The sequence below is a fragment of the Coffea arabica genome, chromosome 2c (genome assembly GCF_036785885.1).
Source record: "Coffea arabica cultivar ET-39 chromosome 2c, Coffea Arabica ET-39 HiFi, whole genome shotgun sequence".
Taxonomy (NCBI): domain Eukaryota; kingdom Viridiplantae; phylum Streptophyta; class Magnoliopsida; order Gentianales; family Rubiaceae; genus Coffea; species Coffea arabica.
In genome coordinates this window covers 38,783,999-38,856,087 of record NC_092312.1, presented here as the reverse complement: position 1 = coordinate 38,856,087, position 72,089 = coordinate 38,783,999, and the positions used below count along the sequence as shown (strand labels likewise).

General features: G+C 35.3%; 2 protein-coding genes and 1 long non-coding RNA gene across 8 annotated transcripts; all 3 read right to left on the bottom strand.

Moving 5' to 3' along the window:
* Positions 1-10,157: 10,157 nt before the first annotated feature.
* On the bottom strand, positions 10,158-10,568 carry LOC140035654 (uncharacterized). Its single transcript, XM_072076966.1, has one exon. It carries the CDS (start codon positions 10,566-10,568, stop codon positions 10,158-10,160), a length of 411 nt encoding a protein of 136 aa, XP_071933067.1.
* A 9,686-nt stretch (positions 10,569-20,254) lies between these two features.
* Positions 20,255-23,187, bottom strand: LOC140035327 (uncharacterized). The gene is made up of 2 exons (XR_011839440.1): positions 22,415-23,187; positions 20,255-20,603 (listed from the first exon to the last, which is right to left on the bottom strand). It is a non-coding gene; the product is annotated as an uncharacterized lncRNA (long non-coding RNA).
* A 169-nt stretch (positions 23,188-23,356) lies between these two features.
* LOC140035326 (protein LNK2-like) lies at positions 23,357-39,182 on the bottom strand. Of its 6 annotated transcripts, none has more exons than XM_072075872.1 (9): positions 38,777-39,182; positions 34,332-34,641; positions 34,061-34,190; positions 27,578-27,896; positions 27,351-27,440; positions 25,177-25,869; positions 24,937-25,088; positions 23,540-23,910; positions 23,357-23,444 (listed from the first exon to the last, which is right to left on the bottom strand). In XM_072075872.1, exons 1-8 carry the CDS (start codon positions 38,798-38,800, stop codon positions 23,568-23,570), a joined length of 2,061 nt encoding a protein of 686 aa, XP_071931973.1. In that variant the 5' UTR covers positions 38,801-39,182; the 3' UTR covers positions 23,357-23,444; positions 23,540-23,567. The 6 variants fall into 6 exon arrangements, with proteins under 6 accessions (XP_071931973.1, XP_071931975.1, XP_071931972.1 ...); XM_072075874.1 differs by having other exon boundaries at positions 27,578-27,909; positions 34,061-34,193; positions 38,777-39,180; XM_072075871.1 differs by having other exon boundaries at positions 34,061-34,193; positions 38,777-39,180.
* Between the last annotated feature and the right edge of the window lie 32,907 nt (positions 39,183-72,089).

The window sequence follows — 72,089 nt, the reverse complement described above, 5'->3', positions numbered from 1 at the left end:
CATCTACACTATAAAAAGCGAGTAGACATGCGAATCACTTATAAACACGTAGCATATAACACTTAGCATGCTTGACTAGATGCAAAATCCTAATAAAGCATTTAACATATAACACATAGGCATGCAACCATTACATTTGCTAACTAAAACAAAAGGGAAAGGGAAAATGGACCAAATTACTTACTACGCCCTATCTATTACAAGCCAAGAGGTGTACACATACCCCATTAATAAAAATCAAGAAGTAAATGAAATAAATGAAAGAAAATAAGGAGCGGCTAGGAAAGTAAGTAGACATGCAAATTTCAATTAGCACATTAGTCCACATAGGAGAGAAAAAAAAGGGGTAAAAGAGATTATACCTCCCCGTTGGTGATACTAAGGAAGTAAACAAACTCAACTTGGCTAGAGTCACCCAAGAAAAGACTAACTTAGGCTAAAATCACCAAAAACAAAAGATTAATGCACCAATTTAGTGATAAGATATAAACTAAACAATTTGAATCCATCAAAACATCAAACTTTCCCTCAATTGCAACTCAATGAAGTCAAAACTACTTAAAGACCAAGGCAAAAGGCATGAGCATCCAATCCCCAAGCATAACATCTACTAAAGACCCAAAAGCAAGCACTACTCAATCATTTGAACCCAAATAAATCATTTAAACACTTCAAAGATTCCAAAAATAAAGAAAAAGCCAAACAATGATTGAAGTTGCAATGATTTTAGGACTTAATTACAAGATACTAAAACATGCTTGGGCTTTTGTGGCACAAAGAGAAACTTAGAAGGATCAAATTGATTAGTTTTCCCAATTTTTGGGTCATAGTTGCATAAGGGGAAACTTGAGGGGCCAAAGTCCAATTATAAGAACTCTTTTCATGCAAAAACATGCAACCTACGAAGGAAACTTGTTTCCGCAATTATTTCTTTCCTATGCTATTCGGCTTCAGCAAAACAACAAAACTACTCACGTTGTGCAATCTTCTTGTGAGTTTCTCAAACAAAAATTCATCATTCATCAATGTTTCACTCCATGCATCGACTTATCTTCCATCAGATTCACAAGTTCCAAACGGACACGAAAATAAAATGCAGCAAAGATGCTAGGGAACAGACTTGCAGCAAACATACACATAGTGTCTCAAATGGAACAACAAACCAATCCCATACTTACGAACCTTAGCAACTACAAACGGGATGGCTATTGTTGCAACAAAGCACAGGGAATTCTATCCCTGTTGCCGCAACTCAAAGCACCAAGACAACTAAGCATAAAAATCTGGAAGAGGCACTACAACCTTATTAATTTTTCCTCAATGATAGCAGGTCATCAAAACAGGCTTTCTACATATTACTGCTATCATATCATGACATAGGGAGGAACCCAGATGTCTTTGGAACGAAACCCATGCAGAATAGCCATTCATTTCAGTTTTAAAATTGCAGTAAATGTGTACAATAGCTCACCACCCAACATGTCAACAGACCCAAACAATACATTCACGCCAAACCAAAACTCAGTCATCCAAAAACCGAGCTTCAGCAATGCTGCTGCAACAAACCAGAAGCTTCAAGCTTTCTGTTTGTTGCAGCAAAATTTCGTGCACAAATCCCCAGTCGAACACAGCTTGAAACCAAACAACATGCTTACCAAATACCCTTCTCACTCTTCAACATAAAGCCTTTGAAATTAAGCATCAAAAAGAAATCAGAATAAGAACATGCCAAGCTGGAAATTTTCTGGGGCTTCCTCGGTTTCTTAATCAAGCGTAGAAATCAGTGTTATCCATTTTTGTGATGAGCGATTAATTCATGCACCAAATCTAATCATTCTAATGGGGTTGATGGCCGAATTCAGATCACAAACCAAAAAAAAACATGCATCTTCAACTTGAATAAAAATAAACCCCAACTTGAAAGCATAGCAGGATACAAGAACGGAAAAATAAGGTAAACATCGAAACCACCCAAGACATGATTCTCATACTCTTTAGCTTCACACATGAAAACTAACAGCTTTGATGACTAACATGTTCGTGTTATCCCAGTTGAACAACAAAATAAAACAATAACATCAAACACAGCCACAACTTCAAACATCCGAATTTTGGTCTGGGCAAACATGTGAACATATGAACTAAACAACAAAAAAAAAAACACAACACAGACAGGAAACTTTCACGATTGTACTTCACAAATTAAACGAACAGGCCAGAAAATCCTTCCTTTGCAAACGTTAGTAAATTGCTATTGAATTTCAGTCTAGCAACAAAACCCAAATGGGCTTCAAACTTTCCCCACTGATCATACAAGACCACAGCAGACACATAAGGAACGAATTTTGAAGCTAACAACGAACCAGATAGCATGAAATTTAACAGTTTTGGGTTCAGAAATTTTCAATCTTAAAGAATCAGCACTTGCAATCAAAGTTTGGAGGGGAAAAGGGCTTACGGTGACAGTTCTTTTATCAATGGTCTGGGTTAGCAAAACGTGGTGGAGCGCCGACAGCTTCTCAGTAAAAAACAGCCGCTCCTCAGGAAGACAACCGACAGCTACCAGCAATTTCTTCCGTTTGCCTCTTTGCTCCTAGCTCCAATCCTTCAGCTTTCTATCTCCCCTTTCACCTCTGTTTCACTCCCTCGTTCCTCCCAGATTTCAGCCACTACTCTACCCAGCTCTCTTTCCCTTTCTTTCTTGCTGCCCAGAAACATCCCGCCGCCAGTCTTTTGGTCCCCTCTCCTTGTTTGTTTTTTGTAACTCTCTCCCGTAACTCTCCTCTTTCCAAAAAAAATCTCCTCCTTTGCGGCTGGCTTTTTCCTTTTGCTTTTATACCCCAATTCAACCCTAAGAACCTCTGTCCCTTTTCTATATTTTGCAGCTTCAGGAGCCGTCCCAGATTTTCTTTGCAAACGGCGCAAGTCCGCAGCTTTCATGCTGCGGCAACAATTTTCCTTTTCCCTTTTTTTTTTTAATTCAGCTAATTAAAACAGAAATTAATAACAATAAAAATGAAATAAATGATAATAACAAAAATTTACAATAACATAAATTGATATTGAACAGCAAATTACAACTTCCATTTTTCATCCATTTTCTTTTTTTCTTTTTCTTTTCTTTTCTTTACTTAAATAACAATAAAAGAAATAACAATAAAATGCAATCAAAAACACAAATGCTTGTAACCTGAAATAATAATATATTTTTCTTTTCTTTGAAAAACAATTAAAATGTATCAAAAAGTAAATAATGCCTATTACACTAAAAACTTTTTCTTCAAATTTCAAACTTTTCACTTTTTTTCGAAAATAGGCCAGTATGCATTAAACCATTTTTCCCTTTTCTTTTTTTTCCTTTCAAAATAAATAAACAAAATGCCAACAGATTGAATTTAAAAGAAATGAACGTATTTTTGTGAACCATTTTCTTCTTTTTCTCTTCTTTTTCCATTTTTCATTTTCATTCTCATTTTTCCATTTTTCCAAGAAAACATATTTTTTGAACGCTTTTCTTTTCTTTTCGAGAAATTCTATGCTAAAAACTTAAAAATAATAATAATAACACAAAAAACTAAAAAACTAAAAACTAAAAAGTAAATAAAACGAGCACAACCTAAAAAAATAAATAGTAAAGGAAATTACACCAAAATTTGGTGTCTACAGTTTGCCCCTCTTTGTCTGAGTTTTGGAAAAACTTGAGACAAAGAAGTAGACACCAAATGCTTACCTGCTTTCTTCGGTGGCAAACGTCACGAACGGTGGACGTTTTAGAAATAAGGACTGACCCCTTTTGGCAAAACTTTTAAAATGGAATTGACTTATACAGGAAATTTAAAGCGGGATTGACCCGAACGAAATTTAAAGACGGGATTGGCCCAAACAGGAATTTAAAGCGGGACTGACCCGAACAGGAATTTAAAACGGGACTGACCCGAACATGGATTGAAAACGGGACTGACCCGGACAGGAATGTAAATGGGATAGACCCATGGAATAGACCTGAACAGAAATTTAAATGGGATAGACCCAGACAGAAATTTAAAATTGGGACTGACTAGAGAAGGAAATTCAAATCATGGGACTGGCCCGAACAAGCTTTGAATCGCGGGACTGACCCGAACAGGCTTTGAATTGTGGGACTGACCCGCATAAGCCTTGAATCGTGGGACTGGCCCGAATAAGCTTTGAATTGTGGGACTGACCCGCATAAGTTTTGAATCGTGGGACTGACCCGAAAGATTGAACATAGATGCAGATGAATTTTTGAAAATAAAAATTAGATGGCATTTATATTATTTTTGGATTTTATATATTATGAAAATATTTTGACTTTAGTTGTTCAGAAAAATATCCACGAATACCCATTAGATACTCAAACCCATTAGAGGTTGAGTCTAGATTTACTTTTGCAAACCCATAAGGGTTTGAATCTAACTAAATTTAATGAGTGTGGATCTTGATCAAAGAAATCTAATATATATCTTACCCATTAATATGCCTACCTATAATATTGAATAAATTCAATGCCTAGTAACTAATTATCTTTGTACACAGCCCAAACACATTTATCAGCTAAAGTATACAAATGCACCCATTTAAAATAACTAGCAAATGCCAAATTAAATTTAGTTGATTGCTTAAAAGCCATCTTAAAACAACAAATCCGCTTACAACTTGACATGACTAAGCAACTTGCGTGTAATGAATGATTACCTTGCAATTCCAACTTCATATGACCAATCATCTTAAATATTCATTTGACTCATTACCTTTTAATCCTAAATACATGTGTTGAGCTATCAAGGAAGGCCCAACTAGGTGTTGACCGGGTCAGGCCATGTGAATCAGAAGTGCATTTCAAACAAAATCAAAGCAAGGGGCAGGAACTTCCCCTTAATCGAATGACATAAGTTAAAGCGATATTTATAGTTAAAGCAGATATTTATAGTTAAAGCGAGGACTGACAAAGGGAATGAGAAGATGGTAGAACCAATTCCAGTTCCATCATCGAATGACATAAGTTTGGAAGTTGTTGAGGCAACAACAGCAGTAGGCACTCTAGAGGCTCATCTAGCTTTATCAGAATTGGATGTCTCACATTCTGCTCACTCTTGTGAGCAGGTCCGTCAGCAGCTATATGGTTCTTGAAAGGTTGTAGGTGTTGAGGCTAAGCAGAATGGTGATGGTTTATTGGTGCAACATGTTAGGGTAGTTATTTATGTTTAATCTTTGGTGAAAGCTATCACCTATTAAACCCAAAATCTATATGGCGATTATTAAGAAATAAATTAACTATAAAATTGTGGAAGCGTACCTGGATTCATATCAACAAACTAATATTTGAATCTCCAAAGATATTTGGGTGGCCTTTCAAGTCAACACGTATTTGTCAATCCTTGAGAGAGGCCTTTAGTATCTCTCTGGTATCTTTTCTGACGATAGGATATCAGGGAAGAGCTATTTTTTGGTACTAGAAAATACGACAAATAGAATAACACGTGTGACTTGGAAACCATAATTTTATTTATAGGTAACATTCTTGTTACCCTTTGGAACCCTATTTCAGCCTATCATAGAAATAGGAGCCCTTAAATCTCTACACATTAAAGGCCCACATCCTATTAGACATATTAAATCCAAATCATATTTGATTACTTTAATTGGATTTAACCTTATTTGACAGTTTGCATTACATAATTATTCACATATAAATCCAACGTTGGATTAATGATCCAACACAACAAGCTAGGGGAAAGGCGTGTCAGGTGCAGAAGGTAGCGTATAATGCACCTTCTTCATCAGCTGAGTTGCTGGCCTCGATTTCGGATAACAATCACTTGTTGTTATCTGCTACTCCAGCTAATGAAAATAGCTTCAAACTCACTGTCTTGGATCTCCAACGGTTGGAAGCTAGGCAGCAAGTTGCTTGAGCTTCAGCGTCCAGACTGGAGGAGGTGATCAGTGTTTCCAATTCATTGGTGGTCTTAGAATAGAATGCGGATGAACTAGATGCCTTGGTTAGTCAGCTGCTGGATCACGTTCACTTCCTCTAGGTAGTTTGAGAGGATGTCTAATAGAAGACGGAATTCCATGGACAATTTCCAGGAGCTCTTTGGTTTGAATCAGCACCTTTGTCATTTTAAGGAGTTCTTGGACGTACAACTTAAGGACTCCCACATAGATATATTTTTCATTATCATTAGACTTTCGACAATTCAGGCAACCCTGCATAGACACACTGATGTGAGTTGTTGCATCAGAATCTAACCACCATGTGTGTCTAGGTACCGAAGTTAAATTAATTTCAAAACAAACTAAATTAAGAAGCATACCTTTCTTAGCACGCCAAGCGTAATAGTTGGTGCAATGCTTCTTTTTATGCCCTTCAACTCCATTGAAGAAACAACTATTCTTTCTCTGATCATCTGATTTCTTTTGTTGTTTCTTTTGTGGCGCTGTACCTGCAGCTCCTTTTCCCTTCTTTCTCTTAAGCCCATTGCTTTTATTACTAGTGGTTGACACTAGATGGGCACTTTCTGTCTGATCTTGTTTCTGTGAGGACCTGCAAATTTTTCTATTTTTAAACTCCTATTACTAGCTTATTTAAATATGTAATTGGCCGTTTACTCCGAATATTTTATTCCAACTTTTTTAGACCCAAATACAGGAAACTATGGCTTACATGTAATTTTAAAATGACTTGTTACAAAATTTAATTTTTGAAATCTCGTTTAGTTAGAATAGTGAATGCGCGTTCGGTAATAATCGATTCAAGGGTACAATAAGTTTGGAAAATTAAAGACTTATACATTAGTCTTAAAATAAGTATTTTTATGTTTATGTACTCAAGTATTAGTTAGTTATACTATCGTTATAAGACATTCTTAGAAATTTCACTTTATCGCGCACAAATTAGAAGTTCGCATTTTCGCACGCGCAATTATTTGAGGGATATTAGACCTTTATTTTTAGACTATTAAGAGTGAATAATAATAGTATGAATGGAGGTGCATTAGGGGTTTAGTGCACAAGTGAAACAAACCCGAGAGAAAACAGGCACGAAATGCGCACTATGCTTAGTTAACTTTTGGATCATTGTTGGCCACACATTCTTAAGCTTCCTCAAGAAGCTTTTGCAGCTGCAACAACTCTCTCTTTCTCACTCAAACAGCCATGCATCACCTTGGAGAAGAAGACCAAAAATTTTATTCATTTCACCTCACTTTCTTGCACCAAATCACCTCAAATTCGCACTACACCTTGCAAATAACTTGGAGGTCATCTTGGGCTAGGAGAAGAGCTTTATTCTCATGGTTTCTTGGAGCTAAGAAGGACCGAAAATTTCTGGTCTTAACGTCTAATGAGGTATATGATCATCCACTCTTCAAATCTTAGCTTTCGTAGGTTAAATTGAACTTAGAAGCTTGTAGCTTCATGTGGGCAGTCTTGGATCGATGTAGATCTTGTGAGTGGACTCTATGAAATCCCACAATGGACTTGATAAACTGATGTGATGATATTGGGTGTTGTTTATGTTGAATTAATGGTTAAACTAGTCATTATAAGTTGAAAAGTGAAAAGAAAACTCAAAGGAAACAAAAGGAAGAAAAGTGCTGGTTCTGCCCCTGCTTTGCCGCACCTGTTGGTGCAAATATTTGTGGTCCAATTGACTTGATTTTCATGTAGATACGTTGTTTAGGTTGTGTGAAAACTTTTCACCAAAAATCACTTGATTTGGTTGGCCAAAAGTTGAGATTTCGAAATTTCTTTACAATTGGGAAACGTGTCCAGAGTTGTTCAGGTAGTGATTTTCAAATGACTATAACTCTTTGCTCCGACAACGAAATCAAGTGCATTTATGGCATTAGAAACTAGACACTTCCAGTTTTCCAACGGTATAAAATGCATTCCCCGATTCCACTTGAGTGAACTATACCAACCTTTCAAAGTCACCTATCCTGTTTCTCAGCTGTGTTAGAGAGCCTGTTAAGTGCTGCGAGTTGTTGCTTGAATTTGAGCTAGTTATGGATAGAATTTTAAAACAATTTCTTCTGAGAAATTGTAGCCCCGTGAATGTAGTTTCCAACGCTATCAACTACACCCAATTCCAAGTTGAATTGAGTGAGTTGTGGCCAAATTTCAGAACTGCATCAATGATTGAAAACCCTAGTTTTGGCTAGCCAATGGCTCATTTTGAATTGGGGATTTGTTATTTTGAAACTCTTGGTGTTAATCACCTATCAAACACATTTTAGATTTTTTTAGACATTGTCTTTGCAAATGAACCGTTAGTGAGGAAATTTTAGCAACTTTGACCTACTATATCTTGGTGCTCAAAGCTCCAATTCTTATTCTGCTTGTTGTGTTTTAAACTTTTATTGTAACTCTAATTGAGTTTCAAATTTGAGAGGCTAGTTCATAATCTATGAACTTTGCCGAATTTTCAAAGTTAGTCAAAAACCAACCCCGAAACTGTCTTGATAGTCCAAAGTAGCAACTTTGAGCCGAATTTTGAATGTCATCCATTTGGAATCATGGAAAAATGACTTCTAAGAACTCTTAATACTTTGGAAGTAGTTTCCAACGGTACCAAGTTTTCTAATTTTGGACTTACAGAGAGTGAGATACGATTTTTCAAAAATCGCTTGATAAATCTGAAAATTTCTAACTTAAAGGAAATTGAGGGTTTCGAACTCTCCATTTTCCTTCCATATCACTCGACCGTTTTGCACTTGATATTTTTAAAGATGAAAATTAGATTTCTCTTGTACTTTTAAAACTCCACTTTTGAGTCTCGATTTACGAGTAACTATGGCTCGTACTCGTGAAATTTTCTTAAATTATACAAGTGTGCAATCTTTCTTGATAATTAGGGATTTTAAGTGATGTTGAGTGATAGTTCATTATTAATTGCTCAAGCACTCAAGAGGATCTTCAAGAGAATCTCACGGGAGACGCTTAAAACAAATGCTTGTGCATTGCTACTTGAATTACTTGATAAGTGTCAAGTATATGCGAATTTAATACATGCTTAACTGTTATTAATGATTGAAAATTTTGAAAATGGAGTCAAATGTGTACTTTATCGCAATCATTTTCATTCGAATGAATCATGATTGAATTGTTTGAAATGAAATAAATGGAATGAAATGTATTGAATGGATTGAATGAATGAATGATATTGAATGATTGAATGAATGAAATGGTATGCTATAGCTGCATACGTCGCTGAAGTGAATCTTCTCAACTCATAAATGAAATGGGGGATGCCCAAACTCATCGGCCGACTCTAGGACTCGAGCCGGCATGGGTTTGGTGGGGAACCTCGGTGAGTCATGGGAATGCAATGATAAGTTTGATCTATTGGAGAGATCTTGCTTGGCTTACTCGTTCAGTAGCGTCTTATAAACGAAGTTAGGGCCCGGTGCGGTGTACGGTGGACGGAAATGTGAAGTAAGTGGAGTTCTACGGATTGGAAATGCCAACCCGGTTGACGGAGTGTCATCACGGTGAGGTATACGATTGAGGTTGGCAAAGCAAGTGGAAATTGGCTCTTGAGAGCTACCATATCCTTGAATTGTTTCTGTTTAAATTTTCTCTTGAATTATTAATTACTCGAATGTTATTGTTTTCATTATCGAATGAGATTCCTACTTGGACAATGTGCTTGCATGTGTGTTCTTGAACTCACGAGCAATTGCTCATCCCATAGAATTGTTTTCCTTAACAGGAATGGATGGAGTGAAACTCGGAGGAACCCTTTGGATGTATTTTTGTATTAGGGTTTCAAATGTAATTGGTTAGACATTTTGATTGTTGTATATTCTGGGAAAATTGATGTATCTTTTGGGAACCTGATGTAAGCATTGGATAATTGATGTATTTTGAGCTCGTGGTGTAAGACTTGTGTATATGTTGATGGAAACGACTCTTCTTTATTAGGCGCTTGCACAAATGGTTATATATCGATAAGCTTGAATTGTTTTGTCTTGAGTTCTAGCGAGAGTTGGGCAGGCGTCCCGCCGATACCCTTTGGTTCGTTTTAGGGAAAAGTGGGGGCGTCACAGTTTCAACCTTTCTTCTTCTTCTACACAGTGTGAGATGAGTTCATTTAGAAACCAAATCTCCTTTTGACAGTTGTAACGCACTTTAAACTAACTAAACTGTGTAGGAAGAGATATTAAAATCAAATGCACTAGTAACTCTTCGGAGAGTTTCAATTTAAGTGCATTCAATTTTGAGGCAAGATGAGATATCTCCATAATGTACTCTCTGATATTACCTTTACCACTATATTTCATCGAAATTAGGCGTGTCAAGGGCGTATTAACTTCAGTCTTTTCGTTCTTGACAAACTTTTTTTCAATATCCTGAAGGAACTCTTTAACGGTTACCATCGTTTTTGACATTGTTCTCTTGAATGCTTCTGGTATGGCCTTTTTAATGATCATCAGACACAAGCAATTCGATCTCTCCCACCTTTCATTATTTCTCTTTTCATCAGAGGTACTCTGATATGTAAGAGGTGGGGGAGAATCATCCCTTAATGCAAGGTCGAGATCCATTACTCCAAGTACTATCAAGAGATTTTCTTTTCAGGACTTGAAGTTTGTGCCATTCAGCATAGGAATATTATTGATGTTAGAAGTAATATTTGTAAGATCATTCGCAACTGAATAGAAAACATGATATAATTAAAACAAACTCACACAAATCAAAACAATAATAAATTTAAATAAAGATAATCCCATCTCAAGATACCGATGTTCCATTAATATTTTATCTTTGGACAAAAATATTAACTTCTAAGTGATATATTGGTGCAATAATAAATACTGATAATAATAACATACCAAAAACTAAATTTTCCTTTGGGTCAATTTATAAATCACATGTAAAATCCAAATAATTATCACGTATTTATAACCACAAGTGCACATGTAATTTTATTAAATATTGACCTTTCTTTGAGCCAATCAATATTCATAAAATTATAAGTACCCAACTAGTTATATTTTAAAATAAATTAATTTTCATAATAGAGGTCACTTTGGTGACATATTATTTCAATTAATTTATTTCAAAATATATATAATCATACCAATATTCAAATTTAAAATTATACAAATTAAACAAAAATTTTGATCAAAGTCAACTTTGGTCAACTCTGGTCAAAACGTGGTCAAACCAGTCAATTGAATCAGGACTTATTGGACCAAAGGTCCATATTCATAATTTGACCCAATTTATTATTCAATCCCAATATTTTTTTCTTGAAGTCCATAAATACTTTATAAAATTATATATTTAGTGGGCCAAGCATATGGACTTTTATAGGGCTTAAATGTCTTATCAACTTTATTAGGATTCACTTAAATTAAAAAAATCCTAATTTTCTTAATATAAATATATACATATTAGCTCTTAAACAAGAAAACAAGTCAAAAATTCAAGTTAATTGTCCTAATTTTATAATCAAAGGCATACCCATAACTGGATTCAAGCGATATAAATAAAATAAACAATTAATTAGGCCAAGTAAACTTGATTCTTGAAACACGTGCCAATTAGTCATGGTTTCAAACAAAGCCGAATGCTTGAGATGCAGAAGTAGACAATCGGCCAACTTAAAATCGCATAAAGAGACAATGTATCGGCCAAACAATGAATCAATGAAACCAAAGTGGAACCACAGAATTCAATGATAACCAAAACAATAGATAGTACAATTCATAAATTAACTGCTACCATGAACACTAGACTATAAGTCTATAACATATGCAAACAATCATGATCAGAATAGTATTTGACCAAAATTTCCGTGAATCAAAACCAGAAGCATGGAATAATTATGACCAAAAGACTAGAGACAAAACTAACAATCATTCAGGACAAGCCAATTCACACAACATGAATGAGTTTCAATACAATTCGTTTCAATCAAATTCATCCGACTTCTAAATTTGAACAATCGGCCATTACATTTAAGAGCTGATAACCATATAACCAAAATCCAAATTTGCACGACATAAAATATACCTATATACACAAATTACTGAATCCAAATTATTTCTCAATAATCAACCATAATTAGCTCTAATACCACTTGTTAGAGTGGTTATTTATATTTAACCTTTGGTGAAAACCATCACCTATTAAACCCAAAGTCTATATGGCAATTATTAAAAATAAATTAACTACAAAATTGCAGAAGCGTACCTGGATTCATATCGACAAACTAATATTTGAATCTCCAAAGATATTGAGGTGGCCTTCCAGGTCAACACGTATTTTCCAATTCTTGAGAGAGCCCTTTTGTATCTCTCTGGTATCTTTCATGACGATGGGAGTGACTTGGGGACCATAACCCTATTTATAGGTAACATTCCTGTTACCCTTTGGAACCCTATTTCAGCCCATCATAGAAATAGGAGCCCTTAAGTTTCTACACATTAAAGGCCCACATCCTATTAGATACATTAAGTCCAAATCATATTTGATCACTTTAATTAGACTTAACCTTATTTGACAATTTGCATTACATAATTATTCACATATAAATCCAACGTTGGATTAAGGATCCAACACAACAAGCTAGGGGAGAGACGTGTTAGGTGTAGAGGGTAACGTATAATGCACCTTCTTCATCAGCTGAGTTTGCTGGCCTTGACTTCGGATAACAATCACTTGCTGTTATCTGCTGCTCCAGCTAATGAAAACGGCTTCAAACTCACTGTCTTGGATCTTCAACGGCTGGAAACTGGGCAGCAAGCTGCTTGAGCTTCAGCGTCCAAACTAGAGAAGGTGATTAGTGTTTCCAATTTATTGGTGGTCTTAGAACAGAATGCAGATGAACTAGATGCCTTGGTTAGTCAACCGCTGGATCACGTTTGTCATTCTGCTGGCACTTCCCCTAGGCAGTTTGAGAAGATGTCTAATAGAAGACGAAATTTCATGGACAATTTCTAGGAGCTCTTTGGTTTGAATCAGCACCTTTGTCATCTTAAGGATTTCTTGGACGTACAACTTAAGGACTCCAAGTTGCTAAGCGATGACTGTCCTCAGGGAGCAGTTTTGGACATGAAAGATATAGAGCTATTGAAAAATTTAGCGAAGAAGTCGGGACAACCAATTAGCTTCAACATTTTTTTTTTCTCAAACTAAAAATCCTCTCCCCAATCCATGATTAGTCCTCTTAATTTTTTGATATGGAATGTGAGGGGAATATCTCATCGAGACTTTTAGCATTATCTTTTCAACTATGTTCTTGTCATGTTGTTCGATTGCTAGTTTTAATTGAGCCAACAACTAATGTAGCTCAACTGGATACTATTCGACGTATGTTGAAATTTTCTTTTGCTCAATCCTTCTTGGAGAGTAAAATTTGGGTGTTATGGTTCAACGAATTTTCAATTTCCTCTCATGAAGTTGGTGATCAACTGGTCCACATGAGGGTTCAAGCTTTTAGTAGTTATGAGTTTAGTTTGTCTACGGTGTATGCCAAGTGCACTAGAGTAGGTAGGAGAGCACTTTGGAAGGTTTTAGAGGAAATTAAAATCGGTGAATCACCTTGGTTGGTTGTTGGAGATTTCAATGTTATCTCTAATGCTGTTGAATTTTAGGGAGGGTCCCCACCAAATATTCGTAATATGGAAGAATTCAATGAAGCCATGTTTAGCTGTGGCTTGAGTGATGTTCACTTTGACGGACAACCCTTTACTTGGACCAATGGATTCCTTTGGCAAAGACTTGATCGTGCTTTGTCAAATTGTGTGTGGGGAGAACTTTTTGGGTTTTCTAACATCTCTCATTTAGTGAGAGGTCGATTTGATCACATGCCTCTTCTGGTAAAGTGTGGGACGATGTTGCTGGGTGTAAAATGTTCAAGTTTCTGAATGTGTGGTCTGGTCATCCTGACTTTCTTAAGGTGGTAAAAAATGCTTGGGATTTGTCGGTGGCTATGCAAGGAATGAATGCAAACCAAGGCTAAATGACAGGAGTGGAATGTTTGCTCATTTTGTAATATCTTTAAGTAGGTAGTGGTAGGCTGGTAGCAGAGCAAGTGCTTAAACAGTGTGAAGAGGAATATGACCGAAATCGTGACTTGCAATCCAAGCTTAGATTGGGGGAAGCTAAGGCTCATCATGCTAGAACCTTTGCCACCAAGTGACTTCTAGCATTAGAAATCCAGGATTAAGTGGCTTCAATCAGGGGATGCTAATACTAAGTTCTTTCATGCACCACTAATTTCATTTCTCAGATTTGTGATGAGTCATCAGGATGGATAGAAGAGAAGTCTCTGATTCAGGAATCGGCTGTGCAATATTTTTCAAAAAAATTTTCAGCTGACTGGGATGTCAGAACCTTACCTCAGCTGGATTTCTGGCTGTCGAAAATGAAGGATAGGGAGAACAAAACCCTGCTCCGAATGCCGACTATGGAGGAGATTAAGGATGTGATTTTTTCTATGTCCAAGGACACTTCTCCAGCGACAGATGGTTTTGGGATAGGGTTTTATCAATCATGTTGAGACATAATTTATGATGATTTAGCGGCCGTTGTTCATGAGTTTTTTAAGGGAGGGCATCAGCCAAAGGGGTTTACTAGTATGATTATTGTTTTCATCCCTAAGGTTGCTGGGACTTCGAGATGGCAGGAATCCAGGTCTATCAGTTTGTGCAATGTAAGTTCGAAAATTATCTCAAAAGTCCTAGCAAATAGACTTAACATATTGCTTCTGAAACTGATTGCTTCGTCGCAGTCAGGATTTATACCTGGACAGAGTATTTGTGATAATATTATGCTGGCTCAGGAGCTTATGTTGGATTTGAATAAATGATTGACTAATCCTAATTTGATTCTAAAGTTAGACATGGAGAAGTTGTATGATCGAGTGGAGTGAAATTTTCTCATCTTTATGCTGTGGAGTGCAATTCCTAGTTTTTTGTGTTGATAAATGGAGTCCTGTCGAGGTTCTTAAATCTTGAAGAGGCGTTTGCCAAGAAGATCCCTTGTCTCCGGCCTTGTTCTTAATAGTGGCAGAGTTTTTGGGTCGTGGCATTCATCATATATACGCATGGGATAAGTGATAGTTCTATGCTACTTCAGGTAGCAGGATCCCATATTTGGCATTGGCAAATGATGTTTTGATTTTTGCGTGGTGTTTTGAGGAATGTCTAGGTGTGCTGCTTGTTTTTTTTTTAAGTTGTATGAAACTTATTTGGGGCAGAGAATAAATACCTCGGAGAGCTCGTTTCTCCTCCCTAATTGGGCTACCAATGAGCAAGTTTCTTTAGTGTCCCATCTAAACTTGCTTTTTGCTAATAGTTTTTTCCCTTCACCTATTTAGGGGTTTCTATTACTCATGGAAGGATTACATGTCTATTATTTGATGGCATTGTTGCCAAAATGAGAGCTTATTTGTGCTCAAAACTACTTTCAATGCGAGAGAAGATTATTTTACTTTAACATGTCCTCTTTTCTATCCCTTTGTTCATACTTCAAGTTTTAAATCTTCCTAAGACTGTGTTTGTAAGGCTAGGCAGGATTGGTAATGCCTTTTTGTGGGATAAGAATGTTGATAATAAACGGGTTCATTGGACATCTTGGGATAATCTTTGCTTTCCTTTGGAAGAGAGAGGACTGGGATTCCGTTCTTTTGAAGATACTTGTCGGCCATTTTCTTGCAAACTTTGGTGGCGGCTCCATTTGAATAACTCGATTTGGTCTACCTTTATGCATCAACAGTATATCAAAGGGGTGCATCTATCTCTAGTCAAAGTTCATCATCCTTCTACGGATTGGAGAAGATTGGACAAGATTCATTTATTTATTGAGGAGAATATCAAATGGTGTTTAGGTAAGAGATTTGTGGATTTTTGGCATAATCATTGGCTACTTTCAACTCCAATAGCTAAAGTGGTAGCAGTGTCAAATTCCCCTTATATGCTGGTTGCAGAGTTTTATATGTCGGGTGGATGGAACATATTGAAATTGTAACAATGGCTTCCAACCCATTTGGTTCAACATGTCTCTCAACTTTCTCTTTATCCCGACCTAGATGACATGATGGTATGGTTGCCATCAGCTATAGGGTGTTTCTCAGTCAAGTCAGCATGGGAAGGTTTGCATTCCAGAGGGAATGAAACGTTGGTTGATAGGTTACTTTGGTATAACATTCTACCTTTAAAGGTCTTCTTTTTCGCTTGGCATGCTTTGAGGAACTTATTACTTTTAGATCTGACTTTGAGAAAGTGCGGCATCTCTTTGGTGTCTAGATGTCATTGCTACCTATAGGAGGAGGACTCGGTGAGTCATTTGCTACTTCATGGGCCAAGTGCTACAATTGTCTTGGACCATTTTGCAAGACGATTTTGTATTCTTGATGTCATGAAATCCTCATTTTTGGCAATGTAGGTTTCTTGGTTTTATTCATCTTCAAAAACTTTGAAGGATCATATTCGTTCAGCCATGCCCTATATTATTATTTGGTTTCTATGAAAAATGCGGAATCGGGCAAGATTTGATGGAGCTAGGTTTGATGTTCAGGAGGTGATTGCCAGAGTTAATTATTTTATTAAACAACTAGGGGTTGCCAAGATTTTCTCTGCAGGTCATTTTCATGGGGACATGAATGATCCTTAGGCTGGCTTTGCATCCTCTTGGCATTGTCATCATTCAGTTATAGTGGTGAAATGGCTCCATCCCCTTCAATTTCATGTCAAACTGAACACAAATGCCAATGTGATAGTTGGAAAAGGAGTGGGAGAGGGGGTATCCAACGAGATCATAATGGCGAGCTCATCTTTGCTTTCTATAAAGAATTTGGAGATGTTGATGTGTTGACAGCTAAAAATCTCTCGCAGATGCATGGTCTGTTGCTTTACCAGGAAAGGGATTGTAATCATTTGTTGGTGGAGGTGGATTCTGAAGTCCTGGTTCGCATGGTTTGTTCAGGTGCACTGGCCAATAGCCATTATGTAATGTTCTGCGATGGATTAGGGGGCTCTAACAAGAGTTGACTGCCTTAGTTGTTCATGTTTATCGAGATGCGAATGCTACTGCGGATAAGCTAGCGGGCTTGCACCTTAATGAAGATGTTTTGCACAATTCTCCTCATCAGCAGTTGTCTTCAGTCAAGACATCTTTAGTTTTAGATAGGGACGAATGCCCTTGTACTCGTCGTCAGATTGTAAGGGAATAGGTCCTTTAGTTTCTTTTACACAGGCTGTCTTGTTGACATTTGTGTTGTTGGCACTCTTAATTTGTTTTTTTCTTCAATAAAATAGGGGTTGGCACGCCCTCCTTGGGTTTGGGGATCTTTGCCCAAAAATAAAGCAAAGAGGTCTTCAAGTGGACTTGCCTAGCCTGAAAGTGGTTTACATAGGGCTGGTGAGACAGGTTTGATAGGCCCAAGTCTTCATTTGTAGGACGTTGACCAATGAAACTTGATTAAATTGGGATTCTCAAATCTAGGGTTGACATGAACAAATTACAGTTGCGATCAAGAAGGTTAAAATCCAAATCATGCATCACATCTACAGCACTTTAGTTTCTTATGAAACTTTCGTTATTGGGTTAACCAGAAACTTCACATGTGTCTAGCAATTAAGTCATAATTCGTTCCTTTTGCGTATATATTTTGAATAGTATTCAAGTTATGTGAACTACCAATACTTAGGATTTTGCAAAAGTGGAAGATAAAAAAGGCCTACCCTCATTGACTTGAGCTTTACTAATGAGTAAGTTACCATGCACCGATTCAAATGCGTTAACTTTAGAAGAATTCAAATGTGAAATCAATTAGAGTATTTTTTGCCCTAGATAATTCCCGATCATATTCAAATTATATATAATGATGAATTTAAATAGCATTGGACTCCCCAATTAAACACATAACCAACTAATCTAGCATAATTATTGTCAGATACGCATTTCATCCCATTGATGATTATCTAAAATTCTAATGTCCAATTTTCCAAGAGCCATGCTAACTAACTACTAATAATTCTGTGTCAAATTCCTTTTTAATTCAACTTATACATCATAGTATCAATGAGAAATTATTTGTTATAATTAATTATGAATTTAATTAAACAACTAGACAAACGTGTGGATATACAATAAGAAATGATTCCACAATGAAAATTATTGAATAATTTTTTCACTCAACTTGATGGATAATTTTAAAGTGTAGCGTACTCAGCAATTTATGAAAGTATGTTGTATCCAACAAAAAAAATGTAAAGTTTTTTTAAATTTTCAACAACTTTAAGTCCCTTGAAGTCTTTTGGCCAATAAGATGACATCACGTGGTTTCCATTGAAGTGTCTGGGAAAGATAAAATTCTCATAGCCAATAAAATAGTGCCACATTGGTTGACAAAGTTGGAGCCCACTAACACGGCCTTATTAGGAATCTTATATATAAAAGACCCATGTATAGTAAAACTAACACTAATGCCATCAATAGATAGAAGATGAGAGGTGTGAATACTCCTATAGCTAGGTGTTAAATCCTATAACCCAGTGTGAGCTCTAATTTATCAAAATGTCATTCATTCGAAATGCCTATAAATATCCATATTTGAGCCAAATTTTTTTTATAAACTTGTTCAATACTTGATTAATTATTTTCCTTAAACTCTTCCATAATTTAGTAATCTTTTTGTTTTTCAAAATGCCATGTCAAAATAATATTCAAAATAAGTGTCAAGAACATCTTTATAACATATTCCAGATGCTCCATACTCAAAGAGTCATATCTTTAGAAAAATCCTGAATAAATTTACAACTAAAATACCTACATATGAGTAGCATCAGAATTGCATAAAAATCAACAATGTTCTATTACAATTTAGTGACCGATTCTAGACGAGCAATTCACATTATTTTGATCTAGGCCATGAATATACTTTTGAAATGTATCATCCCAATGTTCAGTTTGCTAAGAATGCAAAGACTGTACGGGATTGTATGTCAAAATATGGAGACTATTGCGAATAGGAAACTTTCAACACATGTCAGGTGTATAAGATCCAAAAGGAATGCTACGATGATGCACTTCGTCAGTCAAACATGAATGACTTCATAGATATTATTAAAGAAGGTAATCCCAAGTTGTATTGCATGTATTATGATAGGATTACGGCAAATGTTGATAGGTTATTTGGATTGCATTCTCAATATTACGAAAGCCCATTTTTTTTACCTAACAATGTTTTAGCTCAATTGCTCGATTAGGTGCAGAAAATGTGAGGCCCATTGATATTAGACCCAATAGGCTAATGTCTACTATTATGGAAGGCCTATCTAGAATAAGGAAAATCAAATGGGCCCGATCCTTAGGCCTATACAATTATTTATGTAGGTACCTGGACTTAAATTATAAGGTCTGCTACAGCAACGAGGTCTGCTATAACGTCATTGATGACATGTAATCCTAATACCTCAAATGCTACGTAGAGTTCAATGGAGCTCAAAGGACTAGGTATCAAATTGTAAATACGAGAAGCCAATCCAAATAAAGTGACTATGTCAGCAATAATACTTTGCAATCCATATCCAAATTCTTTGTACAAAGAGTACTTGGATAGGCTCGACGAGAAGGCTTTGAGGACCTAGATATTGGAAAATCTTCATATTCCTTACCCAACACCTATGTCAAGACACCGATCAAAGCTCCATCTCTTAAATACAAATGCAGAGCACCCAAGTATAAAGAACTCCAAGGATACTGGCTTCAATTCATCATATAGGCAATCAGTGTGCACCTAGAGAGGAGAATGGATATGAATGCAATCATGCTAACTCCGACTTCGAAGCTGTTATATATTCGATTCATAAATGAAGGTATGTTACAGCTTGTTGGAAGATCATGGAGCATAATGAAGGTGATCTTCCAAGATAAATCACATACCAAGGAAGCTTCTCCAGATTATATTCCACAAGCATATAGGGACTATTTGGATATGGAGCAATGTAGTCAATTTTTCAAATACTATCCAGAGATTGTTCATGTTGATTTTTTGAAACTTGAAAGAATTTAATCCCTACTTTTACTTTGATTTATATGATACTGCAATTAATCATGTACTCTCCAATTGGGACATAGTTATTGGTTCTGATGCAGTAGTAGAAGTGTAGGAAATGAAGGGGTTTCACGAACATCCTCCCAATGAGAATCCCAATGAGAATCTTTACTTGAATAACCATGAATCACATAATCATGAAAATGAGAGAAACTCTCACAATTGGTAAACACCAACTAACGATATATTTATTTTGGAGAAAAGTCTAATATATTGTCTTACAAAAGCCCTAACTACCCCTATTTATAGGCTACAATAAGTCCTACTTTTGAAAGGAAAAAAACACACATAAAACCCTAAACAAACAAAAGTGCTTTATTTGGTTGGAAGGATGTCTGGCAATGTTTGGCTCTATGTCGGACTCAATGATCACCACCCATCTTAGTAGTTCTGCAAGCTACATAGGACCTAGAACATGATGGGCCATTTGATGGGTCTTACGTCGGGTGCCCGACTCGGCTTGAATTAGTTCCAATCGCGACCTTTCTCCTTTTTCCACACAATTACAATCCTTATTCATAAAATAAATAATTAAAATAAATAATAGAACTAATAAAAAAATACTAATAAAACACTACAACTACCCAATTATTCAATCTAATTAACCTTTTAGGTAACCCTATTGATATGGATTGATGGATTGAAGAACCAACTTAACGAGGAAGGTGAGAATTAAAGTGTGGCCTAATTGGACAAGGCAGGCATTCACAAACCAGCCAAGGGAGAATATATTCCCAAGAACTGATTTTCTAGACTTCAGAATATAAAAAGCAGAAACCACTTAGTAGTGAGGAAGCTTTTTGCAATGATGTGACCATTTCTGCAAGCCACCTGTGTTCTTGCTGCTTCTATCCAACGATGCTCATAGCCAGGGATGTTAATCGACTACCACATTAGTAGATACTTATACACAATGAAACAGGAATCTAGTTAACGTTATCTACAACAAAGGGAATACGTGCATGGGATGCTCGCCCATGTAGTACTTTGAGTTCGAGAAATTGCAATGATATTTTATGAAGTGCAATAACATTTATCGCGCCAACTAATTAATGGTTTTATTTTGCGAAATTTGCATGGCAGATATACTACATGATATTTGCTCGAGATGTAGTAGTACTGGAATATCTAATGGTATGTGCGAGAGACAGATGAACAAGTACGTTATCTTTGCACTGTACTCAAGGAATATAAAAAGGGCGGCGTGCATTTGTATAGATTTTTCCTTGCATCCTTTTTTATATACATTTTTTAGGGTTATTATCACTTTACCCCCTTAAACTATATCACTACTACCAGTTTATCCTCTAACGTTATCTTTTAGTTATTTTATCCCCATAAGTAATTTAACTCAACATGTTAAGAAATTTTAGACAAAAATACCCTGTTATTTTATAGTATTATTACATTGTTATTATCACTTTATTAGTTTGGATTATAGTGATACAATCATTTTAGTTCCTAACATTATTTTCTAGGCATTTTACTTCATCATGAATCTAACTAGTATGGTCAAAAAATTTTAAACATATTTATCCTTTTATACATAATTAAAAATAAAAAAGTTGGAATGATTATTCTTCCTATTTTTTCACTTTAAGAGATCGAAAAACATAAAAATAAAAGGATTTTCTCAAATTTCTTTTTTCATACTTATTAATACTAGGAAAAGAAAAGGAGATAGGAAAGAATGAGACAAAAAATTAGATTTTACAAAAAAAGAAAATAAAGAAAAGTCTAACATTGTCGTATTACTTTAAGGTTGTCGGGATTAGAATTGAAATTTGGTGGTAAACAAAAAAGTGAAATAATTTTAAAATAATAAAAGTATTTAATTCTTTCTTATTTGTAATTTTTAAAAAAAGAATTGATCTCTCTCTCTCTCCCTCTCTCCCTTCCCCTCCCCCTCTCCATCTTTCTATTTTTTTTTCAATATTAATAAGATTGCCAAGAAGAAAGAAATTAATACTTTGACTTTTTTCTTGATACTAAAAGGGAGAAGAATCACTCTAAATTTTTTATTATTTTTATTATGCAAAGAGGAAGATATTTTCTTCTAAAGTTTTTTAACTTGTTAAGTTGGTTTAATGGTAGGATAAATTGCTTAAAAAATAACTCTAGAGGGTAAATTGATAATGAGACTATTTTATGGGGGTAAAGTGATAATAATTTTAAGGGTCAAACATGTCTTTTCACTTTAATTAACAAACTCCGTTAAATTTGACCGTTAGTTTTGGGGGTAAAGTGACTAAAAAATAACGTTAAGGGGGAAATTGATAATAACACCAAACGTTAAGAGGGTAAAGTTCTACATGTTCATACCAAATAAATATCATTAGCAATCTTAACCAGCTTGCAGCAGTCGCCTGTGCAGAAGTAGGTCACAATCCTATAGCAAATAGCAATGACTGCAAGGAGCAAGAATATTGAGAATTAAACCTTGTATAGGGAGAGCATTTAAGTATTGTATGCCAAAGACAAAACTGCGGCAAAATCATTGACTATTAGATTGATTTTTGTTTTGCAGGCGTATATATAAACAAGAGAGCAAATTCTATTACATATTTCGGGTTTCATTTTATCTTTTCCTGTCAACAACCAGATTTTGGTTCAAAGAAAGATCAGAAAAGCACAAATCAAACACATATCCATAACAAAAGCACTAGAAAAACTATTAATAGTAAAGAACCCATAAAAGGGAAAGAGAAAAATTGGACAGACCAAGAAGTTCAATAGAGAAAAGCTGGCAACAGATAAAACACTTCTAAGAGGAAATTAAATTAAACAAGAAGAAATGCAAAATTGATTAGGATTGCAGAACTGATAAGAAAAAACACTTCAACCTCTATAGAAAAATCCCAAAAGAAATTCGATATGTAGTTAATGTACAACTTTTGAGATTAATGATTAACGAAATTTGCTTGGTTGATAAAAACTCAGTCACAAATTGGAGATCTTTTGCTAATCTTGAATGGAAAGTTTGACTAAATCACACAATCCTGGAATTCTTTTATCATGTTTATAAAGTTACATGCTGCTTGAACTTATTAAACAAAAATTGAGAGCTAATTTAACTAAAGGACGTTCCACAATTGCACTTGTAAGTCAAATGAGCAATATGCGAAGCGGCCATATATGTAGAAGTTTGGTAGCTTCAATCTACTTTCAGATCTCGCAACAGGACGTGTGACGACATCAATATTCTAGTCAACCAGAATAGGAACTTCGGACATATGATATACTCCCTTTTGAAGGGAATATAGATTTTATGAACTTCCAGTGAGCGACTTCTTCCATGGTCATGGCTATGGCATTGGACCTTCCAAAACCATGACAGACAGGTACCAGTGGGCTGACAATGAAAGAGTGGCTCATTACTAGTTAATCCATAATATACACATAAAATGCAAATTAATACTGTTTGGAAGAGATAAAGGAAGGAATTACCCTTCTAAAGATTTTGTTACTTCAGTTCTCACTGGGAGGGCTCGACTTTCATTATTCCAGTTTCTGCAGCTCTGGCGGTTAATGTATTTTCAGATGTTTCCAACTGATTCTCTTTACGAAATAGGCAAGGAACCTCTGATTCCTCATGGGATAGAATTTGCTTGTTCTCTAATCTTTGAGGCAAATTGTTAGTTTGCAAGCTCATTGAGCTAGATGCTTGCCTGTCATAGTGGAGGATCTTAGCTGATAAGTTTGGTTCAGGTGTCCCAACAATCTTTCCTGTGAGCTCTAAAGGCCTATGGAACAGCAGATGAGCCACAGTGCGGTCGATTGGGTTGGTTTCTGTCTCTGCTTCAGATGCCTTCAGAAACCTGTGACAAAATAGAATTGGAGGATGAAGGTTTAACAATGCTCAACTCCACCATGAAAATCTAGATTTGCTTCAAGTATGTTCCTGAATAAACATCACGATTTCTTTCTCTAAGCAAGAATAAACATCTTATCCAAATGCAATGACACAGTAAACAACAGTACAATCAGGACACTCTTGGGTACATGTACTGCCAACTGATAATTTCAATGCAGGATACCATTGCGTACATAACAAACTGGAGATTTCAATCTTAATGATAATCTATTCAATGCACTAACGCGGCTAAGGTAATAATCTGAAAAAATCTGCATTGGTTGTTCATTCAATTTTTCACTCATGTTCCAATTAATAACAGGATGAAGAAAATTGTCAGAGATAAATATAGTTGAAAAAATCAAAATACGCAATTAAGCATGAGAAAAATCAGAGCATACTCTGCTAGTTGAGTTCCATGCTATCAATGCAGGAGAAAAGTGAGAAATGTGAAATTGTTCCCAACTATGAAAGAACTCTTTCAGTAATTTGGTATATATGCTATCTACCAAGCACTCAAGGTAAAGATGTCAATGGCTCTCATGTGTGATACTGAGAACATCTAGGCTTCTCTCTCTCTCTCTCTCTCTCTCTCTCTCTCGTTTTAACTTGTCTATGTCAAATTACACGAATGCAACAAATAATGTAAAGTTACAAAGTGAAACCTTCTATTTGGGTGCTACTAATACACAGTTTTGGTGCTTGAAAGGAGTTGAGAAGTTTTGGAGACTTCATGATTTCTAATTGAGCTTAGAAATACAGCACTTAGAAGCATGTATGCAGTACATCGATTGTTATATAGTTATCTGGAAAGCCGCTTTGCAACTTATTTCCAAGTTATCCAGTATCCAGTAAAGCAATATAATTGATGCCTGTGAGTTAATAACAAAAACTGTATGGTTCAACAACTTTTAGGATGAAATTATGATATCATTTCAGCAATACATATCATTCATCAATATTTAGCATGAATGGCAGTAGATTCTCTAACCTGTTATGAGTGTTAATTTCTTCTTTGCTGAGAACTTCATCTCTGTTGCTCTTATTGCTACTGCTTGTATCACTGGCATTCTGCCTTTGACTAGCACTCTGAGCTAGTCGAAACAGACTATCCCTAATGCAAAGTCTTATCCTCATGTCCAACTGCAAGGAAATTAAGCACAGACTATGCGCATTATTTAGCAAGTAAATACATCCACCAGGAAAGAAACGAAACTGCAGTTGCTCTAACCTTTGCTACAATATCCTGAAGTTGATATAGTATTGAATCCTGGACTGAGCAATCATCATGCGGCACACATGCGGTATTGGAATCATCTTGTTCTATGGGTGAATTTGGCTCAAGAGACGCAACTGTTGAAAGGTTTTCCTCTGCTTCAATATTTTCTCCTTCCATAGCTGAATATTCAGTAGATGACATTTGATTGCCAAACTGCTGCTGTTGTTTCTGAATTGCAAGCATTGCTCTCATTTGCTGTCGCCTCCTTAATTTCTCAATCTTCTCCTGAGGAGTCATTGTCAAAGACTTAACAGAAGGTTCAGTAGAAGGATTCAAGTGCCCAGGAACCACATAGCTGGAAATGGCAGGCTGCTGGCTAACTTCTCCAGAATGAAATTGCGACAAAACTGGCATAGCGGTATACTGCTTTGCCATAGTACCATGAATGAAAGAAGTCAAAAGTGGACTAGAGAGATGCTTGTAATGTGAAGACTCTGATCCTTGAAATTGTGTCTGCTGACTGAACACCAAAGATGAGCTAGATTGACCCATATTTGGTGCATATGGGGCATCAAATTGAAGAAACTGGTTTCCAGTTTGAGTCCATCCTTGTAAATTCTGCAAATGCCTGCCTTCACTTTTTTCTGCTGATTTTTTCCAGCCTCTCAACTTCTTTTGCTTATTCCCCTGCATACAAGAAAACAACTAGAGCAACACTCTGATGTTCTAAAGTAAAGAAACCATTAAGAGCACATGAATAATGTACCAAAAAGGCGTGATACTGAAACAACAGAACAGCTTTTATATCTTCAGATTAGTATGAGATGATTTTTGTTTGTTCAGGTTCCCCTAGTCTTATTTGATGAACCTATATGACTTTCAGAATACCATTTTTGGTCTCCATATGACCTATTCGTCCTGTTGGGTAGATCACTCTATTTACTTTAAGGTAGTAATTTCAGTCATTTTGTTAAATCCAAGTAGTAATTTGACATGTGATATATGAACATCTAAGAAAAAGAGAATTTACTTTAAAAGAAATTCATAATTGAAGAAAACTGCAAATTTAAAAAGGCAACTTATCATGTGGCTAAAATAATTTGAAAAAGACTATTCTAGATAATGGAAATAAGTTCTAGATTATGGTTATGCAGTAGCCTTAAGGTTGACATCGGTTCCACGGAATTATAGATCTAACATGTCACAGGAAACAGACACCAAATAACAGGTCTACTTATCTTCAGTGAAAATTTTTCAATTTCACACAACAGAAAATTTGTGGCTTACTTTTCAAAGAAAGCCAGGTTATAGTTGTGGGGGAATATTGAATCTTTAAGTGATGATAACGAGAAAAAGGGTTTGGTTAAAAATTTGACAGCTGTGTCTTCAATTCTAATCACTGGAGTCAAGCAATCAAGGATAAAATATTTTACTAGGTCCTGTCTGTAAAATATACGAAAATTGCTATCTCTGAAACAATAGACCCACTAGCCATTTTTGCCTCAAGAATACAATCAAAAAAAGGGGATGAACATCTGTAGCAGTAAAACAATCTGACCTAAAACGAAAACCATCCCATGTAACTAGCAAATACTGTTAATATGGCCACGTTACTCAAATTTAAGAGAGCATAAATGAAAAAGTTCAAAGAAACTGTTACGCTAATCATGTTTTCTTTTCTACTGAATATTTCTTGCACCAATAGGTAGACTAATGACATGAAGACTGATTGTACATTCCAATTGTGTTTCTTTCTGAAGCATTATCTATAAGAATCTCTGTTTTCTTTTTGGACATAATTCTAATCTATATCTATTTTAAGCAAATCCGAACGGCAACTCATTTCCGGAGATTTAAGAAATGAAATTATAAGCAATTCCATTTCCAGGTACACCACAGAAGTAATTCTTGGTTGACAGCATTTATGGTGCTGCTGTTAACAAGAATGCACAAAGCTTCACCAATGGGGAATAGAAGCCAGCTAAAGTTCAGATAATCACTTCATGTTGATGTTCCTTTTGTGTGCCAAAAAAAATGATCATTCAAAAATGTTTTTTTTTTCTCATTAAAATGTGGAAAGGAAAGGAACAAAGGTGGAGTAAATAGAAAGAAAGGGGTACCTTCCTAAGGATGGGAACCTCATACAAAATAGGAATTAAATTTCACCAGGAGTAGGAAAAATATACCTTGACCATACACTCGTTAGCGACTGCAAAATTTCCTGAATCAAGCTGTAAGTTATATACTGGCTTACTTCCACTCATCTCAAAAGCTGCCTGCATTCCAAGACAAATAAATCAATTTGTTCCCAATGGCCATGTAGCAGAAATTACAATGATGCAGAAGAGAGTGGACAAAAGTCAGAGTAATGAGAGAGAAGAAAATTCATCTACATCTGGCATAGCTGTAGTACCTTCTCCTTCATTGAGATATTATTGCTACTTCCGGTGTATCCTATATTTCCTGCACAAGACTTCACATTCTGCGGGACATTGGATGTCAGGAAGTTTATTTTCTCATGTCCTGGAGTAAAGCACTGGTTTTGATCTGACAGGTACTCTCCTTGAACATCAAATTGCTCTGACGTGCTCCTTAGTGAGCCTAGCCCCAGACGTGGAGAGTCACCTGACATGGGAATTGACTTCTCAGGGCTGCTGGTGACATCTTTGGAAGATGACCATAGCTCATCTGCATTAACGAGGCTTCCACATCCAAATATTGGATCTTCATTGCTGCAAAATGTCACTTGTGAGGATATCAGGTCAGATGGTTACTGTCACACAAAACTAATTATGCAGTGTTATAGTCAGGCCTAGGTAAATTCAACATTGCTGACCATATTAGTAGCACAAAAAAGATAAAATGTCGGACTGTGCTGCAACAGGAAATTCATTGTGCTCCTGTGTCAAGTCTTGACTTGGACGGAGTTCAACACTAGTTTAAAACAGCCCCTTCTCCTCTCAATTTTACTTAAAGTCAGCAGATCAGGAGGGGCAAAGAAGCTGCTACATTGTTGAAAGAAAACTGTAACACCAATACTACTTTGTTCACTTTGATCTTTTAATGATGGAGGGACATATATTGCAAATTGTGGACCGGAAAACACAACTTTTGGTAAGAGCACTTGAGGAATACTACCCCAAGTCGAATATAAGCATATCAAGAGTATGATGCCCTTTTTTTCTGTGAATTGCTTCATAAAGTATCCTGTGATGTTTAAACTTTATGCTCTATATTGGTGCTTCTGAGTTGAAATTATTAAAGAACCTCAGCACCAAGATGCATTTGCAAGGAGCGGACAAGCCCAAGATCTTTGTAAGCTTACTCATCAAAAGCCTTGGGAAGCTCGATGTGGGGCTACTTTTATTTTCCTATATTTAACATGTGACTCAGGATTCGTGAAAGCCAATCAATAATTTGCCAAGCAAAAAGCGATTGGAATTAAATGCAACTCTCAGAACAAGATATTAGACCCTTATTAACGTAGGAGTGAATGAAGTCCAAGAAGTCTCATGAGGCAGGGGTTAAGTCTTGAGGTATGATGAGTAAACAAAGACATCGAGTTCCAGAAGTCCTGGGGAGTAAAAGACCTCATATCATGCACTGATGAATTAAGATCAAAGGCACAGAAGTAATAGCATTAACAACTTGAAGAATAAGAATAATAAAGAATCACATGATGGGGTATGGGTGAGAGAGAGAGAGAGAGAGATTGTCTTTATATCACTACAAAAAGCACCTTAGTCACACTTCATATCTGACATCCCCAACATGCAAAAATTCCGATGTCGTTAATATTCCCAATACTCACCCTCAAAATGTACAATAGCCACAATTTCCACCCAAGTAGGATTTCTGACTTGGGAAGATTTAGAATAACTTTCTCATAAAACTAGAATTCAATTTTCTGTTTTCATGTTTCACTAATATGTTCAGCATAAACAATTCATCCACCCTATATAAATCTATCTTTCAGTGTGTAAGACAATCAGAAAAAGAATTTAACAAATACCTACAGAGTCCAAAACAATGAGGAGAAAAATCTTAATATGATAACAGACTGGTAAATCAAGCCTAAAGCTTGTACTGGCTTTTCTGCTTGAGCAATTCGCGAAAGCCCACTCATGCGGATTCACATCTAACCAAGGAGAAACTAATCAACAGATGACAAAAGGGGCTAATTACCAAGTTTCTAAGATGCAATAGCACAGAAAGTAGCCTCTTTTGATTCATTGGGTCTAAATCAGGAGAAGCACTTGATATTAATTCAAGAGAAGAACAAAGGTGGGGGGGAAAAAGGGAAATGGACGTTCAAAGTGTGGAAATACAAGAGGGCTAGAAAAGGTAAAAATAGGCAACCAAACCAACAAACTTTGAAACCCAAGACACTAGCACAAGTGCTTCAGATAAGTTATGAGTTACAAATCGTCAAAATTTGGCAAAAACAAGTCTTTTCCAAAAGTAGGTGAATCATTCATAACCTATCTCATTAATCATGCATGATCCACAATAAGTACCCTTGTCTTCTCCTAACACTCAACCGCAAGTTGAAGCATGTGTATGATAGGCTCCTAATTTGACACAGAAAATATTACAGTCAGCCCTAAGACTTTATATGTCAGCTGAGTGATCCACAAACTTCACATGAAATGTTCCTATCACTTTTTAGCTACTTCCCCTGAATAAAATGACAATTAAATTTTATTTCTTCTCTTTCACAAAATAAAGTACTAGATGGAACTGGAACTGACATTTAATTGTAAGACAAAATTCATATGCTAATGATACTAAAACTGAAGCAGATGTAAAATTATCTTTGACCAAAATGTAAAATGGGGAAGAGTCAAGAATCATCCCCATTATTGTAACCCATTCATTACTTATTACCTAAAATTATTAATGAAATATATTTTGTCCGTCCTACTGGCCCTATGACCTGTGTCAAACTGGACCACCTTTTGACACCACTGTTTCTTCAGTTCAGAGAAACAATCGTTAAACAGTTTTGCAATTTCTAACAAAATTGAGGTATGCCAACTTGAAATACTAAATAAAGTTTGCTAGCTTGGCCAAAAGAGTTGAAAGTAACAATTTCTAATATTAGTGGGAAGCAGAGAGTCTTTTCTTATCACGGGCCAAAGTCTAACCAGCTACGTTAAAGGGGAAGCATGGACTGCAACTGCAACTTACTGTCACTGGCCTAGCATCTTTACTACACTATTTAATGTTGCTTACTATCTATTGAATGTGTCATAAAATAAATGAGACGGGATGTCAAGAGTGATGCATTAATTAGTCATGTTTCTGTTACAGGAACAAGGATGTGTAAGCTAGACTTGCCAATTTTCTGTAGTGAGCTAGGCTTGCCAAATATCTCAACTAAGAATCTCTGACTTCTGCCACCTAGACTTCACCGTTCCTAGGCCCTCTGGCCCATGATTTAAATAGCCCTCACTAAGTTTCTCTTCTCTACACCGCTTCTCTCTAACATTACTTCTCACTAGTGTTCATCCTCTTTCTTTTACATCCAGGTTTTGTTCTCCAATCTCCAAGAAAACATAGTCCAAAGCAAATTTCGGCTTCACTTACATACGCAATTTCATATTACTAAGTAGTTATAGAAATCTTCATGGAAAAACAAAATAAGGGCAGAATCAGAGAATAAGAAGCCATATCCTCTTTAATTATATCCAGTTTTAGCTTACTAGAGAATTTTGGCAAGCCTAACTTACATTACATGATGCCCAGGTTGTAAAGATGACTGTCATTAATCATGCCAATGATCCAAATTCATCATGCCAGTTATTACATCAGTAATGACATCATGTCATTTAATCCATTCACAGCACACATTTAATAACATGGATTTCTGTGGCATCTTTTACTACACTTCTATCAGAAAGAGCTGCCTAGTACAACTAATCCAAATTCCAAGACCAGACCAGGTAGCTTGGTCTCACCCAAAACTTAGTTCCCTAACTTTTGGCCAGTAAACCAATTTTAACAACTTATATTAATTTGCTTGCATGTTAGTCCACCAACTCTTTTGAGTACAAACTACCAGCCTAAGTGATTGCTTTAGTTGTCAGAAGACAGAATAAACGTGTAATAAGCCATTCAATCAACACCACCAACCTATTTAATCAAGACACTCAGTATGTTACGCCATGCCTGAAAATAGCATGCCTAGTAGTTCTATGAGAGCTACTGTACTTAGGTTCCTGCTTTTGTCCTCATTTACCAAATAGAAATTTTTGGTTGTACATGACTCAGAATCACACTCAGACATCCCAAAACCATTATGTTGGATGAAGGAGTATTTATGGAGTAAGAGTCCACAATAATACCTGACAAGGATTATTCTATCCTTGCATGCTTGAAAGTCATACCTCATGCTAGGATAATATTGAGTTTCTCTGCACTACTACATTATAAGACAAACAAATGAAGGCCATTGTTCTGATAAATTGCTGCACCCTGGCACATTTGAATCCAGCATTCACCTTACTCACCAGAAGTTGTAGATGGTACTTATGCTCACACTTATATATGCAAAACAATGCGATTTTTACAGCTTTAGACAGAAAGGTGTCCCACACCATACACACAAATCTGGCAAGAAGAAGATTTGTGCATATCAGGAGATGCTTAAATAGGAAAAGCTTCTCAATATCTAAACAAGTGAGAGAGGAAGCCAATAAGTTATGGCATATGTGTCTGAACATGATGAAGCTGAGTTTCTTGACTTGCTCTCATCATCAAACACTTTGTGTAAAACCCTTCTCGTAAAGTAATCAAGCTAGTACTAATCTTCTCAAGACTTGTGTACTAATCCATTTGGTGAAATAATCAATCTAGTAGGTAATCTACTCTTTTTAGGATGACACTAATATGAATGTGTCCTCCTAGCAAAACATTTGACAGATTTATGAGGAGTTTCCAGAAACAGCAGTGCCACACGATGTGAATATTCCAGCATTATAGTTTATACAGGGATTTCAGAGCATGAAGAGTATTCAAGTCCTTGTACATTAGTTGATTTAGATATATCACGAGAGAGTGGTGTGGCTATATTAGATTGCTCTCTTCTTATGCCTAGAGTGATCAAGTCTAATTTCTTTTAAATCTTTACCTTGTTTATCACCAACTAAAAGAAGAAATTGCCATGTTTGATGAAAGATACATGCAAAATACCCTGGGCAGATTCACCTTCCCAGTTTATGACACAAATATGAACTTGCAAGAAGACTTTGAGCTTGAATTGTCATGTGTTGCTACCACTTTGAATTGTATTTAAGAATTTTATGGCATTTATAAGTGTGTAAAATTAGAGTCAGTGCTCATAGATTGTAATTATCTTCACATCACATGTAAGAAATTACCCAGAAAAATTCTGCAACTACTGCAGTCGGAATTTGCTCAAGTACTGTTCTGTCTAAAAGGATGCAATTGCGATCTAAAACTTCAATCTAGATTGACCTAAATCCACTGTGATGGTGTTCATGGAAAATGTGACAGGAAGAGGGAGAGAGAGCATTATGGTGTAATTACTTTAGTACTGCTTACAAAAGAGAATAAGTAATCAAGCTAGTACTAGCTTGGCTGGTCATTGGAGTTAATCAGAGAATAAGTATTTACACATAAAGTTTGATGTTGTAAGCAGGGAAGTATGATTTCAAGCCCTAGTTCAGGGAACGATACACAAAAGCTGGGATTACATAATTTTTTGCTGACACATCAATTCATTAATTTTATGCTCCCAGAGTCATTCTTTTTTCTCTTCATGACCTTCTTGGTCTTTCGATCATGTACTTTAGAGTCTGAAGAAGATGCAACGTAATTATAATAGTTTTCTATTTTAGTTTCAATTATTAAAAAAAAAAAAAAAAAAAAAAACCTGTACCACTGCAATAGCTCAACCAAATTAGTTGTCCTCAGACGCTCTTCAAACCCATGACTGACCTTGTTATAATTGACTGTGAATTTAATCTCATTGAAAACATCATCAGAACAAAATGGGGAAACGAAGTGAGAAAAATAGGTATTAGAACTTCATGTGGTCATTAATTTGTTGCAGCATACTTGCAGGGAAATCAACAGAACAGAAAACTAAAACCATTGTTTCTCATGGTACATTTGACTCAGTATAAAGAGGATGGCAAAACTCCGATAAGATTATTCGAGGTTTGCATTGGCTTCTTAAGGTTCCACCATAATTTTGCTATTTTGACTTCAGGGGCCCATGTTGATAGCCAAATGAGTCAGAATTGTACATGAAAATCACATCTTCTAGCAGTTTCTTGGCAAGCTGTAGCATCTAATTCTGAAACTACAAAGAGTTGGATGATCATGTCCTGAACAAAATTATTCCTCCGTACTCTGCTTTAAAGTTTTCAGTTTCCATTTCTAGGTGTGAGGAGTTCCAGCCTCAAGATGTTCACCTATGGTTTTAGATGTACATGGGATGTAGTTCCACCTTTGGCAAGAAAAGAAGACTTGAAACCCAATCGCATGTACTTTGTCCACTTTTTATCGATAGAGTTCATCTTTATAATTTATTGAAAATGCTTATGCAAAGTGATTGACCGGCTTAACCTCAAGGGTTAGATCAAGTCTTTCTTTATTTATTGTCAAGTGGTCTAGAACAATAGATGACATGAATTTTGAATTTAACATTACAGCAAAAGTATAATGTATGAGTAAATCTTATATACACTGACAATGTATACACTATCACCATTGGATTCATGACATGTGTGCAAATATTGAATTTCAAATTCAAATTTTGTATAATTATCATTCATCCAACGCTGACAGTATATATACTATGAGTGTAGGAAAGATTAATCCTTAATTGTATGAACAAAACTAAGAATGAGAGAGAATTTTGCATTACCTAAAGATCCTCTCAAGGTCCTCAAAGCTCCCAACACTAGCCCAACCATAATCAACAAAATCGCCTTGCTCACTATCATCAAGAGGGCTCTGGAAAATTTTAGAAGCATTATCGAGAGGAGCAGCCTTGTCTTCTGGGGAAATTTTGACAGTCAAAAAGTGAAACTTTATAATAACAACATACAAAGGGAAATTATCTCCATGAATAGATTATGCACTGCATCTTAAATCATGTTTGCAAATATCTGTTACATTATTGGATGTTTCAGTACCCATAGTATCTTCATTAGCCTTTGCAGCACCTGGTAACGAGAGATCAGGCCATGAGTCCACACCAAATTCCATTGCAGAAAGATCTTCATTTGTGTCATATTGGGAACTGCATTGTAGTTTTACTCCATGTAGATCACTTTGTGTAGCAGGTTTCTTCTGTTCAGCAGTTTTTACATCTACAGCTTCCTGATTCTTTTCTTTCTTAATACAATCTCCATATGAACCTAGAGATTTTTCTTCATTTGCATCTGGATATGGAACAATATGATCCTCACCTTCCCCAGCCTCACCCCATATAATATTTGACAGCTGAAATGCAACAGAAAATATGTGGAATCTCATGACTTAAGAGCAGAATGAGTAGAATAAATAGAAACAGCATATCTTCACTACATTGTAAACCATTAAAGTGCATATACTAATTCACGGCAACAAAGATATGCATAATTGCTCAATGATATAGATATATAGATAGAAAGATAGAGATATAGATTGATAGGTAGACACACACAGAAAAACCCACATCCACACCCCTAGAATTTAGCCTAAATTGACCTGGTTCAAAGATTCTTCTTTCCAATAGTCAACTTATTAGAGAAACCTTAACACCTAAAAATTGCTAACACATGACAATATTAATAATCAAACTCTTTTTGCTTGCAATCATTAAAGAGTTAATTAATCACCCAGGCCATTTATCTTCCATATAAAATTTGTATTCAGTCCAGTGATCTTAAATCTTAGGTTTCCTTGTAGTCATGCCTTGTTCAACTGCTTTCTATCCTGATATGCAGCAACTTTTGTTTCAGACAAATAACTTCATCAATGAAATGAAATTAACTTCTTGAGTAATATGATCATCCTCATGAATCCCCTACCCCAAAAGAAGTCCATTCCTGAAGAATTAGGGACCTTCTGCCAAGACAAACTACTGCTTGCATGCTATAGTATGATGAGCAGAAATTTGAGACACATATTACAACTATAATGGGAAGAAACCTTCACTTGTTAAGTTTGGCGTCTAACTTCTTCCTCCCAGGTTCATCACATAATATGCATGTGTCTTCATTCTGCAACATCTCTTTGTTTGGCAAATTTGAGCATTACTGGATAATGTATGATGTCTTGCTCAAGTGCCAACATAAATCATTCCTTCAAGGGTACTGTCCATGCTTCATATACAGAGAAATTTTAGTGATCCAGCTATGCTTCTAAGCAATTTGCTCTTAATCATGAAGTGCATCACTCATCGCCAGGCTCTTGGATGCATGAGGTCAACCAATGTAGTGGAGTAGGTATGCTAAGCATCTAGAGCCCTTATATGAGGTATATCCAAGGATGAACAACTGCAGCTTTACTGCTCTACAAATTTAGGTGATTCAGAATCTAGAAGCGGTCTTACAAATGGAGTCTAGGCTTCAGGATATCGGTTAGGTTATCCTTAGAGAGCATATCCAAACAGTTGCTCTAAAAATCAGAAACCTGCATTCATCATGTAGCAGCACAACACAGTTTGTGCCCATATTAGTCCATGCAATAGATTGAAAACAGGTCTTGCTCATGATCATAAATAGGCTAATTCTCGAGGCTATTAAATGTTGGCATCTATAATCTCCTTACGACTTTCGATCCCTCAACTTCCATGGGGAACCACGGCAAACCCATCTCAACTCCTAAGCAAATTGTTTGCCAGTAAGACCAGCTCATACAAGATTGCGATAAACTCTAAAGTTGGAATGGAAACGGTAAGTGGGACATGGAGAGGCAAACGTTATATGGCAATATATGTGAAAAAACTTCCATACCTTATGTAAATTTTGAAGGCAGTGAAGTCTAATTTTGTTAATGATATGTACGAAATACTAATACTTTGAAGGCAAAATTACTGAAACTCTAAATTCTTGGGATGCTGCCCACCCCCCACCCTCATGCTTCCTCTGCATGTATGGCCCAAAGAAAGTGCAAAGACAATAGAAATTTCCACTTAAGGCTTCCTTTCAACACATAGCAATTCAAACATATCCAAGATCTGACACCAAAGAACATTAGGTAACCAAGGAGTAAAAACGACGTTGATCAAGTTTTGCTCCCGGCTTTGGAGTCTCCCAACTAGACTAAGTGCTTTACAGGAACTCCTGATTCAGCTCATTTGAGAAACTAAAATGCCTTAAGACAAGGGTGCATGTATGAATCAAACAATTATGACACGCATTCCCATCATAACTAACACATGCAGGAGCGAAAAGGACTACATAATTCATTACATTACAGATCCTCTTTAGCAAACCACTATTTAACTATTCTGCTATTTTCCAGAAATTAAGGAAACAAATTTAGCAGAAATCTGTGGCTGTCTGCCACAATTGTGTCCTCATTATATGCACAAAGAAGAAACTTTGCATCAATTTGTAGATGAGATAAGAAGAAAATTTCAAGCAGTAGGAAGAAGACAAAGAAACCATGGGACAGAAAACATAATACAAATAAAGTCATCTTTCCAAGGTCCTATAGACTGCACAACAATAAGTATTTTTTGAGCTCCATGAAGTTTACATTTATAAGACTACCTAAGCACAATATGGCTTTCAATAGCTATGGACATAAAGAAATAGATTAAGATACAGGAAAGCCTATCCAGCTTTTAGTCCACCAGCCAAACAAAAAAAAAAAGGAAATTTCAAACTCTTCTAATCTATCTAGAGATGGAAGTATTATCTAAAATAATAGATGTGCAACACATTAGTCCAAATACTTGTATAAACATCCATTTCCAAATCATTTGTTTTCAATCTCGTCCAAAATTAATCTGCAACAGTTTCTGTGTTGCTACATTAGCATTACCCACACAAAAGGAAAACATCAAGGAAAATGCCTGTCCTTTTCCTTCTTTTGCACAAGGTGCATATTAGCTAAGAGTCCATAACTTTGTAGTTATTGGTACCTTGATGCATATTAAAATTGGATATAGGTGCTATGTGCTATTTGTTTATATTAAGACGTACTTCTGAGGTTTTCTAGCAATTTTATGTTGTAAATGGGTGCGAACTTTTTAAGGTTTTCCTTTTATCTCTTTATCCTCTGTAGTACAGGCAATTAGACTTTGGTTGAATCTGTGTTTTCTCACAAGAATAGGATGGTTAAGAAAGGTCAAACTCATTCAAATTGCTTGAAGATGGATATGGGATTCTGACAAATTTGAGGCTACTGTGTTCAGTGATTTAGCTCTGTGGTTTTTTAGCCCTAAATGTGGATGTCTTGCTGCAAATCCAATTTTCAACTGGACCTTCCCCGATATACAATCAAATGTGGAAATCTACTAGCATATGTATCTTTCTTTTATGAGAATTCCTCCTAGAAAGAGCACTTATGCATTCTCTATCAACTAATAATGGGTGCCCCAACTGCTCAGCAACCAAACCTGATACTCAGCGCTTGTTTAATAATGCCATCTACTCAAGGAAATCTAAGTAAAATTGGCAAAAACCAACTACCTTAGTTTCTGTACCTGATCTCTGCTGGACACACACAACTGCCGTAGCAACTTTTCAGGGTTTACCATGATTACAAGGTGCAGTTTTGAGCTACAATCTAAATTCATATACCTGGAGTTGTTTGGGCACTGTATCCCAAGCATATCTCAGCTAGGAAATGCCAGTTCAAGATTAGTTCAAAAATAAACAAGTCAACCATTAAGCATGCTTTAACAATCAAGCTTGACTCAAACTCAGATTGATGACTTTCAAGCATGTGATCCAAGAGTCGTAAACCACAATCTCGTATGCGCACAAAATGATCAAGCAACTCAATCTGAAAATTAAACTAAGCTCAACCACAGCAGCAATACAAGCGAACAATAAACATATTAAACTGGATACTGTTTAGCTAGTTAGGAAATTAAACCAAGATTTAGCAAACACAGAGTGAATAGTGCCCAATATTTTTCAGATTCCACTCTCAAAAACTGAAATTAGTATTCTATGACTTGTAACAGAACAAGGAAACCCATAATATGTGGAAGCACAATAAGAATCTCATTAATTCCCTAACAAAACAAGTATGAACTCATCATAGGCAGCATGAAAACCTTACAGATTTGTGATCACACATAAACAAACCAACACCACGATAAGGCTAGAAACCTAAAAACCTTTAACCTTAAAAAAAATGAGATGCAAAAAAGAATACGCAAATAACCAACAAAACAAAATTATTTTATTGCCTTGACATGGCAAGACAGAAAAGAAGAATTAAAAAAAAAATAATCCAATTAAAAAAAAAGCTAAAAGAAAAATGAGTTAATAACTATAAATTATACATTTTAGTCAATTAAATCTTTGTTTCCAATTATCATTTCTTTGTTTCCTTCATTTTCTCTAAACATAGGCAATAAATACTTTTAAAAAAAAAGACACCAAATGAAAAATCAGTCTTGCGGAAAAATTACCTCTTCGTCGTTCCAATCAAACATAGCTAAAAAATCCACGAACGATAACTACTCCAAACCGAAAATTCACCGCCTGCTGCTTCAAACTTAGTCCAAACATCTCCAGTTCTTTCAACTAAGTTATCTCCAGAACGGCGCCGTCGAAGGACACGCTAGAGAGCATGAATCAGAACACAGAGAGAAACAAACCTCTTTTCAACAAATCCAATCAAAAACAGGTAAATTATTTTTATTTTATTTTCAATTTTTTCTAATCGTGCAATGAAAAATGCAAAACCAGGAACAGCACTTTCTTTCTTTTTTTCCCCTTCTTTTGAACAGTGGAGAGAAAAGTGTAGAGAGAGAAAGTGTGTGGTGCAGTGGTGCTGTTGCTGGAAGACTTTGTGAGGCAGAGGACTGTGGAGGGGAACGCGTGGGGTCCACGTCACGTGGGGCGAGGCATGAGGTTATGGTCTGCTGCTCTGACACGTAGGCATGTGTGTATCTAAATTTGTGGCTCTCGGCCTAGGATCTATTACAACGTTTCTATTGGTGTGCAGAGATTGATATCATGTGAATTTACTTAAATAACCCATTTAAAAGAAAAAAAGGGATTTACTTCAATGGTCGGTTGTGGTATTGCAATGAATTCTTAATTGACCAGTCAATAGCAGTTGTAGTTCATATTCTCTTGTTTCATATTTTCATTTATCAAATATAGTAGTAATTGCACTACTATTTTTTGTTCTTTCTGTTTTCGGCCCACGAGCATTAACTTGGTTTCACAGATAAAGTTTGTGGCCTACAATAAAGCCAATTTCATTTTCCTTTATGCACGATTACAAATGATTTTTTTTTTTAGGGAAAGAAATTTTGAGGCGCTAATTACGTAATTGATTCAAAATTCTTGAGTTAAAAATTTCAAATGATTTAAATCATTGCTCATTTGATTTTGGATATCTTATTTATTCCATCATTATTATGTTGGGTAATCGAATTCAGAAATAGATTGAATAACTGGTTTTTGCATATTAGAATTTGTAACTCTTTAAATTATTTGATTTTTATGGAATATCTAAGAATTTGTTTAAGTAAAATGTCCAGTTAGAATACAGCACTTCCCAAAGGCAAAAACATGCACAATTTTGAAAATAAATGGACACGGGAATTTTGGGTATACTAATAAATCTTTTTCTGAGCCATATGTCAAGGTACGGTGATATCAGTTAAATTCAGCGTCATCAAAAGAAATACAAGCTTTTCAAAAAACAAAAAAATTCTGTGCATTGATTTTGATAGACACTGCACATTCAAAGTATTAATAGCCATTGCAAATTTTCAAGTTGGGTGTCGGTCCTAATCCTAAGTCTTGAGTTGGTGGCGGTTTTGTGGTGCATGTCTATTTGGGGGTCGCTTTCAAGGGTTTAATTAAAATGATTAGGCTAATCCAGCCGGCAAAGGATTAGTCTAGTGCAATTAATTAAGGTCTGGGGGACCACTTGCACTTATCGTGTGGTGAAACATGCTTAGCACCACAAAAAAGGGTCTACAGCTCGTGAGTGACTTACTTAGGTTGATTAATAACAACATCACGTGGCAGAAGCCTGGGTTGCAAACTTGCGGCCAGAGATTTTTGAGGTTTTTGAAGTCGACCTTTATACCAAATAAAGTTAAAAACAGTTTTTTTTTTTTTAATTTTCAACCCAATAACTTTTTGCAAGCTCCTTTTTTTTTTTCCAAGCTCGTGTAGTAGAAATTTTGGTAGCTTAGGGCTTGTTTGGATTGCTATTTCTGCAATTTTTATAGAAAAATATATTTTAACGGTTTGACTTATATGAGATAAAAAAAATTAAAAAATATATTCATGAAAAACGTAAAAACTTTCTGAAGAAAAATAGCAATAGTTGGTTAAGGCTAATATTAGGGGTGGCAATTCCTGACACGACCCGAAAACACGATACGAACCTAACACGAAATTAATGGGTTTGGGTTGAGGTTTTGGGAGTTCGGGTCAGAATCGGGTCGAACCCGATGAACCCGAAAAAAAAAACATGTCAATTTCGGGTCAACCCGTGGTGACCCGATGTGACCCGTTTATGAATTAAAACTAATTTAATAAACATAAAAATTATTTTATCTAACTAAACTAAATCATTTTTTTTCCAAAGGCATTAATTACTTAATCCTAAATGAATTTATTTAACTTGTGTGAAGTTAAAATTATTATATTTGGACAAATAATATATTATGTTATTTTTTACTTTTATGTTGTTTTAATTTATTTTATATTTGGTTTGGGATAAAACACATTTATGGTGTTTAATTTATTTTAGATTTGGTTTGAAATTATTTATTTAAATTTTTATTACTTGATGATGTAATTAATTTTGTGAAAAATTGATTTTATTATAAATTACAGTGATAAATTAATAAATTAAAATTAAGTTTCGAGTCATTTCGGGTCGACCCGCCAACCCGCAAACCCGAAATTTTCGGGTTCGTGTCAGGTACCCTGACCCGTTTCGAGTTGGCGGGTCGGGTTCGGGTCAGCAGGTTCTTTATCATACTTAGGCCTCAACCCGAACCCGACCCGTTTGCCACCCCTAGCTAATATCACTGGTCTTTTTCCTCTAAATAGCTATTTAAACCCATTTTGCAATTGTGGTTGAATAAGTTGTTCCTGTAGCCGTTAATTCAAATTTAATTTAGTGGAATACAGTGATTGCATTCATGGATTACCATTCTCAAAGTCAAGTAACTACTTTCAAACTCAAAATTTCATGGCTGAGTTAAAAGAATTCGGGAAAAAGAATGCAAATTCACTTCTTTTTTTTTTTTAATGAATTCCCAACATTAAAAACCAAACTAGACATTCACGTGCAAATGGAAAGATCTTAACAAATAAAAATCTTCTCTTTTCATCTTAATATCAAATATATACAGTAATCATGTTGTAGATAAGAATATTGTATAATAGTAGTCACACGTGGATGATGGATGAGGACGCACGTGTTGTCCATCTAAAGGTCAAGATTACCTCGAGAACAAGAGGAAAAAATTGAATTTTGTATATAATTGTAAACCAATCCACTTCGATTTCTTTTATTTTTTATCATAATAAACTAATGAATATGATTTAATATTGCTAGTTGAGTGATTAGTAGGTACTTGAAGTTAGTGGAAGTGTCTTTATGGCTAATATCACCCTCTACAAGCCTTCTTAAATTTAAGTTATAGCAAACTACTCAATCAACCACTCGATTCGAGTTCGGTTTGACCAAGTTTGAGTTTGAGCTACCCAACAAGAGAAACACGTCCGAGTTCAAGCATTAGGATTAGGTACTTAAGAGCTCGGCGACCTCAATCAAATATTTTAGTAATTAATTTAGAAATTATAATTAAATATAATATTTTAATATAATTATATTATTCATATATGTATTAATACGAAATGCCTAAAATAGGTACAAAAATCTTGAGATTTACAATTGAACCTTCTGTTTTTCCTTAAGATTTGAGTGAGGGATATCAAATTATTATTTTGGATAAAATACAAAAAAGCCCCCGTAGTTACAAAATATATAACACAACACCCCGTACTTTGAACTAAATTGTAAAGGTGACGGAATCCGTTAAATTTAACGGAAATGACTTATTGGAATCTAAAAAGAAACTTTTATGCATAATTTTTAACAAATTTACCTGTTATACCTCTTAACTCAATTCTCTCTAGGGAAAATAGCCACTTTAGTCCTTAAACTATTTTACTTATGTCAATTTCGTCCCTCAATGTTATTTTAGCCTAATTTAGTCCTTTAACTTAAATTTCTTGTCCAATTAGATCCTTTTATGGCTGCACCGCCCAATACACTTTTTCCGACACAAAAAGCACTACCTAAACAAAGGGCAAGAATGGAAGTACAAGTCTTGTCCTACATTAAAATAAAGAAATCTGAAAACTTTTCATCTAATGGGGTAAAACAAAAATTTTACACTAATGTGGGGAGAAAAATAAAATATCTGTAAAAGAAGATCCCAATTTTCATCTCCATTTATCACTAGTCAACAAGTCATCACCAACTATGTCACCATTCTTCTTTGGCAAACTTCCGAAACAAGGACGTCGTCTTTTTGAACTCTTAAATCAATAGCCATTCTGAATTGGACAATCGAGACTCCTCTCTAAATTTGTAAATATTTCTACAAATGAGACCCTGCAATTTTTTTGTTTTAACTCTCACATATTCTCTGCCAGTATTGCTGCATTATTAATTCCAGAGGATTCATTAAGTGGAAAAAAAGCCTGTGTGATTGTCATAAAAGCAACTCATTTGTAGGATATTTTTGTGAGCAGTTTTTTTGCTCAATATGTGCTCTACATTGTGATAGTTCTTTGCTCAATATGTATTCTAGATTGCATTTTGTTGAAGAGGCCCGAAAAGTGTTTGATGAAATGTTTAAGAGAATTATAGTTTCATGAACCACCATGGTTTGCTAGGTATGCAACCCCTAGACTTGCTATGGAGGCATGTAAACTTTTTCAACCTCTATTTGATGGAAGGTAGATAGAGGACTTGAACGAATTTCTTAGAGCTTTTTATGATGATACTGGTGATGGTCCTGGAGAGAAGAGGGAAAAGCTTTAGCTCCTCTCTATTTGAGACTCGACGGGTTTGGAAAGCATTGACAATTTAATTCCATAAGTTCTATGCCTTGAAACTTTCCCAAATTTTTGACATCTTTGTGAGAAAAAGAACCCAAATTAAAAAGAAAAAAAATGAGAAGGCAATGGAATCCAAGAAATGAAATATAGAATGAGAGAAGATGGCGATGTTTAAGGAAAGGTTGTGGTTGATAATTGTTAGTAGATAGTAGTAATAGTGAAAAATTTTGTTAAGAGACTAGGTATGATTTGGGTTGGGCAAAATGCTTTGACGCAGAAGGATAATTCAGATTCTCTTTTGACTATCTCTATTTTCTTTCCCAATTTGGTGGAAAATTTGTTTTTCTCTCCTTTTTAATGGAAATCGTTTTGTTGGGGTGCTAACCTTGGCCCTAACTTTGTAATTCCTAGATTGTCCTTAATTGAGCGGTGATTTTGTGCCTGAAAGATTTTAATTGGTGGTGCGTCTATGAAAGGATTTAATTGGATAAGAAATTTAAGTTGAAGGACTAAATTAGGCTAAAAAGACATTGATGGATGAAATTGACATAAGTGAAATAGTTTAATGACTAAAATGGCGATTTTCCCTTCTCTCTATCTAGAGAATAAAAGAAATGATTTTGTTGAACTATCTTTTGTTTAATTATATCAGGGCATTTTGGTCATTTCGTCCATTTCCGTTAAGTTTAACAGATTCCGTCACCTTTACAATTTAATTCAAAGTACGGGATGTCGTGTTGTATATTTTGAAAACACAAGAGACTTTTCTGTATATCAGGTTTATCACAAGGGATTTTTTTTATTTTTTATCCTATTATTTTCTTACATAGATAAAACATCATAATAAGAAAACTAAGAACAAAAGAAAAAAATGAGAGTTTATTTTTGAGTTTTCCTTAGGGTTGCAAACGAATCGAACCGCCCGCGAGCGGCTCGAGTCAAGCTCGAGTCGAGCTCGATATTAATCGAGCTCGAACTCGAGCTCAAAATATCTTGCAAGCTTGAATATATATATATATTTTTATTTAATAATAAAATTACGTATATTTTATATTTTTTTATTTTTTATTTTCATAGTAAAATTACGTATATATCCTTAATATTTTATTATTTATTAAGAAAAAAATATTATTTTATTAATTTTTTTAAAAATAAAATTTTTATTTTTTATTTTTTTCGAGCTCGAGCTCTGCTCGACTTGATTCGAGTTAAACTCGAGTTTGAAAATTGCCGGCTCGTCTCGTCGAGCTCGAGCTCGAACTTGGTAAAATTTAGTCGAGACTCGACTCGATTAGCTCAAAACTCAATTCGACTCGGCGCATTTGCAGCCCTTTTTTCCTCCTCCACTTGTCCTCTATTCTTGCTCCCAAGTCCTGGCCTCCTACTAACCCAAAGTCCCTCTCCGACGCTTCCACTGAGATTCTTCTGAAATCTCAACTAGTTGAATGAAGCTGCCAACCTCCCACGGAGCTCTCTGGCAGTCATTCCATTCATGCAGTTGAGGATTGGCTACAACCGTTGGTCCATTATTGTTCATGTGGCTAAGGATTGGCTCTGGGGCTTTGACTGAACTAAGATATGAAATAGTTAAAGCTTTTTTAAGTTTAGTTGTTGAGTTGTCGAAGTCAATTGCTTCAATTTTGTGGTTGATTTTAGTAGATTATTTCAGTTTCGAGAATCCCCAATTATAAATTATAAATTCTAATTTGGAAAACGTAATTTCTAATTATTATGAGGATCATGTTACGGTGTTTATGTATGAGGGAAAGTGGAAATTAATATTTGAAAATAAAATTAGTGTTCTAATTATTGAACATTAATCCATAGTTTGAACATTTTTCTTAAATGAACAACAGATTATGGTGTGTGGCTGCTAGAGTGGATTTTGTGTCTGTCATAGTCTATTGCATTATTTGTGTTTGTGTTAGTGTATTGAAATTGGACTTGTAGAGTTTATTTTTGAATCTTTTACAGCATTAGGTTTAAAGTGACAACTGAAGCTAAGATATGGTTGGTGGGTGTCTTGGACCGCAATTCTAGAATTTAGAGCTTGTTAGAGCATTTTATGCGATTTCATGGCTAATGACCTGTCTCATGTTAGAGCATTTTATGCAATTTCATTGCTCTTTTTTCAGACAGGATGTGGATGTTTGTTATTAATTTTGGCACTTGATTAACTATTGCTATTATTTGTAATTTGTACAAGTGTACTTTGTGAAGCTAATTTTTATTGCCTCAGTGATGTATTAATAACTCTAGAATTGTGTAGATTGGGTCTGTAATATAACACACTTGTAGCTTGTGAGGTATTTTGGTATTTATATGATTCTAGATTGCTGAGAAATGACCATTTAGTTTAGATTTTGCAATTTTCGACATATGTTAAATCTAGGAAGCAGGTGTTTAGTAAGCCTTAATGAGCTCAATAAAGCTTGTCTATGACTTGAGTCTTACTGAGTCAAGACTGAACACATGTATTCCCCTCACGAGTTGAGCTCCAGCTCTACATATCTGGTTGATTGAGCTTGAGCTCAAGAACTATTTACAAACATCAAGTTCGAGTTTGAGTATATTGTTACTCGAAGTTGATTTCCACTTGTTTTCATCCCTAATTTGGATGTCCGAAGTATTTTCTTGACTGATTGAATGACCTTCAGACACTAGTTCTACTATCAACGGCTGAAAAGAATGCACTCAACAACCAAAACTTTTCGACATTTCTTAGCCACCTATTTGGCTAATAATGACTACCTTCGACCATTTGAAGGGTCTTAATAACTAAAGCATCTTTGGAGTCCTTGGCTGCCCAATCAGACACCTTATATGTCTTTTGCTGCTCAAAACTAATGAACCTCTTTGAAAAAGGGCTGTTCGAATGATGCTACGGCCACCTATCTTGGACAACTGTCGAAAAACAACGGGCTAATGGCTAGTTTATCCAACATTTAATGCAAAGCCATTGTAAGGTATTTTTGACCAATTTTTCACTCCATATAAAAACTATGGAGTTTGAAATTAATACTCCCTTTGCCTGCATCTATTAGAAAATATTTTCTTTGTAACCTTTGTAAGGTTGAAAGAAAGAGTTTCCTTCATTAGAAAAATGAGAAATGTATTTTTAGTGTCATGCCCCATTTTTCAAACAAAAAGGACAAAATAAAAATTGAGTTTTGATTCCAGAAAATAATAGAAAAAAGGTCTGAAATGGGACTTAGAAAAATGTGACGGCTTGGGCCAAAAAAGATGGTATAAAAAGGGTTTTTTGAAAAAAAAAAAAAAAGGTGTTGCCACTTGGTATTTATTTTAGGTGTATCAAGTCGCCATAAAAGATAGTTTGAAAGGGTAAATGAAAGAAATAACCCTTTTTAAATGACTTTTGGTCTTTGAAATTAAGAGAAAAATGTTCAGGGTTAAGAAAGGGAAGGCTATCATTTGATCGCTCAAACGCTAGGCATTATTTCTCACCTAGCCAAAGCTGATTATGAGGTTTAGTCTAATTTTTTGAACTTATCGCATGTGGATGCTTCTACATGATTGCAAATCTAAACATAGGGAGATATCGGGAGGGATGAAAAATCCCTTCAAAGTCTAATTAGTCCTAATGCATGAATTGCAAAATCTAAAAGAATTCCTTGAAGGGGTCACAAGTGTGCAAAATGAGATTCAAAGAAAAGAAAATTATATTTTGTATATAAAGGTATAAGTGTCCAAAGAAATGGAATATAACATAATGAGTATGGGAACTAAAACTAGTGGTATAATTTTTCTTTTTGTAGACAATTAATAAGGTGTTAAGGCCATACTCAAATGGTGACCTCTCTAAGTTAAACAAGCAAATTAACTCTAATTTCCCAATTCCTAAGTAGGATGCAATTAAGTGAAATGATTTGAACATGCATGAGACAGGGGTATAAAATAAGGGGAAGCAACATGCAAATTAGAAAAGATCCTAAAAATAGGAAACATGTGCATGAAAATGAAATGAATGGTATACAATACATGAATTTAGAGTGGGAAGAGTCCTATGAGTTTAGCATTAGCTAACCAATTTCTACAAATTCTTACTAGTATTGTACTAGTAAAGAAATGGGGGAAAGGCCACAACTAATCTTGGACTAGTATTGTTATGTCATGCATCCATTATTTGAAATAAAACGAGCAAAGCATAAATTCAAGCAACTAAACACATAAGAGCACGTACAACACATAACACATAAAGTGTGATTTCTAGATACAAAAGTCCTAAAGAAGTGAGTAAAACACATTGCACATACACCATACATGACACACAAGACCTATCTATTACATTGAGATAGCTAACTACAATCTAAAAGGGCAAAAAGCTAAGAAAATAGACCTATCTAAGCTTATTTATTACATTTGAGGAAAAAAAGATAAATCTAATTACAGCTTTTCTAAATAAAAAAATATAAACTATATATTTTGGGTTATTCAAGAACTGTCCAAATAATTATAAAACTTAAAGTAAATAAACATGAAAATAAATAAAAGCTCAACATAACTAAAAGAAATTACAAAAGAAACACATAAAATATATAAACACATAAGAGCATATATTTTCAAGAATTTAAGGACTGTAGGAGTACCACCCTTTTTAAGTGATGACTAAGATGAGAGAGTGGAGAATTATCTATGCTCAAATTTCAATAAAATGGTCAAAACACTAATTTAATTGACAACTAATCATTACAGATAAAAGACGTAATTCATTCTAAAGTCATAAAACAAATAATAACTAACACTCAAACCATCAATGAAAAATTAAAGAGCCAAGGACAACCTCAATGATAAGGGCAACAAAGACTCTTAGGGACTAAAGTGAGAAAATAAAAGTTTTTGAGGCCAAAATATAAATTTCAAAATTCGGTAGTTAAAATGTAAATTTTAGTTTTTACTACCCTTTTATTCGTAAACTACTTAGATTTAAGCTAATTTGATTACCAAAGTGATTTACAAGCCAACAGACTGAGGCTATTTATATTAGTTTCTAAAGTCATCAAATCAAAATTCTAGATTTAATAAATTCACTTGAACCTTAATTAACTTGAAAGCTTAAATTAGTTCACTAGAACAATCATAAGCATGATAAGGCAAAGTCAAGAAATCAAAAAGGAAGGAAATCATCACTTTTTATAACTTTTTGGCCCTTAGCATATTTATTTAAAGGTCTAGGGGGCAATTTGCAAATATTATTTATTTATTTTTATGTCTTAGATAAAAGAAATCAGCAAGCAATTATCTTGAGTAAATTTTCAAAAGAATTCAAAAAAATGACCAAAATGCAAAAGATATCCAAAATGAAGGAAAGATAATACAAGAAACTTGGACCATGTCTTATTAAGCCAACTCCTAACATCGACGAGGCTAACCATATGGGTGATAGCAAATTGAACATAAGATAACACAAGAAACTTGGAAAGATAACACAAGAAATGTGGACCATGTCTTAAAAAAATGATGGAAAGATAACACAAGAAACTTGGACCATGTCTTATTAACCCAACTTCTAACATCAATAAGGCTAACCATACCTATCATAGCACTTTAGCCCAGATGAAAATCTAGTAGATACCTATGTTTGACTATATAAACAAACCCAATTTAAAAGCAGAACCTAGCCCAAACTACATACAAACAAGTCTGAATAAACAGAACCTAAACAAGCCTAAAGCTTGTTCATATTAAGATAGCATGTCAATCTTGACCTAAAGGAACAAAAGCTTAACTTCAACTCAGAGCAACCCTGAACAAATTTAATTAGGCCATATTTGAAACCTTTACTGAATAATACAAGAAAGCAAGCAAACCCAAATTCAAAATACATAAAAAAATCTAACTAAAGAGAGTAAAGGAAAAAGAGAAAGAAAATGAAAGAAAAGGAAAGAAACTAAAGACTAAGACATGTGGCCAATGATTTTTGGAAAACCTCTAGGCACATCTTATTAACGATTTCATCCAAATTTAAACATGAATGGACTAATCAAAATACCCACCACATGTATGTTTCATTAAAAAATTATTTAACGTACTCATACTTTTACAAAAGAAAACCAAGTTTCAATGACAAATCCCATATTCAACTCATGTTTCATGTTTAAAGTTCAATCCAAAATTTGGAAGAAAGGTACCCACAAATTTCACACATCCTCAAGAGTAAAACCATCAAATTAAAGCAAGGCCTTAATCAACCAAATAAGTTTCACTTTTTTTTAGCCCCAAAGAAGAAGGAAAACATAAAAAAGAAATTTACAAGATGCATCCAAACACAAAAAATAGAAAGAACAAGGCTTAAGAGGTTTTACATAAATGTGTTAATCCAAAACAAATAAAAAATGAATAGCTTTTAAAGGCAAAAAGTTGACTTCAGGCTCCCAAGACTTAGGAAGCTAGGCTGACTTTTTGGCAAGGTTGATGTCAAATTTGATGGGTTTAAAGCTGTCTTCTCATGAAACTTTCACATAAAAGTTGATCTCCTATATCTCAAGAGTAATTAGAAAAAAAAAGAATCTTTGGAAAAAAATCTGCAAAAGAGTGAGAATAGAGGTCGCAAAGTTGGGTTACTCGCTCAATTTGAAGCTTTCTAGAAAAATGAAGAAGAAACCTCTCTCTCATTGTATTTTGTTTCCTTTTTCTTTCTTTTTCATGCGGTTGTGCTCTCTCTAAACCCTAGAATCCTCCCAAACAATGTAAGCTTTTGTATGGATATCATTTTTTTTAAAAATTATTTTTATTTTTGGAGTCTACAATAACACTCCAAAAGCATACACAATCTCAAGCACACTGGTTGAATAAGGGATTCTACAGTTTGAAAAAAACTAACAGATGGTTTGTTCCTTTTCCTAAATTCATCATGCTACCCTAAAATGCATGCTACAATTTCATCAAGCACAAACCAATACATAATTAAAGATTTTCCTGGTTGGGGTAGCACTAGGACCGGAGGATTCAACAAGTAATCTTTGATCTTATCAAAAACCTATTGACAATCTTTGTGAAGACTTGCAAATTCATTTATATTTCTTATAATTTCCTTTATTCTTGAATAAGTTAATTTATAATTTCCTTAATACTAAATTGCTTCCCTTAGTAGGTATAGCAAATAATAAAGTTGAAAGTTTTATTTTTACTTTTATAGTTGGTGCATGCTAGGATTTAAGGTGTATCATGATAGTGTGATCAATTTGTAAGGTGTGTGTACTAAATTTGGTGGATAAGAACGGGTATTGCTTAAGAGGAAGTATGTGATTAAAAGTACTAAGAGTAAGTTAGTGAATCATAAGTTAAAACAAAAAATACAACAGAGTTAAGGAAATATATGACAGCCCCACCTCCCCCTAAGGCGAACCAAAGGGTTCGGCGGACCGCTGCCCAGCTCCCGCTGGGATTCAGTCGTTCACTTCCATCCTCAGTTAAATTACAAGATAAATCTCAAATATTACGTCAAGTTCTCCAATAATTACATATCCCAAACGAAGTGAAAACTAGTTCCCAAGCGTGGAACGTACACGTACATCCATTCAAGTCCAAACATTCATACAATCCCAACTATTACACGAGAAATATAAAACTCAAACTATACAGAAGATAACCCATCCAGTCACATGAATAAGTACTACAAGCACTTCCTTCGTCTCGAACCCTGTGGAGGGGAATAAAATAGTTTTGGGGTGAGTTAGAAGCTCAGCGAGTAACCAGTAAAATCAGTAATCAAATCAGTTTCACAATCGTTCATTTCAATGATGTCATGATTCAGTAGTCAAACGTACGTTTATTGCTCTCATGAGCCAGTGAAATCATTGCACTTAAACACCCAACGCTCAAATAGATCATTTAACGTTGAAATCGTGATAGGGAGCCCGTTGGTGCTCCAGATGAACATGAACAGTAAGACGTGGTGGAAACGTTGGTGTTCAGCACAAGACTCCCCAAGGACTCATTGAAGCCAAATCATGTCATGAAATCACATGCAAGCACGCATGATATGCAATCGAGTAAATAATGCAAGAAAACATTCATAAGTAACTTTGGAAATAGTTTGGGGTCACTCACCAACCACGGCTCATAATCCTCCTCCATCATAAACAGTTTCCTCGATCAAGTCCAAAGCCTTCAACTCAAATTCAAAGCAATCAAATGCTTTCAAAGATCGGACAACATTTCCCATTCATTTCTTTATTTCCATCCTAAAATAACAATATCAAATTACACCTTACCAACCACAATCACACATACGATTCATAGGCAATAAAACACATCCAATTAGGCCACAATATCTTTCAATCAAAGCCAATTACAAACTTAAAAGCCAACTATAAGAAAAACCCCCAAATTAAACCCTAGAACCGGAAATTCATACCATAAGCGTAAATTTTCCGCAAACGACCACAATTAACGCATAAAAGTTCCATTTAACACCATTTCAATCCATCAATCCAAGACCAATCCATGACTTTCATATAAAATCAGGAAAATCCCGAATAAATCAGAAATTCACCATAACTTCCTTCAACCCATGAAACCTTCTACAAAATAACATATTTAACCACTACAAATCACTACTATATCATTATTAAAACCAAAAGAAAACTTTCTTAACAACTCACCTCAAATTCAAGAAAACTAACACCTTAGAGCTTCCCTTCCAAAATCACTCTACCAACCTCTTTAAACCTTCGTAGTGAGCCCTTGCATGAAATATTTTCCAAAACCATTGGTGAAATCGCAAGATTTGGCAAAGATGGAAACTAGAAAAATTGAGAGCTTTTCTCTCTATGAAGCTTGGTCAAGCCAGGTGAAAAATGAAGATATTTCCTAGCCAAAACAAGATATATATGAAAGAAAATAACTGGTCAAAAGTGGCTGCTGGAGTTACCACGTCACAATCCGGCCGGAATTTGGCCGGATTTCCGGCCGGATTCGTGGCCGGATTCGAGGCAGAGGCAAAACTCATTTTTTTTTCAAAACTCATTTTTTCAAAAATATTCTCTTCTTTTCCAAGTTTAAAAGCTGCGTTCCTTTGCGCATCCAACAAAGATATATGTAAAATGAAAACTCTCATTCTTTCAGGGCGTCACAAAATAGGCTCGAACCGATGCGCGCCATTTGTTACCAGTTGAGGACACCACTTGACCAATACTTTCTTTCCCTAATTTTCTTATTTTCCTTTCATTTATCCTCGCCTAATTTAGCCCTAAAGCTGGCCAAAATTCTTGGCCAAGAGAAGGAAGAAAAGAAAAAAAAAGGGGGAAAACATGGCTCGCTAAGAGTCGGCGATCAAGGGTTTTGTTGACCAAAGATTTTCTTTCCTTCTTATCTTTCTTCTAGCCAAACTTTCCTTCATTTTTTTCTTCATCTTGGCTGAGAGTAAGGGAGTGAAAAAGAGAAAAGAAAAACCTTCATTTCCATCTTGATTTTTGCCTTGTTTGAGTTAGAATCACAAATCTAAACCGAATAAAGATGCACCAAGGAAGCAAGGAAAATTGTAATAGAGAGTTTTTGGAGAGGAAAGCCTTGGTTCTTCACTTTCTTCAATGGGTTTGAAGGTACTAAGTTGGAAAACTTCCTTTCTCTTTCTTATCTTGCAATTTATGATAAAGATGACTTGAAATTGGAAGTTTTATGGATGATAACCTAGATTGGTGAAGATTGGTAAAATTTCAGCCTAGGGTTTTACTTTTTCAGCCTTGTTTTATAGTTTTCATCCATGATATGGTGGTATCTAGTTTTATTATGGACTTGTGTGAAGATTTGTAGCTTTATTGTGACTTTTTAGCTTTCAAATAGGAATTTTCAGCTTTAGTTCTAAAGTTTCAGCTTTATTAGAGGATTTTCCAACTTTGATATATGGTGTTTATATGCTAGAGATAAACTTAAATTGGATGGTTTTGTGGCCTAGTATAAGAACTGATTTTACCTTGTAACTTGTGGTGTTGATTTGGGTTGATTTGATATGAAACTTGGCTTGGAAAATAGGAGGAAAAACTAAGGAAAATAGGGGAAGTGCTACCCATTTTTCCTCTTATTGGGTAAGTGAGTGAAAGTGGAAATAGGGTTGTGACTTGTGATTGATTTGGACTTAGTTTATTTAGGGATGTTTAAGTTGACCTTGTGGGTGACTTATAAGCTGAAATTTTGCCAAAAGTGTACATTTCTCAAAGATAAAGTAACGGCGACTTTAAACAAGATTTTCTAGTTGCATATATCAAGTTATAAATTTAAAAGTTGCAATCATTTCTTTACCAAAACCAAAAGAGCGGGCATGTATTTTCTAGGATTTATCAAGCATTATGATTACTATTTAAATGAGTTCTATTTACTTGATTTTTTTATATGAATAAGCAAAGGTCGTATATTTTGAAACCGTACTTGATTTTATTTTGCTATTCGACATTTGATCGCAGATTTTGAATCCAGTCAGGGAGCTAGGCCTGAACCCGATTTTGATAAATAGTAATCATTGGTGAGTGTTTCTTGCATGTGTATGCTTTAAAAGACTATATGCAATGTTGTGAATATTGTTTAAATGTTAAATGTTTTCCAATGATTGCTAAATGGATTTTCAATGCGCGAATGTATACTTTATCGCACTCGGCCCAAGCAAAAGTGAATTTTCAATGATTGAATGCTACTTGTACATGAATGTAAGCCTTTTGGCTGAATTGAGCCCTTGCCTTTGTTGCCAGTTGACTCGAGCCAGAAGCGGATTCAGTCGGGCGGCTGGTGACTGTAGAACAATGTTTGGTATACTCGAGTATTACCACGAAATCTGGTGGAGAACTGACCAGTGAATTCAATGCAATGAAATCAATGAATGAATGACATGAACACTGAAGGAGTTTTCACTTATAAATGTTTTCTAATGTTGGAGGGATAAGAAAAATAGTTGGCGAATAAATGAATGAATGACCTGAATGAATGGCTCCAAGTGAGCATGTATCCTTTCAATGAATGAACAATTGATTCTTGAATGACTGCTTATTACTGTGCTATGTGTGTAAAGTGCTAAATGTAAATGTTTCTGTGTTTTGCCTGTTTGATTGCTTGTTTGGGAATCTCATTAAGCTTTTAGCTCATCCTATTAGTTGTTTTCCTTACAGGAGCGGAGGCTGGAGCAAGTAACTGGTTATCCCATTAGTTGTTTTCCTTATTATTCGGTGCACATAACTGGTTATACTTCACGGAGTTTTGATTACGTGTAGTGCTTGAGCAAATCCTTGGGTTTAATGTCCAATAGGGTGACGTTCTAGTTACTAAGTGATGATAGATTCCGATGTACGGGATATAAGAATTCAATGATGAAAGACTACTGATGCGATTAGGTCATGCTTATATGAATTGCTTTTGGATCGAAAGAGTAGATTATTACCTTAGATTGGCATTACTAATGATGTATTTGAATTTATACATGCAATTAAAGAGTTTTGTACTTTGAATAATTTGAGGTACTTGTGGATGAGGTAGTACAAGTAAACGTAGTCAAGGAAGGTCAAGGGTATGCAAGGCTTAATGAACTTAATCTTGAGCCTAATGTAGGGCAACCTGCGCCTGAGGGAGAAGTAGAATCTGTCGGTTTGGTAATGAACTACGATAGAGACTTGAGATTGTAGGATGTGAGTTTAAGTAGTTGATATGACACGTAGTTTCTTTGTTTTGCCACTGTATGCATTTTTGTTAGCAACATGCCAATGCTACCGTTTATAGTACTTGCTTTTGTTTTATATACCTGGTCTTGATTAGGTTGATATGTATAGTTTTTGTGACTTGTTGTATGAAATTGAGATGCTATAAATATATTAAGCGTGTTTCCTTCATTTGCCTTATTGATTTGAAAATGTCTTGATTTTGCTACTATAGCCAATTATTTTGTTCATGTACTATATAGTCCATTTTGACAAAACAAAGAGAGAAAAGAGAGAGAACGGTATAGAGGGTAGACGAGATCAAGAACGAGGGGTTAGTCAAGGACGTGTGTTCGGCCTGAAGACAATCTAAGAGGGGAGTGAATTGGGTTGATTAAAAAAAACTAATCAGGTTATGGGTACTTTTTGCTCAATACGAAATTTATCTTCTTTTCTAAGTGATCACATAATGAATCAATCAATAAAGGAGCAATATCACTTAAGAGAAGTAGAAGAGATATGTAATTTAAGGATCACAAAATAATAAATAAATAAAAAGAGAAGAATTGCAAACCAATTGACTACCAAGCTCCTCTTAAACTTGAAGATCAATTCACAAAACAAGGTTCTTCAAATTGATGAAATACAACCAATCTTGTGTACAAAGGAAGGCTCACTTCCTCTTTGCCCCAAGTTTCACTTGGTCAAGTTAGAAAATTTTATAATCCCTCAGGATAACCCTCACAAAGCTACACTATTGAAATATTCTCTTACAAATGAAAAGTTTACAAAGAATCTTACACCACAAAGAGTACAAATATTTCTTGGAGAGTATTTTCTTACTAAAACTACTCTTGATCTTTTATATTCTCAGTGTGCAAAAAGTATTTTGAAGTTTCTGATCATGTAGTATTTATGGGAGACCAAGAAAGTTCTTCATTAAAGCTTTCAACGGATAGAAGGTAGCTGAAGAGTTGACTAGCCGTTGGGAGTATCGGACGTCCGATACTTCCGATGCTTGCGTCCAAAAGTGGATAGAGAGTTTGAAAAATCATTTCAATTCTTTTGGATGTTCGGTGATGATGTTTTTCGTCCGATATGATCGTCCGGTACCTACCCTGTCTATCAAATGTCCGGTATTGTCATTGTGAGTGCCCGACAGCTTTTGACTTCTTTTTTCTTCTTTCAATTGCTTTTTGAATCAAATTTCTTCAGAGCTGAAAAGCTTTCTCATTGAAAAAATATTAGTTTGAATTATATAATTATTTTGTAAACATCAAAAAATCAGGATCAAGATCATCAACCTGGGGCTAACCGTGGACATGGGGGTAGGTAAGTACAGGAACTAAGAGAAACAAGGGACGCGGCTGCCGAGCAACAACAAGAACCAAGGGTCGAAGCAGGGGATCAAGTAGCTACGGCCATACGACGAATGATTGATATTTTGGCGCGTCTAGTGGAACAACAGGGTCAAGCACCTGTTCACCAACCTAGGGACCCTGAAATAGCAGAGGACAGGATTTTAGAGCGTTTCTAAAAGTTTTTTCCACCGAAATTCTTTGGAGGGTCTGACCCGGAAACAGTTGAAAACTGGTTGGAGGCAATGATAAATATTTTTGTAGCCTTGCATTATACGAAGGAAAGACAAATGGTTTTGGTCGCCTTTCAGTTTGAAGGGCTGGCTAGGGCATGGTGGAATGTTATTAGGGTAAAGTGGAAGAGAGAACAGATGGTATGGATTTAAGTAAATTTTATAAGAGAATTTAATGAGAAATACTTCCCATCTCTAGTCCAAGAGAAAAGAGAGGATGATTTCATTAGATTACACCAAGGAACCCTAAGCGTGGCTGAATATGAAATACAATTCACTAAACTATCCAAATTTGCTTCGGAGTTGATGGTTACGGAGTAGAGGATAATGCGACAGTTTATCTAGGGGTTGAATCTAGAGATCCAAGAAGCTTGAGCAGCAGTTCAAGTTAATACTTTTACTGACACTCTTGAGAAGGTCCAAAGGATTGAGAATGCAAAGTCACAAGTAAAAGTTTTTCAAGCACGAAAAAGGAGTGTACCTAGTAGTACACCTGAGAAATTTAGGAAAAATGTAACGCCTTCTAAAGTAAGAAGAGCAAACCTTTCGCCTTACCCAGCACGGACATTAGGAACCTTAGAAGAAGCTTCTACAAAAGGAAATCAAATAGGACAAGAGGAAATTTCTCGAGAAGTCCAAAAAATGGCTCCTTGCTTGGCTTGTGGATACTGTGGGAACACAAATCACACTGAGCATGAATGTTGGAAGAAGGGACGAAAGTACTTGATTTGCGGGAGTGCTGACCTCCCATCAAATTAACAACTGCCCGAGAAATCAGCAACGAGGAAATAATTCTTAACAAGTGGATAGAACCACCCCTAAACAAGCTAAAGAAAGAGGGAACAGACCAAGAGTTCCAACGTGGGTATCTGTCATAAACAAGCAACCGGCTCTAGAGTTATCTGAGGCGATAGAAGGTAAAAATTTCAAGCGCGAAATTTTCTTAAGGGGGAGAGTGTGTGAGAACTTGCAAATTTATTTATATTTTCTTATAATTTTCTTTATTCTTGAATAAGTTAATTTATAATTTTCTTAATACTAAATTACTTGCCTTAGTAGGGATAACAAATAATAGAGTTGAGAGTTTTATTTTTACTTTTATAGTTGGTGCATGCTAGGATTTAAGATGTATCATGATGGTGTGATCAATTGGTGAGGTGTGTGTACTAAATTTGGTGGATAAGAACGGGTATTATGTAAGAGGAAGTATGTGATTAAAAGTGCAAAGAGTAAGTTAGTAAATCATAAGTTAAAACAAAAAATATAAGAGAGTTAAGGAAATAGGCTTGAACCGACGCGCGCCGTTTGTTACCGGTTGACGACATCACTTGACCAATACTTTCTTTCCCTAATCTTCTTATTTTCCTTTCATTTATCCTCACCTAATTTAGCCCTAAAGCTGGCCGAAATTCTTGACCAGAGAAGGAAGGAAAGAAAAAAAAGGGAAAAACTTGGCTCACCAAGTGTCGGCGATCAAGGGTTTTGTTGACCAAAGATTTTCTTTCCTTCTTATCTTTCTTCTAGCCAAACTTTCCTTCAGTTTTTTATTCATCTTGGTCGAGAGTGAGGGAGAGAAAAAGAGAAGAAAAACCTTCATTTCCATCTTGATTTTTGCCTTGTTTGAGTTAGAATCACAAATCTAAACCGAATAAAGTTGCACCAAGGAAGCAAGGAAGCTTGTAGTGGAGAGTTTTTGGAGAGGAAAGCCTTGGTTCTTCACTTTCTTCAAGGGGTTTGAAGGTACTAAGTTGGAAAACTTCCTTTCTCTTTCTTATCTTGCAATTTATGGTGAAGATGACTTGAAATTGGAAGTTTTATGGATGATAACCTAGATTGGTGAAATTTCAGCCTAGAGTTTTACTTTTTCCACCTTGTTTTATATTTTTCATCCATGATATGATGGTATCTAGCTTTGTTATAGACTTGTGTGAAGATTTGTAGCTTTGTTGTGACTTTTTAGCTTTCAAATAGGAATTCCCAACTTGAGTTCTAAAATTTCAACTTTATTAGAAAATTTTCAACTTTGATATATGGTGTTTATATGCCAGAGATAAGTTTAAATTAGATGGCTTTGTGACCTAGTATAAGTACTGATTTTACCTTATAACTTATGGTATTGATTTGGGCTGATTTGACATGAAACTTGGCTTGAAAAATAGGAGGAAAAATTAAGGAAAATAGGGGAAGCGTTGACCATTTTTTCCCTTGTGGGGTAAGTGAGTGAAAGTGGAAATAGGGGTGTGACTTGTGATTGATCTGGACTTAGTTTACTTAGAGATGCTTAAGTTGATCTTGTGGGTGACTTATAAGTTGAAATTTTGCCAAAAGTGTACATTTCTCTAAGATAAAGTAACGACGACTTTAAAAAGATTTTCTAGTTGCATATATCAAGTTATAAACTTAAAAGTTGCAATCATTTCTTTACTAAAAGCAAAAGAGCAGGCATGTATTTTCTAGCGTTTATCAAGCATTATGATTACCATTTAAATGAGTTCTATTTACTTGATTTTTTCTTTGATATGAATAAGCGAAGGTCGTATATTTTGAAACCCTATTTGATTGCAGTTTGCTATTCGACATTTGATCGCCGATTTTGAATCCAGTGAGGGAGTTAGGCCTGAACCTGGTTTTGATAAATAGCAATCATTGGTGAGTGTTCCTTGTATGTGTGTGCTTTAAAAGACTATATGGAATGTTGTCTGAATGTTAAATGATTTTCAATGATTGCTAAATGGATTTTCGATGGGCTAGTGTGTACTTTATCTCACTCGACTCAAGCAAAAGTGAATTTTCAATCATTGAATGCTACTTGTGCATGAATATAAGCCTTTTGGCTGAATTGGGCCCTTGCCTTTTATTGCTAATTGACTTGAGCCAGAAGCGGATTTGGTCGGACGGCTGGTGTCCCTAGGACAATGATTAGTATACTCGAGTATTACCACGAAATCTGGTGGAGAACTGGCCAATGAATTCAATACAATGAAATCAAGGAATAAATGACATGAACACTGAAGGAGTTTTCACTTGCAAATATTTTCTAATGTCGAAGGGATAAGAAAAATGGTTGGCGAATGAATGAATGAATGACCTGAATAAATGACTCCAAGTGAGCATGTATCATTTCAATGAATGAACGATTGATTCTTGAATGACTGTTTATTACTGTGCCAAGTGTGTAAAGTGCTAAATGTAAATGTTTCCATGTTTTGCTTATTTGATTGCTTGTTTGGGAACCTCACTGAGCTTTTAACTCATCCCATTAATTGTTTTCCTTACAAAAGTGGAGCAAGTAAGCGTGATTTAGTGTGTATAAGTTCCTTGTACTTGTACTTTTATGGATTGAATGTATTTGGGATATTTGGCAATGTAAATGAAGTTGAATTATGGTTGATTTGAGAACCTTCTATGTTAATTTAGAGGTGTGAATTACCATTTTCAAGAATACTAGTAAGTGAGTCTCGACGAGAGTTGGGTAGGCGTCCCGCCAAATCCTTTGGTTCACCTTAAGAGGCAGTGGGGTCATCACAATCTTTATCTCAAAAAGAATTACTAATAAATATAGAAGATAATAAAGAATTAATAGATAGTAATACTGGAAAATCTAGTAATACTACACCTTCTCTTTATTTCAGAAGAAATGGAAGTAGAAGTGGACAACCCCAAGAACTTCATATGCAGAATATAAACCCCTAGAAATAGAAACAAAACCTAAAGGAAGAAGATTCTTGAAAAAGAAGATATTATAGGGAATGAACTCCAAAAGCATTGGAATAAAATTAAATTATATTGTCAATTAGAATTAAAAGATCCAAATTTCAATCTAAAAAAATAGAAGCTACTAATGAAAATTTTAAAGAATTTGAAATGCACATACAGGATCTAGTAAAGTTGGGAGTAATAAGAAAATCAAATAGTCCCCATAGTAATTTTGCCTTTATTGTAATGAAGTATAGTGAAATAGTACGGGGAAAAAGTAGAATGGTAATAGACTATAGAAGGTTAAATGATAACACAATAGATGATAGTTATGATATTCCAGATAAAATAGAATTAATAAATAGAATCCAAAGTAGTATGATTTTTAGTAAGTTTGATTGTAAATCAGAGGCCTTGTTTGGCAATCAAGTTTTTGGCCAAATTTGTTTGTTACAAGTTTTTTAACAACTTTAACTACAGTAACTTCAAAAAACTTTTCAAAATTTTTAAACTATACACTTCAAAATATCCAAAAATTTACACACTTCAAAAATTTTTTCTACAACTTCTACAGTAAACTTTTAAACAAATACCCAAAAAATGCACTTGCCAAATAGAGTCAGAATTTTGGCAAATTAGGATGCATCCTGACAGTACAACTTGGATAGCATTTATATGCCCTCTTGGATATTTTGAATGGCTAGTATTGCTCGTTGGGCATAAGAATGCACCTTCAATTTTTCAAAGAAAAATGGATAATATATTTAATGAATATAAAGAATTTATGTGTATATATAGATGATTTATTAGTACACTCAAAAAATAAAAAAAAAACGTGTCAGCCATTTAAAACTTGTAATGGCAGAATTTTTAAAATATGGCATAATAATTAGTAGTAATAAAGCTCAATTTTTCAAACAAAACATAGAATTTCTTGGAGTAGAACTAGGACAAGGGAAGATAAAACTGCAACCTCACATATGTAAGAAAGTTTTAGAATACCCAGATAGGTTAGACAATAAACAGTTACAACAATTTTTAGAACTATTAAATTATGCTAGACCATTTATACAAAATCTAAACAAAATTGTAGGACCACTCTATAGTAAATTAACACCTACAGAACAAAAGAATTTTAACATAGATGATGAAAAACAAGTGAAGAAAATTAAAAATTAGCCAAAAACTTACCACCTTTAAGATTACTATTAGATACATATTATTTAAGAATAGAGACAGATGGTTGTGAGAAAGGATGTGGAATTGTTATGAAAAGAAAACCTCATAAATACTCTAATAAAAGAGAAGAAGAAGTTTGTAGATACAACAGTAGTAAATTTAGAGAAAAGGGTCTTAGTAGTATAGACCAAGAAATATTAGCAGTAATATATGAATTAAATAGTTTTAAATTATTCATTATCAATAAATAAGAAATGCTAGTTAGAATAGGTTGTGAAGCAATAGTAAAATTTTATAATAATAAAAATAGTGTCGCGCCCCATTTTTTGCGATGAAAAAGGGTTTTACAAAAAATGTGTTTTTCATTCAAAAACTATAAGTGAAAAAGGGTCTAAAATGGGACTTTAAAGAATGCGACAGTCTGGATCCAAAATTTAGTTTAAAAAGAGTTTTTTTTTTTACAAAAATAGGAGTAGCCAGTTGGTATTGAGTTTAGGTGTACCAAATCACCTAAAAATATTTTTAAAAAAATTAAATAAAATAAAAATAAAATATACCCCTTTTCGACAACTCTAGATTTTTGAAAATAAGAGAAAATGAGTTCGGGAGTCACAGTTGAAGAAAGGGAAGACAAAGGTTCGATTAACTCAAACCTGAGACACATTTCAATCTAGTCTAAACTAGTTGTGAGATTTAATCAAAATTGTCCTAATCTAACCCTTCAGTTTATCACATTTGAATGTTTCCTATATATGGATGCAAACCTAAATTTAAAAAAGATATCGAAAGGGGCAAAATGTCCATTCAAAATTTAATTGGTATCAACCGCATTAATTGCGAAATCTAAAATAATTCTTTGAAGGGATCATGAATATGCAAAAGTGGGACTCAAAAGAAATAAAAATTATAATGTATATATAGAATTATACATGACCAAAAAATTGGAATGCAACATAATAAGTACGAGGGACAAAGAAACTCGTGACACAATCTTCTTTCTTATAGGAGGTTTAATGGAGTATTTAAGATAGAAAGTTATAATTATCCATTTCTCATATTCAAAAAGTGACTCTTTTAACCTAGACAAGCAAATGAACTAATTTATTTTATAATTTTTCTAAATGATATGGTTCACACGTATAAAGGGTAAAGGAATAATATAAGATGAAATATCATGCAAATGAGAAAAATGACCTAAAATAAAAAAAAATGCATGAAAATACAATGAATGACATACAAGGGATGAATCTAATGTGTAAACGGCCTCTGGGTCTAGCGTTGGATTAACCTTTTTTTAAAAATTTTCATTAGCGTTGGACTAGTAAGGAAGTGGAGAGAAAAATCACAACTAGCGTTAGACTAGTGTGGTGACATCATGCATTCATTATCTATCTAACTTTAATCTAAAATGGGAAAATATAATAAAATAAGCATATCTATCCTATATATTACATTTGTCTATCTAATTATAATTTTTGTAAAAATAAATAAAAACATTACCTATCTATTACATCTTGAGGTATTTAAGTACCACATAAATAACTATAAAAAATTAACTAAACAAACATTAAAAAAATTGAATAAAAATTTAAAATAAATAAACAACAAAAACACGTAAAAACATATAAACATACATGAGCACATAGGAACGCATAAAAACATATAATCAAATTTAAAGGATGATAGAGTACCTTCCTTTCGAAGTTGTGACTAAATGAGGTAAAATTGCCCTATTTATACTCAAAATTAACAAAAGGATCACATCACCAATTTAATTGGAAATATAATATATATGTGAGGGTTCCAAAATTTTTACTATTTTTGAAAGGTAAATAATAATGATGAAAATATTTATATTATGTGATTTTTTCAAATTTTTGGTATTCTCATCTATTAAAATGTCATTTTTCAACTTAGTTGAATTTTTATTATTAATTACCCAGTTATCGTTTGATTAGCATTAAGTGTGAAACGTTGGAATGGTGACGTGGAATTTAGTCATAAAATGAAATCTAAAGCATGTAGAGACTTTAAAGAAATAAAAAAAAAATGATAGGATAATGTTGGTTGAGGGAAATCTAGTTAAGGATAAGATGTCACACGAGGATCAGACACATAAGCAAGTACGTGAGGTGGTCTACCTACCACACTTTAAAGGAAGAAACTAGACTTGAGAGTTCATTCTCTTCCTTCCTCCCCTGAGCCATCCGAAATTTGAGAGAGAGAGAGAGAGAGAGAGACTTGAAAGCTCTCCATTTCCTCCTCCATCTTGCTCTTGAAAATCACTTAAAAAATCATCAACCACCATATTTTTCTTCTTCTTCTTCTCTTCTTGTTGAGCCGAGAGAGAGAGAGAGAGTTTGGGAGAGAGAGACCAAGAGAGAAGGGACACCATCCATCTTGCTTCTTGAAGAGTTGTGGAAGAAATCACCCAGCAACCTAGAAAATCTTTGACCTTTCCTGAGGAAACTTGAAGGAGTGAAACTTGGAAGGAAGTTTTGAAGTTGAATCACACTAGATCTAGTTAGATCCTGAGGTAAGAACAGAAAATCACCCTTAATTTTTAATTTCTAGCCATGAAAATGTTAGATTCTTTTGATTTAAGTAAGATCTATGGTAGATCTAGTAAATTTCTTGAAATTATACCACTAGATGTTCTAGTGGTTAAAATACTAGCATACCTCTTAATTTGTTGGTTGGATTCACTTGAAAATTTTCCATTCATAACTAAGGGCTAATAATTGATGAAGCCCTTAGGGATTTGAGTGAGTTTTTGTTGGTTAAACGGTTGTTTTGTTGGCAAAATTCTTGAGGAATTTTCGGATGAACTATGCGAATGAAGAAGGTTAATATTCAACCTTCATTTTTGACATTTTTATGTTCGTTTTGACTAAATTTCACTCATGTGACTTGGTATTAGGTTAAACTATGATTATATGTTGAATTGGAGTTGAAAGTTAGGAATTTTAATGGTTAAAAGTCATTTTTATTTCTCTATTTTTGGGCAAAAAACTATCTGGACAGCAATGGTGAACTCAAGACTGTTTTGCCCTTGATTTTGTATTTTCACGCATCGAATTTTGGAGAAAACTATTCTAGATACATATTATTTTCATAACTTGAGCTTACATGTCGAGTTCAAGTGAATTTAGTTTAGTTTCGCGAATTGTTGGGGCGAAACTTATTGTTGCTCTTTACGTGTTTATAGGAGTGATTGAAGACTGTGATACCGATCTTAACTCGGATTCTAAGTTTTGATTTATTGGTGAATTTCCATGCATGTTTTCTGTTTTGAATTGGCAAATGTGACATAGATGTGAACTTGATGTTGTGACTGAGATAGTGTTTTGAATTGTTGAAGTGTTGTGATGTTGTCTGGGTTGTTATCCCATTGACGATCAATGATTGATTGTGCATGTTGATTCTTGGGAATTCCTAAGTCCTATAGGTAAGTCTGTCGATTTGAACTTGTCATGGGACTTGGTCGAGGAGATTTGACAAGCCATAGGAGAGTATTTTATATTAACTGGATTTGGCATTTAGACTTGTCCCTTTTGATGTTGAAACTATAGTATACTCGAGCAATATCCATTTTAAGTGTTTGGATTTCGGACCCGATAGGGGGAGTAGTTGGAAGGAGAATCAAATAAGTGGAGTTCTACATAGTGATAAAACTTGAAAGTCGACAGAGTGTCGACTACGTGAAATAAGATCAAGATTCGTGGAAATTAGCTCTTGAGAGCCACCCGTATCCTACCCCCTTGAATATTGTTAATCGTTTTATTTACTCGTTTTGAATTGTGAACTTGAAGTGTAATTTGAACTGCTCTATGTGACTGGATGCCTTTTTGGAACTCACTGGGCATTAGCTCATTCCTTCAAATTTGTTTTTCTTTACAAGAATTGAGAACCCGAGCGAAGCCGCTGTCCATTAGGGTGTGACTCTGGTTCTTTTGTATTTTGTTTTGGGTTGTTAAACTTTGAATTCTATATTTTAGAAGCTTGTAAGACGAACTCTGATTTTATCTTAAGTACGTTGGATCGTATTTTGTTAGTTGGGTTGTAAGTTGAACTTAGTTATGTTATAAGTTGTGGAATTGTTATTTTAAGTACTTTGGAAGTATTTTATTCGATCGTATGAGTGAATCCTGACGCGAGTTGAGCAGGGAGTCCGGCGAACTAAAGCCGAACCCTTTGGCTCGCCCTAGGAGAAGGTGGGGCTGTCATAGGTGGTATCAGAGCCTAGGTTGAATGGTCTAGGCAGAGTTAGTGTTATTAAGATACTCGTGAGTTTTATTAGGATAGAACGAAGTGTTAGGCAAGAGGGACTGAGTGTGTTTGAGCTTTAGAATGTTTAAGTATCTAATTCACTTTATTCTTGTAGGTTATGGATCGACAAGGTGACGGTGAGCATCCTAGAATTCGTCATCCAGTGATCAGCTACCGCATGAGACCAGGGGGTCCTTATGTGGCCTATAACCCCTTGATTCGAGTTAGGCGCCAGTGCAAGTGTTGGAGGACTCATGCCTACCCTGACCATGTGGTCCTATTACTCTACCATGAGAGGAGACGTCTGACTAGGATCAATAGGGAATTACGAGAGGAGGTTGATAGACGTTTGGCTGTGGAGGAGGCTCAGATAGCTAGGATTCGCGAGCTCGAAACTGAGGTTCGTGCAACCACTGAGCGATTGACTAGAGTGGTAAGGGTTGCTTGCGATCGAGTCGGTGGCATTGTAGTTGAGTGTGAGGAGTTGATTGGAGGAGTACTCGAGACTAGTCGAGAGGAGGTGGATCCTGTGGTTGAACCTCCTAGTGATGAGGATATGGGAGGAGATCCTATGATCGAGTCTCCTGGGGCTGCAGCTGTGGCTGAGGCGGATCTACCCCAGGAGGAGGAGATTGCCAGTTCCGAGTCTTCGGAGACTTCCGCGTGTAAGGCAGATTAGGCTAGTAGGGTTGGAAGTAGTGTTTTTGTGTACCCTTCTTTTGTGAGAGAAACTGTTAGAGTGGTTCTTGTTCCTGTAAATGCATGCTATCGTAACTGTTTTGATTGCTACTTTCGTGTTTGCTTTTGGTTGTGACTTTTGTGTCTCTTTTGTATAAGCATGCTCATCTGATGTACTCATACACTTTTCTAATCTGAATATAAAATATTTCGATTATCTTTAGAGTTTGACTTGCTAATAATTTATCTTTATATTTATTTTAAAACGTTCGCCCTTTATAAGACTAATGGAAGGTAGAAGAAGTCGAGGGCGAGGAGCTAGACAATCTCATAATGTGGAAGGCGACTGAGAGTCGGGCACCGACCAAAATCATGGATCTAGAGGTGAGGTTGGGGAACAAGTGGCTACTGCCTTTAACCGAATAGCAGATATTCTGGAACGTTTGGCTAACTAGCTAGGTCATGGAAATGTAAACCATCCTGTAAACCCAGAGGGTGGGGAGGACAGAACTCTAGAGCGCTTCTAGAGGTTTTCCCCACCTAAGTTCTCTGGAGGGTCCGATTTAAAAATGGCTGAGGGATGGTTAGAAAGAATTGTTGATATTTTTGCTGTTCTAAATTACACGGAGAAGAGGCAAGTGGCCTTTGCCATGTTTCAATTCGACAGAGCTGCCCGATCCTAGTGGAACATGATAAGGGCCAAATGGGATAGAGAACAAACTCCTAAGACTTGGGTAGACTTTAATCGGGAGTTTAATGCTAAATTCCTCCATCCACTAATCCAAGAGAAAAGGGAAGATGATTTCATCAAGTGTAAGCAAGGATTGCTAAGTGTCGCGGAGTACGAGACACTATTCATCAAGTTGTCAAAATTCGCCCCTGAGTTGGTGGCGATCAAATAGAGGAGGATAAGAAGGTTTATTTAAGGTTTAAATGTGAAAATACAAGAAGGTCTAGCAGTGGCCCAAATCACCAGTTTTAGTGATGCAATTGAGAGGGCTCAGAGAATTGAATGTGCAAATGCTCAAGTGAGGGCTTTTAATGCAATAAAAAAGAATATTCCTAGTGGTAGCCGTGGTCCAGTGGACGCGAATGCTCCACCTCCCAAGTTTGGGAGAGGAATGAGTGGAGTGAACGCCTCGGGAGTCCCGAGAGGAACGATGACTAGAGGAACTACGTTGAGAGGGGCATTATCTAGAGAGACACCAAGTGAAAAGGGACAGTCAAGGAATGTCTCACAAGGAAACCAAGCATCAACTCCCAGTATATATTGTAACTATTATTGGAAGACTAATCATACAGAGGATAGGTGTTGGAAAAAAGAAACGAAATGCTTGAAGTGTGGAAGTAGTGATCATCAGCTGGCTACGTGTCCTAAGGCTCAAGAGAGAAGTGGAGTTTGTCAGATGGACAAGCCAACCCCCAGTCAAGTTAGTACAGTGGGGAATCAACCGAAAGTTCCAGTTAGGATTTATACCCTGGATCATCAGCAAGTTTCCAATCCAACGGAAGCTGTCGAAGGTACTATCCCTATTTTTTATTGTTTAGCTAAAGTCTTAGTTGATCCTGGTGCTTCACATTCGTTTTTTATCCTGCTTTTATGTGTGAGGTAGATGTAAATCCGGCTAGATTACCTTATGATTTATAGGTTAGAACACGTACGAAAAACCAAAGTCTGATTACGAATTTGGTGTTTAGGAACTGTGAAATTTGAGTTGGAGAAATAAGTTATTAGTAGACCTAATGAGTTTGGACATCAAAGGGTATGATGTTATTATAAGGATGGATTGTTTAGCCCGATATCATGCTAACTTGAACTGTAGGACGAAAATTAAGGAATTTTGCATTTCGGGGGAAGCAATGTTACAATTGGATGTGAAGGGAAGATTAGATTCGTCTGCCCTCATTTCGGGACTTCGGGTTAGAAAATGAATAAGTAAGAGAGTTCAAGATTATTTGGCATTTCTAATAAATTCTGTAGACACCAAATTTTGAATAATTTGTATGTGGCATCTATTTCATGATTTTGTTTGTTTTAGATTGTTTGCATTCTAGTTCGTTATTGTTTGTTTCTCATTTTTAGTGGTTATTTTATTTTAGTTCATTTTTGGCCCTTTTAGTTGATCTATTTCATTTGTCATTTATTCTTGTTTGTCTTTTTAGTTTTATTTACTTTTAGTTTTAGTTTTTAAATTTTAAGTTAGCATAGAGTTGCTAGAGAGAAAAAGAAAATTTGTTCACAAAAATATGTTTATTTATTTAAATTCAACCTTTTTGCACTTTAGTTATTTTTATTAAGTTATTTTGAAAAAAAGAGAAAAAAAGGGAAAAATGAAGAAAATTTGAAAAATGGACATTTTTGTTGTTTTTATTTATTTAGTTTGTTTATTTATTTATTTGTTTTCATTCTTATTATTATTACATGGTTTTGTCATTTTGTTATTATTATTATTATTATTATTTATATTATGTATTTATTAAGTTAAAAAAAAAAAAAACCAACGCGCAGCATGCAAGCTGCGTTTTTGCAGCAGCTTGCAAGTGAACTTTGGGGAGATCCTTAGTTGCAAATATAGCAGAAGATCCTAGGGTTGGAGGCTGCCCATATAAAAGCCAAGGGGTAACAGCCGCAGCCAGAAGAGTTTTGAAAAGAGAGGACGGCTGAGTTTGGGATCAAGAGCAAAAGAAAGAGAAAACAGAAGAAGCTGAGAGAGGTCTCAGCAAAGTAAAACCAAAGAAAGATTGGGAATTTGAAGAAACCGACGGGCAAGAAAAAGCGAACCTGGGAAAACTTGGAGGAAAGCTTCGGCAAGGAGAAAACAGCGACAAAGGGGAGAGTTTTTGGATGGCTGGAAAATGAAAAGGGTAGTAGGAAGGAGCTTCCGTGAGAAAGAGTCTGAGACTTGGGAGAGGATTGAAGGGGATAGAGAGAGAGGGACAGCCACAGGAAAAGAAAAGGAGAACCAGCAAAAGAAAGGTGAGCTTGGAGAGGCTTTGGACGGCTGGCAAAGGTGGAGGAAAAAACAGAGTAAGAGTGAGGCATAGAAAAGATTACGGGAAAAGAGAAAGAAAAACTGGGAAAGGCTGTCTCGTTGAAGTCGGCGTCTATACGCTCTCTCTTCGATTTTTCTTTGCGCACGGAACTTCATAAAGTGCTAAAGGTAATCCCTTTTGTTTCATATCTCCAAGCAAGCCCAGCAGATTGTATATTCTTTCTTTTTTTCATTAGATTTGCATAATTTTTAATCTGGTCCACAAGTTTACGGTAGGAAGTTGCAAGTTTGACATGTTTTGATATGATGTGTTCATCTTGTTTTGATGTTCTGGGTTTGCTTTCTGGATTGAAGATTTAGAGGTTGTTTTGTCGGGAAAATTAGCTTTGTTTGAGTGTTTTTGATCATGCACGTTTTGTCTTGTATTCTATCTCTTCATGGCTGTTTTGACGATAAAATTGCTGAAAAGAATGGAATTTCTGGGATGGATTTTTGTATGTTGAAGTATTGGATGTTGTTTTCTTGCTAGAAATCTGAAAGCTTACGATGTTGGTTCTGGTGATGTTGGTTAAATGGTGCTAAAGGTTTGTAATTGAGTCTGAAGCCTACGCACGAAAATGAAAAAGTCTTTGCTGCAATCAGAATTGTCTAAGGCATTTTTACGAATAGGAAGGTTTTCAAACCATTTTTGAATGAAGGTTTTCTAGAGCCTACATGATTTCCTTTGAAATCTTTCTTTGTTTGGATTGTGGTAGCCATGTATTTCATTGCATAGGTTAAAGTTAGGATTTTTGATTGAAAAGTTTTGATCGAAGTAGTGTGCTTGGGTCTGAAAGTCGCGTCAGAAATGAACGGCAACAGGCTTGCACTTTGGCTACTGATTTTGGGGGAGCCAAGTTCTGGAAAATACATGTTTCAGTCCCTCTCTATCCCCGAATTCCCTTGTTTGCTTGTCTAAGTGTGCATTCATGGTGAACATAGTGAATCTTGGGTTGCAAAACTTTCTGCTTTTCTTGATGAAGCTGCGGCAATGTTGCAATTAGAAAATGCAGAAATGTTTTGATGTTTGTGACTTGTCTCTGGTTTGTTTGGGTCAGAGTTTAGCATGAATATGTGTCATTTCTGATGTATTTTGAATCTGAAAGTTTTGTTGGAAACTCATGGTATGAAATTGCTGAAGTTGCCCAAGTTATTTAAGAGTCATTCTCTTCAAAAACGCAGCAAGGAGAAGCTGTTGCATTTTCTTTTCTCTGCCGTATTGCCTTTTCCTTAGTTACTAGTTGAGTTTTGCACTTCAGTTTTCATGCTTAATTTGGTGTTGAAGGGATGAGAGGGAAGGTTTGGCATTGATGTTTGTGTGTGTAAGGGAAAAAGTAGAACAAAATGCAGCAGCCTGCTTGTTTGTTGCAGGAACTCTAGCTGCATTTTTCGTTCTTTCTTTGTTGTTGGGCAGACCAGTTTTTCTTGTTGTCATGTGGTAATCGATGTTGTGTTCAATGGGATAAGTGAGGTTTGAGTTGGCATGTTTGAGCCTAAAATGTTTGAATCATGTTTGAGCATTTGCTGGAAAATGCATTTCAGTTTGCTGAACCAGAAACTCACGACCTTATCTTGTTGTTTTCTTCCATTTCGTTCCAAGCTTTGCTGATTTTATTAAATAATACTTCCAGCATGTTTCTCTCTTAGTTTGTTTGCATGAATGTGTTTAATTTGAATAAAGAATTGGCATGAACATGGTTGCAAGGAAAGAGATTTGCTGAAGTTATAAAATGTTGCAGCAGTTCACCAAAACTGGTTTAGTCATCTATCTTGCTAGTTTTCAGCATGAACTAGGAAGAACAAGCCAAAGTTGCTGGATTTTGTTTTAGCATTTGAATATTCTTGTTTTTCTGGATTTTTGCGTTCCGAAGAGGGGGAAGAATGTTTGATCTCCTTACAAGTTTTTTTTGTTTGTTGGATTGTGTTTGCATGGTAGAATGGAAAGAAGCCACGGCTGGAAATGAAATTTGTTGCAGAGAAAGTTTCTTCTACGTGATTGCATGGCTTTTGCATGAAAATGACTTTCAAAAATCGCACTCCAACCCCTTGGCTTCCATCTAATGCTTCCATGGCCCAATTAATTGGAAAACTTAATTAATTTTGTCCTCCTAACATGCCATTTCCTCTTTAATACATCTTGATTTGTTTTGGGTAGATACTTAAGGGGTTGTAGAATGAATTTGAAGGGTCTAATAATTTCTTTTTCCTAGACTTGTAGTTAATTTGATTTTTTGGATTCTTTGGCATTTGGTTGTTTAGCTACTAGTAAATTGCTCCTCGTTTACCTTTTTGTGAATTTTCTAGTTTGATTTGGTAAGTTTCACCTTAGATTCTTAATTTTATTTTATGTTTTTTAGTCCCTTAGTGTTTATAATAGTAATAAATTGGCCCTTTAGACCTCTTTAATTTTTTCAATTGGGTCTTTGTTTGTCTTAATTGGTTAAGTACGAGTAGTTTACTTTCCTTGGAATGCTTCGAGTGATTCAATTTGACGTTTGTTTCCATTTTCTCTGATTTATTTGATAATTTAAGTGGTACCTTGACCTTTTTATTATTTTGGAGGGTAAATTAGTAACTTCACTACGTT

What these genes read in the sequence shown, in the direction of transcription:
- LOC140035654 (XM_072076966.1), bottom strand. Translation starts at nt 10,568, where the DNA reads ATGGATCTCGACCTTGCATTAAGGGATGATTCTCCCCCACCTCTTACA.
- LOC140035326 (XM_072075871.1), bottom strand. Translation starts at nt 38,800, where the DNA reads ATGTTTGATTGGAACGACGAAGAG. An exon ending in TTGATTGGAACGACGAAGAG is followed by an intron (nt 34,642 to 38,776) that starts GTAATTTTTCCG and finishes GTTGCATTTCAG; the next exon opens with CTGTCAAATATTATATGGGG. An exon ending in GACCTTGAGAGGATCTTTAG is followed by an intron (nt 27,897 to 34,060) that starts GTAATGCAAAAT and finishes GACATTTTGCAG; the next exon opens with CAATGAAGATCCAATATTTG.